The 72089-nt window shown below is 39.4% G+C and overlaps 2 protein-coding genes, 1 long non-coding RNA gene and 1 other non-coding gene across 4 annotated transcripts; 2 read left to right on the top strand and 2 right to left on the bottom strand.

Annotated features, from left to right (window-relative positions):
- The first annotated feature begins 8885 nt into the window (after positions 1-8885).
- LOC139743532 (uncharacterized) lies at positions 8886-18884 on the top strand. Its single transcript, XR_011711764.1, has 4 exons — positions 8886-8920; positions 14109-14208; positions 15139-15183; positions 18837-18884. It is a non-coding gene; the product is annotated as an uncharacterized lncRNA (long non-coding RNA).
- A 1290-nt stretch (positions 18885-20174) lies between these two features.
- Positions 20175-28942, top strand: LOC139743400 (uncharacterized). The gene is made up of 6 exons (XM_071653888.1): positions 20175-20207; positions 21138-21217; positions 23835-23892; positions 26117-26188; positions 27430-27528; positions 28122-28942. The coding sequence occupies exons 1-6, from the start codon at positions 20175-20177 to the stop codon at positions 28161-28163; spliced, it is 384 nt and encodes a 127-aa protein (XP_071509989.1). The 3' UTR covers positions 28164-28942.
- A 19867-nt stretch (positions 28943-48809) lies between these two features.
- LOC139743410 (adenosine receptor A1-like) lies at positions 48810-50246 on the bottom strand. Its single transcript, XM_071653898.1, has one exon. It carries the CDS (start codon positions 50244-50246, stop codon positions 48810-48812), a length of 1437 nt encoding a protein of 478 aa, XP_071509999.1.
- Positions 50247-66128: 15882 nt separating this feature from the next.
- Positions 66129-66201, bottom strand: Trnar-ucg (transfer RNA arginine (anticodon UCG)). The gene has a single exon. It is a non-coding gene; the product is annotated as a tRNA-Arg (tRNA).
- Positions 66202-72089: the final 5888 nt, after the last annotated feature.

The following is a 72089-nucleotide window of genomic DNA, read 5'->3' on the forward strand; positions in this document are numbered from 1 at the left end:
GTGATAGATAGAGAGAGATAGAGAGAGAGATGTTGGATACCGATAGACAGACAGACAGACAGATAGACAGAGAGAGCGAGAGGGAGAGAGAGAGAGGATGACAGAATGAGAGAGAAAGATAAGATGAGAGAGAAAGAGAGGGAGAGAAAAAAAATAACCACTATGATGCAGAGATGATAACGTGGAGGTTGACTTCATCCATAGTGCCTTAATTCCCTGGAGGGCGCCGCCTAGAGGCAATCCGTGTCAACAGACCACCAGTGAGGGCCAAACCGTTCCATGAATCATCATCCAGCAAAGTTTCTCCGGATCGATCACCGCTCGCGGGGTAAATGGCGCAAATAGGCCGGGGAGAAGGTGAAAATGACGAGCTCGAGGAGAAAGAGGAAGCAGAGAACTTGTCATTGTGTCACGTAGCCAATCCCCAAAAGACTTCTTCCAGGGGGCTAAGAAGCCAGGCGTATTTGCCGAACAAGGGGGAATAGTCGCCAAGACAAAATCTAGTTATGTCGTGAATTGGAGGATCAGAAACTGACAGCGGATGACATGATGGTGATGGTGAGTCTCCGCTCTTCTCCCGTACTGGGCATCATCATCGGATGGTGACTTAGAGATCTATTCCCCTACCTCTTACCTTAATACTGGAGGACAACGACATTGCGTTCTCGAGAAGAAGCAGAAAAAGATGCCTGAGGGATTATTGTTTAGACGGCATCGTTATGGATAGCGTCGAGAATGTGCAAGAAGGAAGACATGAAGACATCTTAGATTGCTCGCTAGATATTTCTCGAGAGAGGGTTGCTTTAAAGATAATCTTCGGAGCTCTTTCGGATGGAGCGCGCTCTCTTTGTCAGAACACATTTGTGGAGCGCTGGATTAGGAGGCGACGAGCCTATTCCACCGCTATTAGTGCACCGCGAAATCTTTCCCCACATCGCAAGAACCTTGTCTCCAGGCGGTACTCATTCCAGTTTACTACATCGACGACTCGCTCTTCTCTTCCCTTTCTCTCCATCTCTCTCCCCCCCCCCCCCCTCTCTCTCTCTCTCCTTCTTACTCTTCTCTTCTATTTTTTTTCCTCCTCCATTTTTTTCTTATACTCTCCTCTTTCTCTAAGCTTTCTTTTATTCTCTCTTTTGTCCTTCACATTATTTTCCGCTCATCTCCATCCCTGTTTTAGTCTTCAAGCCCTCTATTTTCCTTCCTCTTTCCTTTTAATCTTCCTACTGCATACTACATTAATCTTTGTAGCCCGCAATCTTCTCGAACCCTTGTCGAATCAAAGGGAAACATCAGATGTAGGAAACTGTGAACATCTCACAGAACGTATACATTTCAGTTATAAATGTTTACATCGCGTAAGTACACTACAAGACACAGTGGCATTTTGCCTCTCCCGCCACGAATCTTCGAGGGACAAACAACCCCTAATCATACATTTCTGTGAAAACAAAAACAAAAACAGAAAAACTTATGTCACTAAGAAATTACATTTCGATTACGAAAACAAATGAATTTCCGAATCTAATCTACAATTAGTTTTATTGTATCACTCCTATATCCATCTCTTATTCTTTCCTTCCTCTAACATGTCTAATACACATACACACACACATACACACACACACACACACACACACACACACATATACACACACACGTACACACACACACACACGTATAATATGATTTCATCTCTGTGCCTTTCCGCTCTCAATAACCATATTTGATTTGATCTCCTTCAGCGATGTGCTCCACCCCCTCCCTCTCCTCCAGATCTCAGGGATCCTTCTCCTTACCCCCTCTCCTAATAATGACCCTTTTTGTCACTCATTCTTTCCTCTTCATAATATTACTCTTCAACAATAGATTCAACAATAGATGTTTCTGGCATTTATTCTCCCAAGCATAAAAAACAACAACAAAATAAACATACTAGCTGATCCGTAGGTATCTATCATTACATTCTAACAGAAAACCACCCCTCCGCCACCCCAGCCCCTTCACAAGTGAGTTTTGGAATATTACCAAACACAATGATACATTGATAAGCCATCTTAGAGCACAGTCCCAAGTCACCTGCTCAACTCTCCATACCCTGAAGGTTCTTTTTTTTTCAGTCATGTGTAGAACAGCTACATAGAAAAAGAAAGAGAGAGAGAGAGAGAGAAGGGAGTGAAAGAAAGAAAGAAAGAAAGAAAGAAAGTAGTAAAGAAAGAGAATATCGCATCATGCATCCCTTATGGATCATCTCGGGTTTCACTTCCTTCGAATCTATTGTCTTCGAACAAGAGCGCGGGAAAAGACTTTTTTTTTTTTTACAACACGACGGGGTTTTACAATGTGTTCACATCTTAGAAAGACAGCAATGTCTCAGGCACGCCAACTCAACGCACTGAGGCACAAAGATAAGCAAATCGATATGACATATCGATTGTCGTCACAAAGGACCACACTCCCTCTATAACATCTCAGACAAGATTGCATTGTGTCCCGCGAAAACTCCCGAGGCAATGTTAGCACGCCAGCATCGATCAAAGAGCGCCCAGTTCAGAAGGGGTTGTTTCAAGACACATGGCCTTTTAGGCGCTTCGCCTTCCCGAATGACAAGGCAGACATTTCGCTGAACTAAGCAAAGCCACAAATGATTCTGAACACTCCTTTCATGATCAGCATTCTCATGATTCTGTGGTAACAAGTACGGACTACTGGTAAAATATCTCTTGTTAGCCGTGAAGGCTAACTCAAAATATAGATGAAAACTTAGTTTTGATTTTTTTCTTGACAGCGAGACCATTGTTTACGTTCTCAAGGGCATCGAATGAAAAAAAAAGTAAAGTATTGTTTCACAAGTACATTCATATTTCAAAGAGTTCGTGCAGTAGCGTGTGTTTTCTTTCGTTCGTATCTCAACCAAACATAATAAAGAAAACAAGAGAAGACGAGAGAGAGAGAGAGAGAGAGGGAAGGGGGAGGGAGGGATAGAAAAAATGTGACCCTGCATCACAAAAACACCAAAACGTCGCCAGACATGGATTCTGAAAGAGCAGCCTCTAGATGCTTTGAAATTATGAATATTATATGGACCTGATAAAAATAGGCTTTCCTAACCTATCTAAATAATGGAAAGAAAGTAGGACCTACATCCTCTGGAAAAGGCTTGTGCTGAGAAAAGAGGCTTTGACTCTTAAGGTCTTCTCAAAAATCTCACCGTGCTGTGATATTTATGTGCAATGAATGGGACATAGAATAGGATGCAAAACTCTGTAATGCAAAGAAAATGAAGGAATTATCAAATTAACCTGAGATTTGTCATACTCATTTAGCACATTCTATGTATGACTGATGCTTATGTAAAATGAATTTTGAAGAAAATGGAAATGAAATTCCACATTTTGAAGAAAAGACTACTTGCAAAGACAGAATGTTAATGATGCTTTTATAGTCTTCTCGTTAATTAATAATGAAGGATTGTCTTCTGTCCGGTTTGTTTGTTTGTTTGTTTGTTTGTTTGTTTGTTTGTTTGTTTGTTTGTTTGTTTGTTCTAATCAAAAGGCGTAAATCTACAAACACAATCAACTTTAAAGGCAGAAGTTCTCTTCCCCACTTTAAGAATCAAATGAAACAACTAACAAATGCTCTGATTATTACACAAGAGATTGGTCTCACAAAGTTGTCTTCTCTATAGAACTTCTTTTTTTCTACTTTGAGTCTACGCAAGCTGTTTTCTAGTCCATATTTAGCACAGGCGGGGGCAGCGTTACGGTCTACCACACTGCACTAGCCTGGGGACGTGTTCATGCCCACCAATATGAAACTCACTACGCCCGCAAGGGTTTGGAACTAGAAACATGATCCTGCATGTAAATCCTAATCGCCGACTTGAGGATACCATACTCTGACCGACCACCACACACAATCTCTATCTCGTCTCGTTTTCTACCTCATGTGTGACCACGCATACGTAAGTGTCGCTGTAATTGGAGTGTGTCTGGGTGAAACCACATCATGCTGATGGGCAACGAAAAATTCTAACTTCTCAGTCTAAAATAGGCCTACTTATTACAACAGACTTTCAAAAATAACTAGAGCGTTGATCCAAACGGTAAAATGTTGGATTGTTGAATAACTCTTTCATATTATAGCACCCAAATAATTATGTCGTATGATTTACCGTGATTATGAGTGACAAAATACGATGAAATGTTGCATCACAGAAATAGTTCATAATTCTTTGATATGCACCAAAACGATATAAGTCTTGCCCAAAGACTAGACTACTCTCAAATGTTGGATATTTGCGGGTGGCGGGTGTGACTTTTTGGCAACATGACTCGCAATGAAATCTGCGTTCCCTCGGTGGGGTAAGCCACACCACTGGTATCCATTTCACGGCTGCCATTCTGACTTTACACTGTTATGGTAATTTACGATGATCCAGTCATCTGAATTGATTGTGACCTGCTTTCCAGATATCTGATCGTGCCTTTTACTCTGCTGTCTCATATTGTGACGAGGTATTTCCTCAGAAAGTTTGAAATAATATAGGATTCTGGAGTACATTTTCAGTAAGAATATCTTAATGATTGCTATTTTGCAGCTACCACACAATCTGTCGATTGAAACAGACTTTCTTCCTGAGCAATATTCTTTTTATTTTCTTTTGGATCATGAGTAATCTGCACCAAATTAGCAATTGAAAACGGTTTTTGAAATCCAGGAGTGGATCAATTCGCTTTCAGTTGTTGCTAGGCATTGATGTATTTGTGAAATAAATAAAAACTGGTGGATTCCCCCCCCCCCCCGCCACTGTATGTTTTTTGTGTGTTGCCATATTTGCTGTACGAAGATGATAATGATAATGTGTTCCTGCACTAATCTCTAAGCTTTTCCTTGCCATTGAGTCAAATGTGCAAAAATTTTACACATAACTATGGACAGGAGATAAATGTGACGTGCAGAGATTTATTACACTAACTGTGACATCGCCTATGTGAAGAAAAAACGTATATTAAAATACCAGACACCAGGAGACCGTTTCATGAAAATTGTCGGCCCTGACAAATTGTCAGTCTTTGACAATCGCCATCGTAACAGTCGGTGATCAGAGCCTCTTCGCCAGTCAAGACAAAAGATAATTTTTGCAGAAATTGTCAGACGCTGACAGCATGTATTGATAACTTTCATGAAATGGTGCCCAGGACTGAAACAACTGCACCACCTTAAAGTATTATAATATCGATTGTATTTTTCCCAATTATACGTTCGTAGTTAGACACACTGCCGCTGCCTCTTTGGGGTTTATTATGAGTTTGTTCCGGTTAGTTTGTTTTGCTTTATCTCTTTAGGAGCGATACAGACAGGGGGCTCTGTATTTCAACGAATAGGTTATATTTCCTGTTATATAAGGTAATGAATCCGGGTTCCCCCCCCCCCCCCAGAATATCAGGTTTATTTTCACAGCTCATTGTGAGTACTTCTGAAGTCGTGTCACATGTGTCCTTGAAAGAGGTTTAGCACGAATCACGATTGAGGATCATTATTTGTAATTCATGTTCAGTGCACGTGAAATTAACAGTCTGGGAATTTCCCTGCTGATTCCAACCCGTCCCCACGCGGTTCCCGATTTAGGCAAAGTGATCACACAATTTGAATATTAGACTTGTTAGATACTGCTCTCAGCATGGTTTGCTCACGCAACGCACGTAACGCATTTTAAGAGGTGTAAATCGTCAGTCATCAATTATCATTATCATTACAAATTACGCGTGACTCGCAACTGCAGCTCTTTATTATTCTTCGGGTTAAAAAAAACGTGAACAGATTAGAGGAAAACGTGTATGTTTTAACACTGAGGGAAAATGTCAGAGTCATTAATAGACAGATATAGATAAATGGCTACATAACGGATAGTGACAATGTATATGTACATGCATGGAAAAGTTAGAGGAGTGATAGGGATGGGCGGAATACATGTAACAAGTGTTTGATCTTGCCATACATCAATCTCTATATGAAACTTGTCTCCATAATGAAGACAAACTTGCACTGCGAGGTGAGATAAGAGGTAGAAAACAGAAGCAAGATGAACTGTTATTCGTCATAAAAGCATTTGGGATTGAATTTAGAAAAGAAAGGCTTCATCGACTCTCTGTTTGAATTGCTAATAAATCGGAAGAATTTTGATAATGATTATAATTGCCGACATTAACTTATCCTCCACTTATTATCAAAGTTAGCCTCCTCATAAAATACACAATATAACATGATTGTTTAGTCATTTATTGTATAAATGATTTTGCTGCTTAACATTCGAACTAGCATGTGGTTTGCTTTGGAATCGAAAGCTAGTTCATTATGCCTGGAGAATTCTTATGAATAAGTGCTATTTCGTTCCATTTCATGTCATTCCTGAACTCACCGTCCGGAATATTTTGCACAAGAAACAGGAGCTATGTTGATGCGTAGGGAGAACAGCAAAATGATATCCTTCATCCATTGTTATCACGAAGAGCGTGTCTGAAGGCTTACAGCTATGTTCAAACTTTCAACTTTTAAACTTTATTTTCACTTTTTTTTTTCAACAGAATGTACAAGAAACAATATGATAAATGTGACATGCGAGTCGTTGAGAATATACATAGCCAGACAGAGATAACAACATGTTCATGTCTGAATGTTGCCAGACAATGGATGCTCAGAATATTTATGCAAGGGATTAACTGTGCAGATAAGCAGATTGACTGGTAAGACCATGGAGCTATAATACTGTAGCTCCATAGTAAGATAACGCGGTGTCTTATTCGGATTTGTCTTGAATTCCTATATGTCATCGTTTACATCAGTCGGCCTATGTCTGATTTCTCCAAAGGTTAAATTTGTCTCAATTGTAAAATGAGGAAATAATGTTGCATTGATCAGATACTTAAATTCTCAAAAGATAACTGCATTCAACAGTAAAGCTACCTATCAGGAATCATCTCCACGCAAAAATCACCGATCCTTCATTGTCCGGGTAGCGGGTGTCGGGCGTATAAATTTCGGCGCCTCAGTGGCGCAACGTAACCGGAACACGATCTTCCCGTGTGACTATCGGAGATCCAACGCCCCTGACGCAGGCTGGCTGCGCCAGAGGTGAAATCGTAGAACCACTGAGGAAGAAGCGCTGCTCTCGTGTTGGTCACGCTCGGCCTGGACGTCCCCTTGAGGCGACCATCCAGCCACCTAGTATCATCTCTCCTTCCCCGGAAGTCGCCAGCGTCCTATCATAGCCAAGTAGGCGTACAGCCAGTCACGCAACCACCCTCCTCCTGTCACTAAGCAACGTGAAACCTTAGAATAATGTCCGCGGTGGAGTTACTGTGAAGAAGATTAGTGCACCTGCGCTGGCTGGATTTGATGATTTAAACATTATCGCTCATGAAATTTATTCACTCTTCTATTACTCAAAATTTCATTGCGACCTCCTAAAACTGAGAACAAGTTAAAGACTTGCTGAAAAGAGGTTTAATAAATCTGATAGGGATTGTCAAGGCAGGTGTTGTTTTCGAACACGTGCAGCTCGACCATCACTCAATTTTTGCAAGACACCATAGTAGACTGACTGTTCCCCACCCGTCACAAGTCTTCAACAATGATTATGATCCACCAAGAGAATTACACAAATACACCTACAACAGTTTATACTTAGACACCCCCCCCCCGCCAGTGCCCCCCCCCCCCCCAGTATAATAACACGCTCTTATATCTTTAAGTACGACCCCCCAAAAAAAAGCACCTCGGAATCTTGGACGATTGCCTGTGTTCAGTGGACGCAAACTACAACACTACAACATTACCATCGACTCGCAATTTTCATAAAAAAGAAAATGTTACAGTGGGGGAACAATAATGTTACGACAAACGTTTAATTAATCATGTGTAAGCAGCAATTATCTCGAAAGTTTATTTGGTATCCATACTCACTAATGATCTTTAAAGGGGATGGCTAGTAGGCCTAACCGATCAGTGGGAATCAGTGGGAATGCTGAGGGACGATTGTTCCAATCCTTGTGTGATTCATTTAAGAGTACATTACATATCTATTGTTGTGTGAAAATTATTTGCTTCAGAATGGTCTCATATTCAAGTAATAGGCAGATTGATGCCCCGTCACTGACCAGGCATGCTCACCTGGAAACATTAAACTGCACATTACTTGAATATGAGATCATTCTGAAGCAAATAATTTTCACACAACAATAGATATATAATGTACTCTTCAATGAATCCCACAAGGAATGGAACAGTCATCCTGCAGCATTCCCACTGATTCCCACTGATCAGTTACTAGCCATCCCCTTTAAGTACCAGTACATTACCGATTATACTGCTGTATATTGACGCCCATTTAAGTCATTTAATTATCATCAATTTCTGAATTGCTCTTTGATTTGTAATGGGTTTTTCTACTGGGGCCGCAAACAGTAAATTTGCCTAATTTTATATAGATCATTGGTGCAGGCCGGAATTACAAATTAATTGAGTTACTAGCAGCCAGAAGTATTCATGAATTTGTGTTGACATTACTTAATAGTTCTACCCAAAGTGTATAGCTATATTCTTTGGTTCTACCTGTTCCGATTATTGCACAAACTGCTTTGTGAAACGATACCTCAGTGCAGATATTGAAAATGATGATTGCTGTTGTTGTTACTGTTATTTTGATAATTATCGCTTATGATGGGGAAAGACAGGAAAAAAAAATGATCATTGAGTAGTCAACGAACACATTTTTTTTTTTTTTGCATGATTGATACCTCCACATACCAATACGGGGAAACAGTTAAACGTAGACAAGATTTGAGCGACCAATTCTGCCGGAGAGGGCGCTAAACTAACTATCAAAATGGCGGACGCAAGCACTGTTAAAAAGCTGAAGGTAAGCCACATTTCATTTGGTGTGATCATAAATATACTCTCATATGTAAAGGATTTACGGGTATCAACGTGTAGGTAGGGTATCCATCCATATGTTGCACTACTTCAGAAATTGCAAATCTTTCTAGAAATTGCGATGTAGGCAAGATGATCACGCTGTGCAGCGCGTCTTTTGACTCCCCAGATTATTTGTGTGGTCCCACACGCTGGCTTGCATGTTTGTTGAAAACCGCATTTGCAGCTGCAGCGTACACGTAGTGACTAGACTAGAAGTGTAGATGTAGGTAGGCGGTCTACACTAAACATAGGCCCTACTTGGTAGATTTTTAAAGTGACAAGTAACACGTTGTGGCATACTCGTGAAATAGGCCCCACCACCGCGTGTCCGTACTAATACTACGGCAGCTCGCTTGTTTATATTTGTGAATTCAGCCTCACCGGGCCGTGTGGCGTTCATCGGGAGGTAAGCACGGCGGTGGGGCTTCCTTCCACAGTCTATAAAAGTAGACCTATAACAGTTAAAGTTTAATACTCGTGAATGCGGCCCCACCAAACGGCGTTTACGCGAGATTGAATACAGCGGTGGGGCCGATTTCCACAGCATAGCATCTTTCTCCCGTTTTTTTGCTTTGATCTTCAACTTTTTATTCTCGGAAGGACTCCCTAAATCAAATGTCCCTCGACTAATTTAACGGCCAATTTAACCATAAATACAACCCTACCTGACCCTAAACCCTAACCCTAGGACCTACCCTAACTACACGCAGCGCTGGCGACAGCGCTGCACCTCTATTCCTTCGCGGACGTTGCTATCGTTCACTGTTTCCTTCATGAATATCTTTATTAATCGTGGAAAACTAAAATATAAGGAATAATCGTAATCTATGACCATCATTCAATAACCGGTATGCGATTTTTTGTTTAATTACGTCTAAAACTTACCGAAATCTATGGCTGAAATCAGGTCTGTAAACGTCCTTACTGCTTCACTCCTCATCTGCGTGTTATATGAATGGCATTCACTCTCGTATACTACAACGTAGGTAGTCGGGGCGGAAGTGATGAGATAGTCGGATGACCCCGACTAAAAAAGTTCAAATCATTGCCGGTGCAGCACGCGCGGATCTACTACAAGCTTTACGTAACACATGAAACGCACGGGCGCACGGGCGTACGTAAAAAGCAACCACTTCTGAATGCGCATGCGTGGTAGTTTGTTGCTTTTGTGAAGCTCTCGAAGGAAAAGATGCCACCGCACGATCTACTCCGAAAAATTCAACAATAAGGTCTGGATACCAACAAAACGCCGAATTCAACTCAACCATCAGGAAAATACGCTGTAGGTAAGTGTTGCAAATTATATTACTCTTAAAATCATACAAAATAAAAGGTATTTTATGTGATTTTGCTGTCAATAGTGACGGTCGTTTACAACGTTGAAACACTAACACATGTCAGACCCTGTGCGCAGCACAGTGTCTGGTCAGGCTAGGACCTACCCTTGCTTGCTAATGCACGGGTGCACGCGCACTGCGGTGGGGCCTAGTTCACGATTTTGCCCACGTTGTTTTGTTGTACGTGTTCATACATGTATGTACAAGCCGTAATTGACTAGAACATACAATGTGACCGTGCACCTCAAAACGAACATAAAGTCGCACACACTGATTTTGCGTGAGGACTGAAAATAAATGAAATGGGTCAACCTAGCCGAACTTGACTTTTTCATATTTTCTGAAAGAGCGGGTCTTCTTTTACATTATGCTAAAATTTGGTATCATAAAACGGGCAGGAAAGTGTGGTTTTATAGCAGTTTATCTCGAACATTTTTGGTAGAATAGTGTGATTAGGTGTGTCTTTAGAATCCCTTTTTCATTTCTGAAAAACTTTGTCAACACTCTTCACTTTCAACTCTAATAACTTTTGAAAGGATAGTGCTACTGCTTTGAAAGTTGGCATTGATTACGGACAGAATGTGTTAATGAGGCATGCTTAATTTCAGTTTAGTCTATAATCCCTTCATCGTTGTTACTCTGGTGGTTTACTTGCTGTTTTTTGTCCCATTCATCGCACAGCCAGCACGGTTTGGTAAAGATTAAGCGCTTGAATAGACACTGAACTTCAGAGCCTCTTTTCTCAGTTCACACTTTTCCTGAGTTTGTGCTTTCTTTCCAATATTTAGATAGGTTAGGAGAGTCCATTTGATTTGAGTAATACATCATTTTAAAGCTTAAAGTCTGTTCTTTCAGAATATGGTCTTAACTAAAAATTCATGTCTGGCGACTTTTTGTTTGTTTTAAGGTGCAGAGTCACATATAAGTATACTTGTGTACTTGAAGCCCGAGGCCGAGGAAGTACTCCCTGTGTAGTGTTACCTGTTGGCCTAATGTAAATTTACTCGACCTACATGTACTCACCTAGCAACCTACATTACAGGGCTGCCAACTCTCACGCATTGAGCCTGAGACTCACGCAATTCAACCAATTTTGACCGTCTCACTCTGATAAACGAAATCTCACGCTTAACCCCCAAAATGGGATGTACATGACTACAAAAATAAATATATCTCCAAATTCTCTGATATTTCGAATATTGGTATGCCCAAGCCCAAAATTTCGAGATTTTCCCACGCGGGTGTAAAGCTTAATGAATAATAATCGTTTTCGGCTCGCGTGCAAAGACAAGCTATTGGATTACGATTGGTTTCTAGTTTCTACCTATACCACGTGAGCGTAGCTTGTACTTTTGGCCAAATACAGTACATGTATGGCTATGACGTGTGCTTTACATCGCTTTACATACACTGACTGTGTATGTAGTATGTACGTACGTACTGCCGCACAGCAGGCCGCCAGGCGCTAGCCAGGAGGTCGCTCCACTCCCTCGCAGTGTCTCACGCCAAACTCTCACTCAAGGTTGGCAGCCCTGCCTACAATTAGATCTAAATTTAAGTAAATTAAAATTTAAGTGTACACATCGACATCGTAGCACTGTTAGTCACTTACTGTTGTGTTAGTATACAAATGATGCACAGGATAGAGTGCGTTAGTATAGATGTAGCGCACTATGTAGCTGCATCTCCACTAATGCCACAAGATAATCCTGTGCATTATTTGTTTTATAAAAGGGGTCAAAAACTAACAGCATTTTTCACGTACCTTTGTGGGCCCAAACATTTACGCACGTCGCACTCGGAAATCCCGCACATATAAGTACTGTACGTAGAGTATACGTACGCCACACATGTTACGCACACAAGAAAGGCCGGCCGGCAGCCCGAACTAGAAGTTGTTTTACAGGATTGCCAGCGCGTATACAGCACGTAGTAGCACGCGACGCACTTGTAACAACTGATTGAGTGCGCACTGCTAGTGTAAACATTGTGACGTCAGACCGTGCATGTTAGTGAGAAATTAATACACGCACACCTGACTCATTTCAGCGCTTCCAGTTGGCTACATTCTTTAACCCATTTTATAACAGAATTTACAAGCTGGACCTGGCTTGAGATGGTTGGTGCAATTATGCATTGAAGTTGGTGATTCGCTTTGGCCTTTGCCTTCGGCTTTGGATTGGCCAACACTGAAAAGTCGTGACTGACAGACTCATGGCATGCATGTATGGCTATGGGCCATGGCAGACAGTGCAACTGGAGTGAACTAGTGTAGTCTACACTACAGTTATGCATTGTACTCAATGCAATGTAGATAGTTAATAGTAATGTATTCAATTCAAGAGTGTCCATCAAAAATACGAAACAAAACAAACAAACAAACAAAAACAAAAACATGATTAGGGCTCGGCTCCAATTGAAATAATATGAAGACTAAGGTTAGAGCATTCTACTGTTCCTGCAGCTTCCTGTCCAGGGATAGCAACTGCATGCCATAGATACAATGTAGGCTACATTATTATGCACCATCAATGCATCAAGCAAAGAAATGGAAACACCCTTGGGGGTTCATTGCCTGGCTGCCTCCATTGGTTGTATAGACACCATGGTTCATGTGTCACAGTCCTACTGTATTAAGAAGAACAGGTCAACAAATTCATGTATTAAAAAAAAACTTTTTGAGAGTATTTTATCACAAATACATTTATGATGTACCATGTCATATCAGTGGAGCTTTGTGACACCATGCAAGTGAAAGGAAAAAGCTGATTCTTTGTGTCCTGCGGGAGTGACAGTTTCTGAAGCTCGTCATGAAACTTTCTTTGTGCTTTGGTTTGGTGGATTGAAAGTTGTGAGCTGGATAATTTGCATATCATCCCCTTCAAAGCTTAACGAGAGAATGTCAAACTAAACATGAGGAGTGTTTGAGGGAGTGAGAAATCTTTCTTATGATGATACACTCATTAAGAAAATGATACTGTATAATGTGAGTGAAATTAGGAGTACTTGCCTGTAAGAAAGGTGTGTGTGTGTGGGGGGGGGGGGGGGGTGGGGTGGTGCTACTGCATTCTTATCTATTGTTATTGATCGCACTAGATTAGCAAAAGAAATGATATCAACACCCACTGAGTCAAAGTAATGGTAAGGGTACAAGCGGGTATCTTACAGACATGAAATTTTCCCATTGATTTGAAATGATAATTGTTGGTTCTAAACTATGTGAACAGCAAAGGAGCATTCTTCACACTGAATCTGTCCTCTGGTCTTTGTACACATCTATTCCCCCATTCTTATATCTTTAAAGGTGCATAGTCATGGTGTTTAACGCGGGCGCACGGCGCAAGTTTCCTATAAAGACCTACGCTATCGACTCCTCTTTAGTGCTTACGCTTTGGCCCACTTCCCCGAGTCCGAAGAAGTCCGATCTACTGTAGTCAGTGGTCCGATCACAGTTCGGCTCATGATTCGGCTGAGGGGGATGACAGCTTTAGCAAACTTCTTTTGTGATGTCATAATAACAAGCACATACATGTATGCACGCACCCTGGCATTACTACAGACTGCGCGATGCGCAGAGAAGACAGCGAAGGCAACATTACTTAGCAACACCTACACGCTTTACTCTTGACGACAGCTCAACTTCGGCTATCTTCGTATCAATGCTGACGGTGATCGGCACTATCATCAACAGCACCCTCTACACTACCGGAACTATGCCCCTTTAACATCTATTGCCCCCCCCCCCCCTCTAATCTTTTCATACCTGTAACATCTTTTGCTCCCCCAATCTTGCAGATTGCAGAGTTACGAAAGGAACTGACCGACAGGGGCCTTAATTCAAAGGGGAACAAGGCAGAGCTGGTGGAAAGGCTCACAGCTGCATTAGATGTGGATGGTAGGTATCCGTGATAACTTTTAAGTCATAAATAAGAACATGCATTACCAATCAAATGAAGTAAAAAAAAACAACATGATACAGCCAAGGAAGTTCATTACCATTGTGAGAATTACCTTTTGTAGACCAACAGATCATACTTTTGTACATTATGAAAGACATGTACATGTATATCATCCATTCTGGTACCATCAATCAACCATCCTTAATTCCACTGGCGAACACAATTTTTAAACAGTTCTAAGTCCATTATGTGAATGTCATGTCCCTTCACAAGTATTTCTTTGCAATGTTCCTCATCAGTTTTTTGATTTTTTTAAAAAAAAATCAGTGTGTACAACGTGTAATTGCTTCATCTGTGAGACGGTGTCTGTTTGCTCTATATTTTGTGGTTCACTGTTCTGTAACACCTTTCTTCCCCTCCCCTTTTAACCTTTGATTTAATCAGGGTACAAACACATAATGTGCAAACGTAGATGTGATTGCATGCTTCTGATACTTTGCTGAAGCTTGACTTACAGGCTGTACTTGTATTTTCAGTGAAATTAATGTACATGTAGGACATCCCTTGTCTACATGGATTGTGTCTTAGTCTAAATATACAAACTGTTCCACAGTGTTAATTTCACTGTCGATCTTATTCTTCATCAGACCTCTCAACCACACTGAATTTGGAGGAAAGAATCTGAATTTCGACCATTCCCAGCTCTTGTTTCAACAAGAATGTCCTATTTTTCTGGATGATTTTACTACACACTCCTACAATGTATGGGAACTGCTCTTTCTATCCTACTTTTGAGCCAGATTATCCCTATTTTTCAGTCAGATTGGGAGGTCTGCTTCATGAACCTTCATATGCTGCATGCCCCTAAATGCAATATTATTTTGCTTTGTCACTTGTACATTTGTTCCCATTAACTGTTCTTTCAGCTGTCGGGGTTGATCCTGTCCTTGACAGTGATGTTAATGCTGAGGGTGAATATGTCATATTTGTATTTCTGACCATCACACCACTTCTTCACAGTTGTACATCTATAGCTAGTTTGGTATTTGGGGTCTTTACACTGTAGATCTCGATGAAATACACTGCACCACCCCCTTACATGAAGTGCACTCCACATTTCCAGTTGACATGAGTAATAGTAGAGTAACACATCATTTCTTCATCTAATATGCATTTATGGTTGGACCCAATATCACTACTTTGCGAGAACATGTGCAACTCTTAATAAGTTCTATAATTTTCTGAATTTGTAGTTCAATTTGATTTCAGGGAAACTGGCACACTTTTCTTTCTTTGATATCACTCTATACACCTGTAACAAGGTCTTCTCAAGTGTACAGTGGATTTTTTAGCAAGCGGCTGATCAACTTTATTCTGACATCTCATAAGATAAATTAAAATTTGTCATGATCCTTTAACACCACATTTTATTTAATGCTGAATCATAGCATTAGATTACCCCAAAGAATCTTAGTCAATAAATTGACTAGAGGACACTTCAAGATGAAGAGAGAATGATTAAAATGCTAAATGCACAATTATCCTTTTTATGAAAAAGTAGGTTTTTTTGTACCAGAAAGAAAGATTGTTATCAAATATTTGACATAAAAGTATATGAGTCTTATACCAAATATTATTCGTTAGAGCAAATATGTGAAAACTTCATTTTTATTTGTCATTTTTTATTTTTTATTTATTTTTTATTTTTTTATTTTTATTTATTTTTTTTATTTTTATTTATTTATTTATTTATTTTTTTTAATTTATTTATTTATTTATCTATTTTTTTTTTTTTTTTTGGGGGGGGGGGGGGGGGGGGCATTGGGATGGGCCATGCAACACAGGACTTCCTAATGTGTAGTTTTCCAACAGGGAAATACACAGTCTTGAGCTATAACATCTGCAGATGAGTTCAACAATGTTTGTGCCAAAAAAAGAAAGGAAATGTTAATAGGGGTCTTCCTAAACTGTCAAAATAACCAAGTGTCCTTCAGACAAGCTTCCTTCACTGCAGCAGTGGGTTCACTGCAGGCTTGGCATATACCACATATTATAACACGCTCTGCACTTAAACATCTTGTATAGCCTGCACATTATTTTTGTCCTCCAAAGTAGACATGTCGGGGAAAAAGGGGAAGCATGAGTGGTTTCCTGCTTTGTAGAACATTACCATTTCCACTAGGATGTCCTGTGAAGCATTAAAATGCACTGACTTTGACAGAGATGATGTAGTGAAGTTCAGATGCATGTCGCAGGACTGAGTAGCCCATGTCAGTATGCATGTTGCTTTTACTTTGCAGTAGGCATGCCAGAGGGTAAAGTACGCTTTGAGTATACTGTGGCAGGTGCATAATAAAGACACCATTACATGTTGTGGTCACTTAGTGTCACAAATGGTCACTTAGTGTCACAAAGTGTCACTGAATTGTTACTGAGCTGGTATTCTATTGTTCAAATGAATGAAAACTACATTCCAGCATTAAAAGAAAAAGAAAAAAAAGTTTTAGAGACTTACTGGGTATGGTGACACTATCAAGCGGTCTACATGCATGAAAAAACAAAACAAAACAAAACAAAACATCGCCATGCTACTGGGATGTTTCCTGAATGGTTATTCTAATACATACCACTACTCTTGGGAAATATTGAGTAGAGTTAATTTACTCACATAATATGTGCACTTTTTGGAAGCATTTAACATTCATGTACTTCAACCCTAATCTTTTGGTAGCTTCACATGTTTGCAAAATTTGAGACTCTAGAAGCATGAAGGGCCATGCAGTCTTCATGTAGATCTTGTGCACTGGAAACATTGTTAAAAAGTTCCTTGAATGTTTCATCAGTGTATGTCAAACTCATTACTTTCACCAGTTATGTACCATTGCATGCAATTCTTTGTACATTTAGCTCTGTACTCTTAACCAAGATTGGTTGTTTCCAATGGCTGCTAAAGCTCTGTTGTGTGTTGTCAGCATTGATGGTTTGCAGTGGCACTTTGTGGTACGTACATGTAGTACGACATGGTACAATTGCAAACTGAACCATCAGCAAGATGTGTTGTTTATATATTTAGTATTGGTTTGTTTGATGTATTTTTTTGTTTTTGTTTTGTGTGGCAAATGCTACAGATATATACAGTGTGGTGTACTGTGTGCAACATAACAAAGGACCAACTTTGTATGCTTGGAACGTTTCCATTGTCAGAAATGATGGGTTGCAGTCTATTTCAATTCTGTGTGCAATGCACATCACCATCTTGATACAGATTGGGCATTTAATACAGATCTCCTGCACACAAAGTGATAATGGTTGGTGGTCACTACAAAGATATGATTCGCTGCATAGTCTGTAGGGCTTGCCTGTGTAGTGGGTGCATGTTAAGAAAAATATTTAATCTTGGCAAACCTGCACCCTTCCTGTCTGCATTCTGTCCTATTCTGGTGTGATGCTTCAGCCCATTTCCCACCTACAGATGAACCATTGCACATACAGCTGTAGCACCATTAAAGGGAAGGTAAACCCCAAGAGCAATGTGGATTGAGTGAAAGCAGCAACATTAGTTGAACACATCAGTGAAAGTTTGAGGAAAATCGGACAATCGATGCAAAAGTTATGAATTTTTAAAGTTTTGGTGTTGGAACCGCTGGATGAGGAGACTACTAGAGGATATGACGTATGAGTGGACAACAATACAAAGAAAATATAAAGGAAATTCAACAAAAATTCGCTTTTCTAGAATTATGAAAGAGCAATGGACCAACCGCTTTCAGAAAGAAGGGGGAATAATTGCTACCCTTAACATATGTCAATATCAAGTTGATGGAATTTTTAATTTTCATGGAAAATTGATTTTTGTAGAATTTTCTTTATATTTTCTTGGTATTGTTGTCCACTCATACGTCATAACCTTTAGTAGTCTCGTCATCCAGCGGTTCCAACACCAAAACTTTAAAAATTCCTAACTTTTGCATCGATTGTCCGATTTTCTTCAAACTTTCACTGATGTGTTCTACTAATGTTGCTGCTTTCACTCAATCCACATTGCTCGTGGAGTTTATCTTCCCTTTAAGCGGCAGGGGCAGATCCAGGAATTCCGAAAAGGGGGGGGGGGGGTGCCAAAAATATTTCTGGTGCTACTTTTGGGCTTCAGTGCAATTTTCTGCCACCACTACAATCAGCTGACAAAGATGGTTTCTTCAAGAATTAAAGGGGCCACCCACTTTCATTTTTTTTTCTTTTTCTTTCTTTTGTTTTAACCAAAAAATGGGGGTCGTGCACTCAGGGATGAAAGAATAAAATACTAAAAGTCCAGAGCAAATACAACAGGATAGCACACCAATGATGCACTGTCATCTTCATTACAGTTTCAAAGTAGCCACAGATAACCTGCCCTGTATTACTCAACAGAAGCAGTTTTAAGACTGCAGAATGTCGATTGAAGGATCTATTAACATTTGGACAATCCCACATAAGTATAAAGAAAATAATACTGATGAGAGGTGATTTGGTTTGAACTGCAGTCACCTAGTAACTCGTTGAGATCTTGGGGAACCTTTCAATTTGTGCATACATGTCAATGACGATGGTAGATTTAATCTGTCATTCTTTTCCCCATACCCTACAGCTGTCCTGACTGCAGATGACGATGCAGAAGACTTACTGAATCAGGAAGAGGTGATTTATTTCATGCCATGAGGTTGATTCACAGTTCTGTGTGCTGTAAGGAAACAAAACAAAGAGTGAAATTTACTTAACCTGTAAGAGATAACACCTGTTACAGTGGACTCATTATGACTAAGTCCTCAGGACCGGCAGTTTTCTTTTGTTATATTGAAATCTTGTTATAACTGAACAAATGAACAATAAAAAAAGCATAGAGTGGACAACGTTGCAGCCCGAATTTTTACTTCGTTGTAACCAGGATTTCGTTATAACTGTGTTCGTTATAAGAAGAGTACACTGTACGTACCTCACTTTGACTTCATGGTGCATCTTGGTTTTTATCATAATGTGGCTGAAATAAAGCAATATAAGACACGACATTGGACCAAACTTTGTGCATGGTATGATAGGTTACAGAGCCATTGGTCAAATGTACTTAAAATTTATTTGTACCAATCTGAGAATGATTCTGCCAATTGCACACCCATAACATGTGCTGATTTGCAGTAGGCTGTAGTTTGTGGGACTACACAATACGGTGACACGGTGCTGGAAGTAATGTCGAGCATTATCTGCTCTTACTCACACGTGCACTTCAGTTTGGGTTACCGTTTTGTCTTGGGGTGTCTGATAGCGTGCGTGCACCTGTTGCCTTCAGCCCACCGCACACTTTACCTCTTATGACTATACGACTGACAGACTTTGGATCTGAAATAAACATGTGTGTTAGTTATGAGGCTGTTGTGATTTATTTCGGATCCAAAGTCTGTCAGTTCTATAGTCTTGAGTCGTATAGTGTGCGGCAAGCTTTTGATATCCATTGGTCAAAAAATTGTGCATGGTTAAGTGGTATATGTCATACTGGGTTTCATGAGGGTGTGATTTGCTTGGGTCTGTACCACTTAAATGGGTAAAAAACCTGCTTCTTGACCCCTCCTGATTAAGCTTAGAGCACTGTTTTAAAGGGTGGCACTTCGCAAAAGGCTGAGAAACGGAGATACCGATTTGGCATACAATGTATGACTGTGTACATGTACCTCAAGATGTTGTAGGTTCTGGTTATTATAAAGTTGCTGCCCTGTGGCTCTATCTGTGTGACCATCATATTACCATTTACATAGCTGATGTCTTTATCATTTTTCTGTGTCTCCCCCCCCCCCCCCCCCCCCCCCCCCCCCTCTCACAGGACTTGGAAGGTGGTGATCACGAGGATGGAGACGACATTGAAAGGAAAGTAGTTCAGCTTGAAGAGGAGGAGGAAACGGCCAAAGCAGAGACGGTAGAAATCAAACGGGTCACCATGGCGACAAGCAAACCCCTAACAGATGACGAGGTAATACATGGCACTCACATTGTAGGACTCCAAGATTCTGATGTACTCACATTGTTGCCACTGCTTACATCCTAAAAAAGGATTGTTTTATCATTTACTGAGTCTATCAGTAATAGGGGAAATAATATACATAAAGAGATTACACAGAAAATGCAAAGGAGAATTATTCTGATGTAACTGTGAAAGTGTAAACATAAACAAACTTCTTAGATATGGTTCATAGCTGGTAATCTTTTATCATGTCATGAGATATGAAAATGTACCATCAACTCAAGCGGATATTTCTTGGAAGATACTCCTCCCACTCATACCTGAATCAGATAAAAGATAGAGAGAGGGACGGTGTCATGTTTGAATGTCTTAAAATGAGATTCCTTCCTCCCTTTACCATGCAAATTGTTTTTACTACCTGGTATGTGTTAGGTGGTCCATCTGTTTGGACTGGTCGTCCCAGATTCTGTCTTTTGTATGTATGGGAAATGATATAAGATGGATGAAAAAAAAAAGACTTCTCACAGATGGTAGATCTTTGCAAAACTTGTAGTGAGGTTATGCCACCCTCCATTTTCCAGAATCATGGTTGTCAATGGGCCTACAACTTTGCCAGTATGACTGTTGGCTTTGGGACAGTCAACATGAAAACCAGAGAGAAAGAGTGTGTGTTTGTAAGTAATGGTATGACAAGTCAGTTATTATTAAGTCCATAAGCTGTAGGGTTCAAGTCCCCTTCTTGTTCCTTCCTTTCCACAGAGCAAGCATCTCATGTTACTGTCAAAGAGCAAGAGGAAAAGAATATATTAAAACAAAAAATCTATGAATGCTGAAGTCTGACAATGAGAAAACCTGTGCATGCAATCACTGTTGGACTACATGTATCTTTCCAAGATTTCCCCCACATCACTTTGTAGCACTATTGATTTGTCGTTACAGAAAAAGATGCTGCGGGCACAGAAGTTTGGGGTACAGAAACCGCTGTCAGATGCAGACAGGAAGAAGGCGAGAGCAGAGAGGTGAGTTGTCGTCTCTCAGTATGCTTCATTTTACTTCAAGTTAAATCCTCCGGAGAGTCCATCTCATATCCTAAACCATGATCTGAATGAAGAGAGATATCTGTGGTATCATAATGTGACCCTGCATCACAAAGCCAACAAAAAGTTGCCAGCCATGGATTTCTAATTAAAGGTCCTGTTTACCTTTAAGGGAGCAGTATTTTAAAGAATTTTCAAGATATCACATTTGATGCTTATGTGTAGGTCTGTTGTGTTACAAAACACCCTACCATGTAGAATTTTTACAATAAAGCCTAGAATATTTAAAGGAGATGTCATTATTTTTCTCATTAAACCATAACTGTAGATAGTTAAGTCTGGAAACATTTTTATCATAGCTTTTGTTCACACTTTGTGTATTTCAATATACTTAACATCAATTATATGGATTCAGTGGTTGTTTCTATCCCTAACTCACATTTTAGAAATATTGTAAAAGCACTAATGCTGAGTTTTTGTGTCATCTGCAAATGGTAAATTATGCCTTTAAGGACAGATTCAGAAAGAGCAGACTCCAAGCTTTAAAATGATGTATAACTCAATACAGATGGGTTTCCTGCCCTATCCAAATAATGGATAGAAAGTTCACTGTCCAGCAAAGTGTTTACTGAGAAAAGAGGCTTTGAAATTCAGGGTCTATTCAAGGGCTTAATCTTCACCATGCTGTGCACTGAGTAATGAATAGGACAAAGTGAATGGGCCAAAACCACAGTGTAAAACTACATGGTAACCACATGCACACTCATTAAGCACATTCTTTTCATTTAATTAGTGAAATTAACTTTCAAAGCAGTCGCATCATCCTTTCATAAGTTACTATTTAAGAGTGGAAAGTGAAGCATGTGTAAAGGGTATTCGAGAAACTAAAAGGGGTCATGAAAATATGCAGAATCACTATTCTCTACAGTAGCATGTTGTAGAAAAACTGCATAAATCATAATTTCCCACTCATTTTATGATCCCAAACTTTAGAATTTTGTAGAAAAAGAATTGCCCTTTCAGAAAATATAAAGATCTAAAGATTGAGTAGGTTGACCAATTTTACCTTATGTCCTTTAGTGAAAAATCAATGCATGCAACATTTTATTGGTTTTGTGATGCACGGTCACATATGGAAGATATGAAAGACAAAATTTGTATTAAATTCCTCATTCTTCTCTCCCAAACGTTACATCTACATATTCAAATTTTCTAAATCCCTTCCAACAAGTGAGGCATGTTTGTCAGTTTTTAGTATGAAGTATACCATTACACCTCAGTAAAAGTTTCCATATATCAAAGATAAAGTGTTTTTACGTCTAAGTACATGTAAATGTTGTATGAATCTAGTGATAGTAATAACCTGTGTCATTCACCAATTCCTATAACATTCTTTAGATATACAAAATGTACATCTTTATATCAGTTGACTGTCTTTTTATTTTCATAAAAAGTTTGAAAACAAAAGATATCTAAAGATATAGAGTACAAAAGTGTGATGTCATAGCTATTCATCACCATGGAAACTGGTTCTTAACTATCTCGCCTGGCCTGAATATACATGTACATGTATCTGTTGTCATGAATATGCATTTTGTACAAAGTGGGTGTGGCCTGTTGGGACCACGTTGAAAAAACATGGATCGAGACTGGGGCGATGCCGCGTGAGGCGAGGGAAGAATAAAGTTTTTGTTACTCTAAGTTTGATATCCTTGGTGGTGGTGATTTGTTTTGGTGTCAGAATGTGTGACATGTTGTTGTGCCACCAGGATTTCCCTCCCTTCCGTAATACTGTGAAAACTATTGTTGCACACCATGCTTGCACCTTGTTCCAAACCAAGCTGTATCAAAAGACTTTGACATCATCACTTCAGTACTCTACAGTTGCCTTTGTGTATCAAAGTCAACACGCTATTGATTATACTGCTGTATCAAAGTTATAATTATAGATGAAGCCATGCTTAGAGTCAGTACTTGTCTGTCACGATAAACTCAGCTCTCTTTTGGGTACCAGCATTTCTACCACTGTTGCATTGATTGTGCTTGACCTCAGATCGGTTTCGGTTATAGATTCTTGGATCAAGGTCACATGCATAAAATTGTCCATCATTATGATGTCTGTGAAAATAGGGCATAGTTACTGTGGTGTTGACAGCCAGGTACTATGATGAATTTTGTCCTGTTTTATATCCATCAAGTTTTTAACTTTGTTAAAAATATCGGTGAATGTAAGATCTCAGGTATCAATGGAGAAAAAAACAAACAAGAAAGTTGCATTGTAAAGGACTCAACTGAAAGTGTAGCAGTGCCATCGTCGCATGAAGACTCAACTCACTCAAAAAAGTCACACTCCAAACACCACCGACAGTGACTTCAGACTTTCAATCAATTCAATAAATCCTAAATAGCATGTACATTTGTAGGTTGCTTTTACAATAGACTTCATTTTCAAGTTTGTTTATGTATCTCTATAGAATTATTATGTGATTTACTAATTTTTATTAATAAAAAGAAATCCATATTAACCCTCCCCCCGTAAAAAAAAACAACAAACAAACAAACAAACAAACAAACCTGGTATTGATTTTTTCATTTGCAGGTTTGGAATGGCACCCAAGGGCATCACATCAGCACCAAAGGCCAAGGGTATATCTGTGGTAAGCTCAATGGGTGGTCGATGGACCTGCATAAACTTGATATTGCATAGAATGCCTCAGTTAGACCAAGAAGGTTGTAACTCAGAGCTAGGATTGGCAAAGCAGTATTAAACTAGAAAAGCACTCTGAGAGCGCAGACCTCCGCCAAGCATGCAGCTCATTTCCACCACTGATCATGTTCTTCTATTATGTACTACATTGTGTGCAGAGTCGCCCGAATCCCAATATAGAAGCCTTTGTTACGTCATAAACCCTCAGCTGCACGGCGCGCCTCGCCCTAACAGAGACGAGAGCACGCACTTTAGTGCGCGCATGCAAACCTCAAATGCACGCAGCCTGAACTCGCAAGTTCATTGACCCCACCTGCTACAATATAAAAAATCCTTCATAAATTCCCCCAAAATTCTCGGATCACTACCAAAAGTTAATCGTGTGGTACTTGTGTCATTCTCAACCTTTCCTGCAAGTTTCATCCCAATCCATTAACTACTTTTTGAGTTATTTTGCGCACGGACAAACGAACAAACCAACAGTAACGAAAACATAACCTCCCCCCTTGGCGGAGGTAATAAAAGGAAAAAAGTGTGGAGTGCAGGGGAACAGCAAATGCAAAGACAACAGATCACATCAGAGCTCAGCTGTATATTAGCTGTCATATACAGTATATGATGCTTAGATTTTAGTCAGTCTCTGACACTGGCTTCATTTAAAGCCTCTTTGAAGACTTACTTATATCTGAAGTAAACATTTTTTTTTTTAAACCTTTTAGCCCCTGAAGATTCTGTACATAATGGCCATGGTTCACTGGAAAGTACAGCAATATTGCTTTCATTTGGACAATTTTCTAAATGATATAAAATAGCTCACTGCATGTTTAGTTTTGTCTGTTTTAAGTTATGTTTATTTTAAAGCCTAGACTTTGCCAAGAGAATTCTGTGTCACAGAAGTAATTCTGACATACCTTAGTTGATCTTTGATTTTTTTTTTTTTTCAAATTACATACTTCTATATTCATAAGCATAAAACAAACAGGCGGTTTCTGGCATTTCAGTGACTGATTGGTTTAAGTTATTTCACTTAATTTTTTTTTTTTTTTTTTTTTTTTTTTTTTTGGGGGGGGGGTTATTTTGAATATAATTTGTCAATGTGATGGGGGGCTAAATTGTACACTTTCATCTTTTTCTCGAAACCCTCATGATGAATTTTCACCAATCTTGGCAGGTGGCATCCCTAGGGGAATAGGATCTTAATTTGTTAGAATGGGCACCATGCACCCACCCATGGGGGCGCCAAACCCCCAAAATTAAAGAATTGTTAACAATATTCTTCTCTAGAACCACAAGTGATAGAGATAAGTTAATACTATGAGTTAGTGCATTAATGACTGTAGCTTCAAGTTTTTTCATGGCAGAGTCGGGGGTGCCTCTCTTGGTGCAGGGAGGGGGGGGGGGGGGATGAGGTGTGTCCAAATTGGGGCCTAAATTGTATATTTTCATCTTCTTGAAAACGCCATGAGGGATTTTTGCCAAACTTGGCAGGTAGGGGTATATGCTCCCCCTTTAAGGAAGCTTTCCAGGGGATCTTCTTCTCTAGAACCAGAAGTGACAGAGCTAAGAGTAAGTACATTGATGACTGTAGTTTCAAGTTTGTTCATGGTGGATCAATGGGTGCTCCCCCCCTTGGAGCGGGGGGGTTCCAAATTTGGGCCCTCATTTGTACTTTTTCGTCTTCTACTTGAGAATGCCTAGTCAAATTTTAGTAGAGCTCTGTGTAACTTTAATTAGTGACTGCGTGAAAGGTGAACTTGCGATACTCGGGTGAGCACGAGACCCCTGGGTCTCATGTTTTCTATGGCAACAATGATTAGGGATTAGATTTCAGGATATGGATGTAAGATTGTCCTCTTAGGAACCCTGTTGCTGCTCATTTGCTACCCACAATGTATCTATTATTACAGCTGTGTGTTAGTTTGTAAAGACAGAAGTAATATACGTGCATGTTTTGCAATATCTTGTGTAATGTACACTAGTACCCTCACAAAAGCATTGCTACAATATGGTGTGACAGTTCTTTTTTTATTTCACAAAATTAGTCTTGGTTCATTTTAGAATATCAAATGACGTGGCGTGACATGTCATGGGGTTGATAAAACAAAGAAAACATGCACACAAACACACATTAATCTACAATGGCTCTCTCTCTCTCTCTCTCTCTCTCACTGTAGTCGGTAGATACAGAAAAGCTGAAACAGAGGGCTGAACGTTTTGGCACGTCGGTATCACCCACTGCTATGAAGGTAAGAGATACTCTTTTATATGTGCATATATATATGTGTACACCGCCTGCTTCCCTGCAGCTTCTTGCAACCATACCCCTTTTCTTTTGCTATCATGATGGACTTTGAGATAGAAGTACCCTTTGAAGGGACTGTACAGTATTTGTTGAGGTGGGGGTTCATGTTTTGAACAATCGTAAGTGAGATAATGAGAAACCTCTTCTGAAATATGAAAGAGCATGTAATTTTAAGAAGAATTCAACGTTTATTTGATGAAAATTGGTTTTTACATGGCTGAGATATCCCCCCCCCAAAAAAAAAAAAAAAAAAAAAAATGATGATAATGAAAGGCGACAGGCCACACCTTTTATTAGGATCTCTTTGTTTCACCTTGTTTTTGGATATCTCAGCCATTTCAAAACGGATTTTCATCAAATAAACTTTTGATACCCCTTAGAATTGCATGCTCTGTGACATCTTATAGAGGGGTTTCTGAATATCTCTCAAAGCGTGAAAAGCTAAATCCTCACCTCAACCAGAACTGTCCTCCCCCTTGAACATAAGGGAAGATGTTATCTAAAATACTTTAGAAGACCACAGTTTTCATGATGTAAAATTACAGATATTTTAGGTGAAAGCATTGACGCCTGACACAGTATGTCAAAGTTCAGTTCAGTTCAGTTTTGTTTCTGCCTTCCATTTTAGTACAGTATACCAAATTTAAAAAAGCGTCGGCATAATTATAGGAATAATATACAGTTGTACATCATTATGCATTGTATGTACATGTAATACAGTCATCGGAGAAACATATGAGGTAAAGAAACAAAGCAATATTAAGGGTACACTAGCAGCGCAAACACTTTGAATAAAGAGTTGAGAAATAGTTGGAAATGCAGGGGACCCCCTTCTTCAGCAGAGCATGTATTATATCTGCTTCATTCACATCAGCAAACCAAGGAATACAAGGTCTTAAGAATATTTAGTTGCTTGTGTCTACATCCGACTGTTGCATCACATTCTAGTATAGAATATTATTTCATGCATCATTGCTCAAGCACAAGCCTTGTAAATGAGTTTTTGATTTGGTTGGAACCAAACAGGCAATGTTGGTTTCATGATTTTATTTACATTATGTGATTTTCGACCTAAGTTCCCAAGTTCCCTCTAGGAGCTTGGAAAGTAAAGCCATCTCCCCACATTAGCAAAAAATGTACAGCAACCCGCAGCCCCATTTATTTCTTTCCATGCACAACTTGTAGGCAGAGGAGGCGGAGCGGATACGGAAAAGGAAGGAGCGGTTCGGGGCTGTTCTGGCCCCCGGCTCAAATACCAAGGTCAGCGTCGGTGATGATGCGGAGGTAAGATGACAGTAATAATAAGGATAGAAATATTTGATTTAGCCTCCACCACAAAGTGCTGCCAGAGGCATTATGTTTTCTGGTTGTCTGTTGATACATTTATGTCTGTCCGTAATCAATTTTGTGGGCGACGTAACTTAAGAAGCGTTTGAGGTATCCAAATGAAACTTGGCATATATGCATGCATGAATGGACAAAGTGCCTATCAGCTTTTGGGTGCACATGTTCAAGGTCCAAAGTCAAGGTCAATTTTTGTGAAACTTAATGTGTACATGTATTACCAGATAAAGATTCTCTTGGGAAAATTTTAGGACCATGGGGTCAAAGGCCAAAGGTCTTCGGGGGAAAAGGCTTAAAATTTCACTTTCTTCTCCATATGTTGGAAATGGCTCAAGGTATCTCCGTGTAAGTACATATGCATCTTCGATCATTGAAGTGACAACACTGGCTTCTTGCATACAAACCTTGAGTTTGTTTTTCCCAAATAGATTTGATTTCATTGCAGCACTATGCAGTTGTTGTATTCTCCTCTTAAGGAAATTCAATTTCTGGAATGTGCTTCATTTGTTTCTGCATGTTTTATTCTCTTTCAGGCAAAGAAACGGAAGAGAGCAGAGCGGTTTGGGATGGCATAGCAGGAGTCGTGGTGTATTCATCTTTGTTATTCCTTTCATCCTGTCCACCAGTCCCTCTGTACAGTACCTGTCATGATTTCTTATTGTGTTATTTTTTTTTTCCTTGCGGTCAGCCCTGACCGTCCTACCGCACCGGTCTCCCGACGTGTTTATGGGGCAATGTTTCCCAAGGTCAATACGGCTGCGACAGCACGTGCCTCTCGATCTCAGTGGCCGGTGGAACCAGTGGACCTGATGTCATCCCACTTGGGTTCAATTTCCTTCTTTTCATAAGTTTTCAAGGATGTTTGGTAATCCAACATCTCAACCTAAGGTAGAGACCAATGCAGTCCACAGCACACAGTGATTACCACAAATCTTTTGATTTTTCAAAACCGATGGTTTTGTTGCTATGTCTCCCATGAAATCTAATAATTTTAAGGGGAAAAAGAAATGAAAATCTGTTATAAAGATAAGTCACCAGCCAACACTTTGGAGCAAGAGTGATATTGGGAAGTACAGGAAGGCATCCAATACACACTTCCTTATTGAGACTTTCAAACTGGAATAGTGGATTGAATGTCTGATGTTCAAGTGTGGTTTTGTACACGTGTGAGATCATTTGCATTAGATGTGCGGGAAGATGTGTCAATTTATCAAACCCCTAACTAAAGGGTCGATGTCGATAACCCTACAAGGTATGTCAACTGTAAAGTCCACTAGAAGGTCCAGTCATAGCCTTTTCAAAGTGTCGATGATAATGAATGTCTCTAAACGTGATGGAAAGTGGATGTTTAGAGTGCAGTAAGGTCAATACTTATGTTTCATGTAGATTTGATTGGTGGTCCTTGTCTGTGGGCAAAATCACAGCTTGTGGATGCTGCACAATGATATGTTGACCATTGATTGAGATGAAACCCTCTATTATTGCAGATGGTTTCAGAATTCAAAAGATGTTCACTACCCATGGCACAGAGTAAGGTTAACCTTTGAAGTGAGTGTAGTGCATACAGAAAATAGAAGGACTGGTAAGTAGCATAATTTTATGCAAAGCAGAATTCCTAGAGGCATTCATAATGATTGCGTTCTTACTATGCAAAGGTGGATAATGATGAAATATCTGTTAAATCATCTTAAGAAAAATGAATAAATCATTTTAAGAAAAAAAGAAAGAAAGAAGAAAAGAAGGTGATATGGTTATTTGCTCAGACACTACTCTCTATCAGGTTCAGTTATTTAGAATGTTATCACCCCCCCCCCAAAAAAAAGGAATGCATTTCAAGCACCACTCAAATCGGCGTGTGAGAAACATTTGTTTGAAGAAATGCAGAGCGCCCTCGGAGGATGATGGTTAATTGCTGTGTGCTGAAGGGGGCATTTACTAAACGTCAATTAGTATCAACATTGACTGGCAGATCCTGGTACATATCTTCAGTTGTGTCTGTGGGGAACGATTTACTTTGTAGCGTTCTTGAAATGTCAGCTCATTGAAAAGGTGTGGCGCTGCTGGGCAAGGTATCAGTTTCAATCTTGTAAGTCTCAAAAGAGGTTGTAAGGTTTTTCTGTTGGGGCTGTAAGAATCTTGAATTGTGCTGGTGGATTGAATTTCAGTTGCGTGATCTCCACATAAAGGTTTAGTAAGTGTCATAACAGGCTTTATGCTACAATGTAGCATCAGTTTGTCGTTGTATGGTATGTGGTGTAGTGGCTTTGGCTCTTGACTCTTGAGCTGAAGGTCAGAAGTTCAAATCCCACCCTGGCTGTATACCTGAAGATAAAGTATGTAACCCACTTTGAACCACTCTTACCAGCAAGTTCCCCCTCTCGAGGCTGGTTGTGTGAGCGGTCACGAAACTGGCTTGACCCTTTGACCTGACATGACCCTTTGGGGGGACTGGTACATGCACCAATGACGTTACCCTAGGCACATATCATGTAATAGATGTTCTCATTGTCCCATCGTAGGTGAAAGTCTTCTGGTTTCTTATGTAACTATGACCCATTTAGTGTAGAACTCAAGTCCTTTCGTTAATGTGGTATGTCCTGCTGTCAGATGAGGTTATGTAAATCAAGCGTTGTTTCAGCATTTGGTCATCACAATATCAGGGGTTGTTCTCAGAAAATGTAGTCCATGGAGGGAAGTCAAAAATGAAGCATTCTCCATAGTTTTTTTCCCAAGTTTATGAACTCATCTTTGATCTTGCAATCATTAGTGAATAGTATTCTTTAACTTGCAGTCAATCGCCAAAACTTGTCATTAACAGGTTATGCTCTTTGTTGGGACATTACATTTTTATTTATGCATTTATTTTATTCTTTTAAATGTCAGAGTATTACATATCAGTAGTATGATTGGCATTGTAGCACAATAAATATTATTTTAATAATTAATCCAAACAATTTCTGAAATAGCTTAAAAGGTGTAATGAAGCATTAAGTTAAAAAATACTATAGATGGAATATCAAACGCTCACTGCTTGAATTTCAAATGCGAGCTCTTCCAATAGCCTTTGTACATGTACATTGTAAACCGACATCTTTTCTGAGGTAAGGCATATGATGATACTATGCAAGCTTTTAAGGGCTGATATCGCTGGAGTGTGTAGGTGTTTTGGTGCCTCTCCCTGCATGATAGTTGTGGTCGTTGTCAGATCGACTGTGGCGTTTTATTCATTTGATTGTGATTTGTTAGTAGATCTCCATTGTTGTTTGAGTTTGTGACAGTTTTTCATTCAGAAGAAAAAAAAACATGTACGCCAAATTTTATAACCATAGCTTGTTAGTCCACTCATCCGTTTCAAAGGGATTGATTTATTTTCTGATTATTTTAAAATATTTTTTTCTTACCTATGACTGATTTGCATTCTCAACTTTCGATCTCAAGGGAAGAAAAAAAAACAACCACAGGTCTTGAATAAGACTAATTATAGATGTGAGTGAACCCAGGTTTTGTCTTTTTATGTATGGCTGCTTCTTCTCTTCGTCCTTACCGATGCGCCAGTTCAGTAGTAGGCGTTCTTCGAGTCGTTCTTTCATGTTTCTTTTTTCTTTAGATTTCATCTTTTATGTCTAGAGAGAGAGAGAGAGAGAAAAGAAAAATATTTCAGTGGTTGTAGATAATACTGTCATGGCCCTGTATATGCGCTGTAGAAGATGAGACATTCCTATTAGTTGTCCAGTAGTATTTTAATGACAGGTGAATTCATGTTAGAATGAGTAACTTTTATTTTTCTTTCTTTCTTTCGAGAGGTGAAATTACCGTATGCTATGACCCTACATCTTTCTCTCTTTAGGCAAATTGCCAGTAGCTGTGTTATGAATGTATAAAGTTATTGTAAATTAATGATACGATTCTGCACTTTTTGTGTGTGTTTTAGTTTGTCCTTTCACAATATTTACTGGCACTTTTGTTGTATTTCTAGAGTTGTATGTCTTGAAGGGGAAAAAAAAAACAAGAACGCAAAAGCAATAACCGTCTTACGAAACGAGTGTCTACAGTCTGGTATGTTTTTGTGTGCGTGTCGTACTTAATCGTATCACTGGTTCTTTGTTGTAAGTTGGTGCGTCAGGATTTGTTCTGCAGCTAGCCGACCTTTATGAATTATTGCAGCTCTGTCGTTGGACAAGGCTGTAAAGTTTTCATAAAGGGGGAGGTTCCGAGTATGCCCTAGACGAGGTAATTTCACCCACGCGGAAGTTTCTCTTAACCCAGATATAAAATGCCATGCTTGGGTGAAAAACAAAACAAAACATAACATAACACCTTTAAAAGAAATACATTGTATTGGACCAGTTTAAAGTTGGGGTGATAAGAAGAATAAGATGGGAAGCACAACAGTGAAAATCTGATTAAAATCAGATAAGAAATTAAAGAAGGTGTAAAATTAGAAAGTTTCGCTTATTTTGTACAAAGTACATGTAGGTCCTGAAATACGACAGTCATTGTGAATACCTGGGGTGTATGTATATGTGAAAAAGGTGAGTTGATGATGTCATTGCCTCACAAGTTGCCCTATAGTTTGTACACACAATCTTGCAATTTAAATTTTCCCGTTTTTGTTTGTTGTGACATCGTAATAAAATGTATCTGATTGATAATTCTTTTGAAGTTATTCAGCCAGGATAATCATTATATTTTACATGTTTAAAGCATTAAAGTCGAATTTGCGGCAGTTTTTTTTTTTTTTTTAATTTTCGTATTACCATTTCTTTTTTTGGGGGGTAAGTTATGACATAATTTGCCCACTCATTTACATATTCATATCAAATGTTCGTGAGCAGTTGCGAAAGCGAAACGAAACTTGAAAATTTCATACCTTCTTTGATTTTTATCCGATCGTTATCAAACTTTCAGTTTTGCTTCTAAGATTTTACTTTTTCTTTTCAGACTGATATTAATTGGTCGGGAATTCCCCTTCAGCTTCTAATTGCCCCCCCCCCCCCCCCCGAGAAAGAAAGAGAGAGAGAGAGAGAGGGGGGGGGGGGGGGAGAAAACAAGAATGCTGGCAATGGAGAGCCTACTCTTGATTATATACTGTACTTTCATAATGTGAAAGTTGAAAAACAAACACCGCTTTAAATAGTGATCGGGATGAACATGTCATGCTGCGCCGAGCTGTTAAACAAACAACTGCAGCATCACGCTAAGATGAAAGTTCCGGAGAAACACAATTCAATCTACTTTCAGACGTTATTTTCGTTGCCAGGGCAGGCTCATATCGCTAGCGACCATTATATGAGGAATCTTTTCTCTTCGGCAGAACCAAGAAGCGGTTGCGAGCTTCTCAATAGGTTGTTCTGGGTGAAGCTTAAAGGTCCACTCACCATGTTCAATTTGGCTTCGCTAATTGAAAAAAGCAAAAAGCAACACCACCACCACCACAAAATACAAAAAGTAATTATTGCAGCAATTCAATTCAATTCCTTCAATTCAATTCAATTCAATCCAATTCAATTCAATTCAATTTAATCCAATCCAATTCAATTCAAATTCAATTCAATTCAAATGCAATTCAATATAATTGATTCATTCAAGTTTGGTTTCTCCTACTCTTTCTTTCCCTCCTCCTCCTCCTCCTACTCCTACTCCTCCTTCTCCTCCTGTCCCTTCTTGTCTTCCTCCCCCTCTTCCCCTCCTCCTCCTCCACTTCCTTGTTCTCCTCCTCCTACTTTTGTACCTCCTATTCCTTCTGCACCTCCTCTTTTTTTTTCTCCTCCTCCTCCCTCTTCTCTCATCTTTCTCCTCCAGCTCCTCTTCCTCCTCTTCTTCCTACTCCTCACCCACCTCCTTGTTCTCCTCCTCCTCTTCCGGTTCCTCTTCCTCCTCCCTTCTCTCCCATCTTATTCCTCCTCCACCACCTCGTTCTCCTCCTCTTCCTCTTCTCCTTCCTCTCCTGCTCCCTTCTCTTTCTCCCCTCTTCCTCCTCCACCTCCTTGTTCTCTTCTTCCACCTCGTTTTCCTCCTAGTTCTTCTCTTCCTTGTCCTTTTGCTGCTCCTAGAGTCCTCGTTTTCCTCCTATTCCTCCTCTTTTCCTTTTCCCCTTCTTTCTTCCATCTTCCCCTTCCTCCCCCTACCTCCTTATTCTCCTCCTCCCTGTTGCCCATTTCCTCCTCTTCCTCTTCCCTTTTCCCCTTCTTTCTTCCCTCTTCCCCTTCCTCCCCCTACCTCCTTATTCTCCTCCTCCTTGTTGCCCATCTCTCCTCTTCCTTGTCCCTGTGCTGCCTCCTCCCCTTCCTCCTTCTCTGTCCTATATAATTCATCTTCCTTTTCCTCTGTTCCTTTGCATTTCCTATTCTTCTTTCTATGACCACATCTCGACCAAATTCCCCATGCTTGCTTCACTGTAGTTAAGAACGCAATAATTTTCTCTCTGCAGCGTACGACATACATCATGTACATGGATGCAGTGCTTTCGAATATCATATTAAGTGAACCCCATTGTTGTCAGTTTAGCTTCGGCCTACGACAGAAAAAGAGAGCATTAGTAATATGTTCTTTCTTTTGTATTTCTCGGGACGAGTAATGTAAATCAGCTTGTGATATTTATAACTCAATGTTTGTCGAGAGGACATAAAAAGCGCTCTGTGTAAACAAGGAACTAACCGGTGCGACTGTTTTATGGTGTTCGTGGAAATTCAACGCCACGCGGCTAAGTAGGAATTTGCTAATCGCGTTTTAATATCGGTGCGGAATAAACCTTGTGCCGTGCAGACCTTTTATAGGTCGCCAAGTGACCGTTACTGCCCAGTCTATAGGATGAGAGCAATATCCTCTCTTCTGCATCTCTCTTTCACAAATGACATCTCACCCTCCTCTCCCCTCCCCCCCCCCCCCCCCCCTCCTCTCTTTTTCTTCTTCGTCTTCTCTTTCTCTCTCAAACTTCTGGGACAGTCAAATTCTACACGCGTTCGCACCCATGTGTTTTCACACAATACGCACACACATTGATCATACATGTCATATCGTATAGCCATGTATATAATCCCATACACACACACACACACACACACACACACACGCAACAACATACAATCATTCATTAGCAATGATTATAAAATGGGTTCAAGAATGTAGCCAATTGGAAGTGCTGAAATGAGTCACGTGTGCGTGCATTAATTTCTCACTATAACATGCACGGCCTGACGTCACAATGTTTACACTAGCAGTGCGCGCACTCAATCAATTGTTACAAGTGCGTCGCGCGCTACTATACGCGCTGTCAATCCTGTAAGCAACTTCTAGTTCGGGCTGCCGGCCGGCCTTTCTTGTGTGCATTATAACATATTATGTGGCGTACGTGTACAGTACTCTTATACGTACAGTACTTACATGTGCGTGATTTCCGAGTGCGACGTGCGTAAATGTTTGGGACGAACATCTTCGGACATCTTGACTCTTGAGCAAGTGCTACATGTAGCTGACTGGTATTGACCTACAAAGGTACGTGAAAAATGCTATTAGTTTTCGACCCATTTTATAAAACAAATGATGCACAGGATTATTTCGTGGCGTTAGTGGAGATGCAGCTCACTCTCGGGTATTTACAATGTAGTGCATGTTTCACAATTGTAAATACCCTCGAGTGCGCTACATCTCCACTAAAGCACTCTATCCTGTGCATTTTGTATATTCAATCATTCTTCAGAAACTAAGAGCACACCTGCGCACAACGCAAACAGAAACCAAACTCGGGCTCTATTTAAAGCAGCAATAATAATTATGGCAAAGATGCCAAACACACGCCAACGATAACAGTAAAAAAAAAAAAAAAAAAAAAAAAAAAAAAAGGCAGAGGAGACCACAAAAAATCAAAAGCAAACCATATATCTGCACTCATTTGTCCTTTCATAATGGAGTCTAACCAGCAGGCACATCTCCTGAAAGCGCGTTTCCCCAGCTCTACAATATTTTTCCACACACCAAAGCTCTTATAATGTAGACTGCTTAATAATGTGCTAATAATCAGCCTCGTGTGTAAATGTATTGTCGTGAAAATCGTTCAGCCCTTTGAGCAGCGTTGAGCGAGATATAGTCATATTACAAGTTTCCTATACCCGCAGTCACAATTCATCGTCTTCGTATACCGAACACACAACCCACACTGTTAGAACGCTGTGTAAAATTTCGTTGTTTAAAATATTGTTGTTTAAAATTCTAAACAATGTTGTTTAAATACAGAAAATTGGAGCTTGAATGCCTTAAACAGCGGTTGTTTAAAAACAATTCGGAATGATTGTCCAAACAATTAAACATCGTTGTTTAGAAATTGATGGGCAAGAGTCATGTGATAGTCATGAACCAATCAGCGGGCCTGCATGCATCCTTCGTCGCAATCGATCGCCGCCGGGCGGCGCGGCCACCGCGCCTCACACACACTAACACGTACACGTACATCACACGTTATGTACGTCTGCTATAGAGTAGCGCGGCTATTCATCATGATGGACGGCGGTGACGATGACTGCAATGCAGCTATATGGAGTCACGAACATTCTCAGCAAATGGGGTCTAGCTATAGAAGAACTTTGCCAGTCATTCCAAGGTATTTATTTATTTAACTGATTGTTACATCGCTTCATGCCCATCTAGATCTGTAATTTGCATGATATATGAAGCTAGTCACGGCTAACGCTTTGGGTTCTTGGCCGGGCTGGGCTACACGTACGCCTCGCCTTCATCATGTATGTAACGTTAGATCTAACATTGAAGTAACAAACTGTAATGTTAACGTTAACGTTAAGTTAGGTCGTCTGTACCGGTACGTACATTATGTTTTTCAACCAATTCGTGCTTGAATAAACACTTGCATAATTCAATCCTTACATACATTTTCAAAACTTCACATAAAATACGAATTTCTTTTACAAAAACTAATCATCTAAATCAGCGTACGGAATATTCCCATTGTTGACACAGTAGTCAGTACAGTAGCCTATTCGTTGTAGTTCTATCTGAACAGTACCGAGTAACATGCAGCTGGCACCGTATCACATCATGCAAAATTATAGGCGCAGTGTCCAAGTTCGATGATGTAGAAATCTAACAAGTTGTTAGGCATAGGGTATAACGTGACGGTTAGGGCCTAGCTAGGCAATGCTAGGGCCTAGTCAAGGGCTAGGGCCTATATTGTAGACTGCTGTGCAAGTGCTAAGTTCAATTACACAATGACCTGTCTTGATCACTTCCTACCTTATAATTTAGAACTTTATGGTCGGCTGTATGATAGCCCTACTACATCGACCACCCTCTTGTATGTAATAAACCGACCGTGTATTAATTGGCGCACTGAACGCTTAGTACGCACTTCACTGCACGCAAAGCACATAAAAATGGATTGGCTTTGACTGTTGATGAGGATAGTGTGGGAAAACGCGAAAATTCACCGTTCATTAACAAAGTTAATGGTTTTAATCAAGGACAAAATTTCGAATGAATATTTTCACCGAATCGTAATGTAATGTCTATGGAAGTTTCTAAAAAGCTTCTTACAACACGGTGTTCAATACAACTTGGTTTGCGTGCATTGTCAATGCAAAAACAGCGGTCGATCTCAATAAGGAGCGTTACCGCGGGGAGCTGAAACGAGGCCACGCAAGTTCGACGGCGATATTTTTGCACTGAAACTTCGAATCGAAAAGGGAACAAAGGCATTTGATAGCCTAGCTCTGGATTTTCTCGATCACGTAGGTCAAGTTTTTTGCATGAATTTCAGTGTTAAATATTCTTATCAAGCAAATAAACATTAGGCGGTCGATGAGTAGTAGGTCCAACCGTACAACCAAAATCTACTGTAAACATAATGAACCCCCTAAAATCCAATACTAAAGTGCAAGTTAAGTTCTGCTACTTTTGCTGCATGGAGCAATTCATTCTTTACTGAGCATCATTGCCGTCAATGATGCTCGATGAATTAAGGTCTACGTAAGCTTCCAGTAGAAAAAAAGGCCTAGAACCCCTATAGAAAATGAAGATGAAGACAGAAAACAGATTGTGGTGTTTTTAACGCACAATATAGTCTATGCACCACAAGTAAACTTAATGCCTGTAGTAATAATATACCACCTTTAATAGTAGAGTTCTATTTGTTTAGTGTAGGTAGGTGGTTTGGAACCAATTTTTGGCACTTTTGTCACTTTCGAATAAATTTCTATGCAAAGATTAGGAGCTTTCTTCTCAGTCTGTCAAGATTTCCATGCCAAACGAAGCACATTGTGCAAATTCACACAAACTTGTGAGAAAAATGTTTATAGAATGAACATTTTTGCAGAAGCTAATGATCATGCATAATTCACTCCATCATTTATGTTTTTGTTATCAACTTGAGTATTATATATTTTTTTCCATTTGGTTTATAGCATTCTTTCTGGGCCACCCTTAATATGATTTCAAATGCAATCTTGTTCCCTAATTTGTACAGATCAAGCAAGACTTCAGCCAGGAGATCATGGCTGAAGACAGGATGTTTGCAGCATGGCCATGTATGCTGACAAAGTACTCTAGTATGGGGAATCAAGATGTCCATCGTAGCAAACGCTGCTTATTTGTCACATGGGTGACACCGATGGCCTTTGCCAAGGTACATTTTAAATAGTATTGCTCTGTGTAGAGATTCTAATCTACAGCCCCAGTACCACCCTTTCCTTTTTTGCGTTTGAGTGGAGGTGAATTTGTTAACAACATTACAAAATACTTACAGTATGTACATGACTATTTAAAAAAAAAAATTGTTAGACCGAGAAATTCATTCAATGCTTGTTAATTAATTTCTAAGACTTTCGCAAAAACCTGCAAAAACTGAAGTGGATCTGTAATTTCAAAGCCAATATCAAAGAGATCATCCGGGCTCTTGATGACTCTGCTTTGTCCATCATTCAACTTGCATGTCATGTTCCCGTATTTGGTTTTGTTGCCGATTCGACATCATGAGCTTCCTTGGCATTTATCATGCACTGATCGAGTGACACATTGCATGCCTTTAGATCTCCATTGATGTACACACTTTTCATGTTCTCTTTTCCTTTCAGACTAGAATGCCCAGAATACAGTTTGTTCCTTTTGTTTGCAATAAAGTGGACTTTGATCTGCCTGCTCTTTCCTTCTTGCCTTTTCCCCACGATGATGACAAGATCATGAAGATGAGATGTCCTCTTTCCAAATGTCTAAGCCAACTTCCTTGGCAACATTTGACTCGCCCTCAGTAAGATCTTCCTCTGTCTCCTCAGCCCCCTCTGGCAGGCCAGTCAGGCAGAGATTGTCCCTCCTTAGCTCATGCTGGACCTCGTCCTGCTGGAACTGAATCCTCAAGAGATGACATGTGGATTCAGAACATCTTTAATTGTGCTCATACAAGCTTCTTTCGCTTCTTGTATCACATGCGGTAGTGCAGCTTTAATGACTGTAACTACAGCTCGAATAATTATTTGGGAGAGGCTGTCTCCTGCCCCTCTCTCACATTATAGCACCCCACGGCCACACAGTTCATGTACACTGAAACTTCTGGACGGCTTGTCCTTGCCTCCTTCATCTACCATTCCCCTTTTCTTCTCCACTGCCTGATCAACTCACATGATAATCAAGCTTTTGTTATTATAGGATAACATTAACAGAGAAGTCTTTTATGAACTATTAAAGTTTTTGCATTCTTTTTCCTACTACTTGGAATAAAAATCACTGGACCTTGAACATCCCTTGCTCTTGCTAATCTAATTAAGATATATGCATATTAACTGATCTTGCTTTATGCAATGCCAGAATATGGCATGAACCTCCTGCAAAAGCCCAAATGTCATTCATATTGCAATAGTCTTTGTTAAGCACTTAACAGTAGTGCAAGATTATTCTTATTAAGGCACTGGCTGTCAACACCATTCAACTTTCTTTCATCCAAGTTCATGGTAACTCTGATTTCTGCTTTGTAGAATAGCATGATGGTTATTACAGCATTGTAATTCTAATGCTTGGCCTTACAAGTTTGGCTCTACTCATCCACAATTACTTGCCCGTCTTGGTAGTAAATGCCGTTGCCAGAATCAGTCCCTCATTCAAAATGTGTAGTATTTTCTACAATACCCTCCAAACAACTTTAAAACAGCCCCCCCCCCCCCCACAATATAAGTACATAAGCCAGCATCTGAATATGAGCTGATACTTGTCAGCATTTCTCTTTATCAGCCTTGATTGTGTTAATATTTTTAAAGGGTATATTTGTACTTATCATTAAAAATACTCCCCCTGTGTCATACATTTTGCTCCACAGAGGAAAAAGAGACGCTTGCATTCAGCATGCTGCCACTAGTTTGCCGAGGCTGGACTGCGAGGGTGTGGGGCAAGTGCTCCTTTCAGGAGTCGTTGGAGTTATTCTACGACTTTCAACCTGTAAGTACCTAACTGTTCGGAGGCTAATCTTCTAAAACAAGTGATGTGTTGCCCTCTTATTAAAATGATGAGATGGACTTTGACATTGCAATACAAAATATAAAAATCATCAAGCTGTGGTCCATAGTTACAGAAATTCCCAGTTTATGCTGTTTCATTTGTTAGTTTAGTCCATGGATTCTACATATTTATGCAAATTTACTATGTTGCTAATGTATGCTGTGAATCACAATAATTTTTTTTAATGAAAAAAAAAATCTTATATTGCATAGTCAACATCCATATTTACTTTATTTTGTGCCTGACTGCTCAATCACACACTTGTCCAATATCAATATGTCCTTTTCATTTTGATGAAAAGGGGAAAAAATTCGCATGAAATGCAAAATTGGTCCCAAATGTCGCCAATAAGGAATATTCCATTCATCAATAAATATTGCACTTGACCTATGGTATCATTATATTCAGGAAGATGCTGGAAATATATCATGTACCACTCATATACATCCAATGTGATACAGGGTGTCTTCCCCCCCCCCCCCCCCATACCAAAAAGAAAAAAGACCTCGCATACTCCTTAATGTTCCTACAATGTAAGTGGACAAAATTGTTATACTACTAGTATTGGAAAGAGTAACTTACCCAAAGTAATGAAATGCAATTCAGAAGTAGTTTTTGTTTGATAATACTTTTTGCCTGGGCTTGCCAGCAATAAAATTAATTGCCTTTCAGAAGTTCCCATAGGCCACACAGTTGAAAATTCATTCAGCGAGGTCATGGTTAGCCCTTGCAAGAATAGAATTTTATGTAATACATGGATGTTATATACTACATAAAATACCCAATTTAGGGTATATGTTTGCAAATGAAATGTTGCAGAATTTGGCCAGGCACTTTATTATGAACTCTACCTTGAACATTGGAGAGGTGTGGGAAATATATCTGTTCTGATGGACCTCATTATACCAATGCCTCAACCCAACACTTCTGCGTAGATTATTTCAAGATTTTATCGAGATGTATAGTTATGCATGTTTCTTTTCCAATTCCATTTCATTTTACAGGAGGGCACAGACCTGGCTTTCTACATTGGACAAATTGACAGGAAGCAGAGACCACAGTCCTTCATCTTGCTGATGGGAGGATCCTGGAAGAAGCCACTGCAAACCTTTGTCATTGGGAAGTTTTGGCTACACGACGCGAAGACCGAGAATATGAGGAAGCGATCACTTGTGACAGTCCCCGTACTCTGACTCCCGTCCCCATATCTATGCAGTTTCGCTTTCCTGTGCAGGACGGAGGCGTGGGGACAAGATCGCTGATTGGTTGGCTGACTGGCTGGCTCACTCCTGCCCAGCATCGGGACCGAACGCTATTTTGGCCAAGTACCGTACTCGTTTTCTTCCGGACAGGACGTTCCTCGGACTTGATCATGTGCAGAAGCAAATTTCGCACACGACACGCTTAACTCCAGGCCGCGTTGTGCTTGCGAAAACTCCCTTTTGTAGAGAGACAGGGATTCTTGTTTCCAACTTTGACAAAGGCTGTGGACTGTGCATTCAAAGTGCATTATGTCCTAGATGTAGAGTACCAGGCTCAATGTTTTGCTGCCTGGCAGTTCTTGGAGACAGTTGTGTACAAAATGCCTGGTAAAGTGACGTCCAATTCTGTGAGAGAGATCAGGACATACCTGAACTCTTCAAATCAGGAAGATTAGATGCGTAGAATGAGATTTTCATGGTCATCAGAAGTTTAATTGACAAAGTTGACTTTTAGGTCATTCGTCAAAGCAAAGGTTTGGTATCTATGTTTTATTTGTTTATAACTCAATTAGTAATGGATACATGTCACATGGAAAGATCAAAGGTCATGAGAAGATTGTTCTATTAGTGGGTAATGTTGGCCCTTGAAAACTTGTGATAAAGATGGGCTAGAAATGAATTTAAAAGGGTATTTTGCATAGTAGTGACTTAATGAAATATTGGGCAAGATCTTCACAGGTTTATACTGAAGCATGACAGTCAATTTTCAGAAATATAACAATTGCAAAATTAAAACCTCATATCTGTTGAGCATAATGGAGGTGACACTCTGTACTGAATGTGGCCTTCATAAAATTCAAGATGAACTGTTTCGTAGAATGTATATTTCCATTATGAATTTATTTCATTGTATATAGAGTAATCTTCATTACTGCCATCTCTATCACAGGAGTGACAAAGATGATCTTTGCTGGACAGATGTGCTGTACTTGGCACATCCCAGTTATGGAAAAAAAACTGTATGTGTTCATGGTAGCAGATATGACTAAACAGGAGTAAGTTTCATTATAATTACAATGTACTGTATATGTTATTTGGTCTGTTGAGATACGCTGAATATAGGTATGGAGTAGAATTTTCACAAGAGATAAAACTTATTTCTTAATGTGAATGGTTTCTCCATCTGCAGTATATTTACAGTCATCATTGTACTGTCAAGGAAATATAATCTAATAACCCCTGACTTACTATTGCAGAGATGTTCCCCAAAAGCATTGCAACTGATATGATTCAAAATGTTGTTACATCAAATTGAACATTGTTAAAAATGATCTAGTTAATAGAGAAGCTGTGTAGTGCAATACCTTCAGTAATTTTTTCTTAGTGGGGCAACAAAGTATGGTATTGGGACAGAAAAGCAAATCCTTAGAGGGCCATTCCCGTATGCTTCGCTTATGAGATTTCCAAGCGCATGTTATAGTGACAAACACTTCAAGAACAAAGCCAGTGGTTCTAAGAAAATCAGATAATTATTCCAGGAAATAAGACTCATTCAAGATGTATCTTGTCTTGTCAGGGTATGATCACTATAAAACTGGATAATGCGTCTGTACGGTGTGCATTGGACTGTAAAAGCATTCTAAAAAATTACATTCTCTGTGTACTGTTCATTCAGTTAGCCCTTTTGGACACATCTGAGGACAACTGATGGTCCCCATGCACCCACACAATATGAGAAATGAAGCAACAAAATATTCAATGTGGCACAGGTATAGATAATCTCAAGCTGAACACATCCATGTTATGCATAATAATCAATTCTTTAATTATTGCATGTTTCAAATTCAATTTGCCATTGCAGTTTAGTTGAAATATTGTGAAATGTGATTTTTACGGCGTTAAGCGCCTCATTTATATGTAAGTGGAATCAAAATGTACATTTGACAATACACTAAGGTTTAGATGAGTCGAGGTCAATTCAGCTGGGAAATCACTTAACTCAAGCATAACAAAAGCTCGTGATTTTTCCTCTGCAGTCAAACTGCATATTTTTACTAAATCCGCGCAAGTCGACACATTTTTCTCGGTTCTCGAGAACTTCGACTTATCAAAGGTTAGCTGTATAAGAAGAATTGTTACTCTGTATATATTCTGAAAATGGATGAGACAATTCTTGATTGGCTCAATTTGTTATTTGTAATAAGTTTGCACATCGATGGACAGATTGACCGATGGAAGGTTTTCTAATGATACGTTGTCAGTGATATAGACAGTGAAAATGTGCTGAAATATATAATTGGCCAAAAAGATAAACATTTGTGTTATTGTGCTTATATACAAGTGAGTTGTACAGTAGTATGGGATTAAGAACTGTTTAAATTCTAAACATGAATATTCAGTATTTGCTTTAAACAACCCAGTTGTATAAATTTACTTTTAAACAACCCGGTTGTATAAAATGACTTTTAAACAACAGTTGTTTAGAGTTTTAAACAACTTTTTTTAAACAACTCAGTTGTATAAAATTACATTTAAACAACAGTTGTTTAGACTTTTAAACAACTTTTTTTAAACAACCCAGTTGTATAAAATGACTTTTAAACAACAGTTGTTTAAATTTTTAAACAACTTTTTTAAACAACCCAGTTGTTTAAATTTCTTTTAAACAACAGTTGTTTAGAATTTTTAAACAACAAAGGGTTAAAAGTTTAAACAACTACGTGTTGTTTAATTTTTAAACAACAGTTGAGCGATTCACCGGTTAACTTGTGGTTGTTTAAAATTTTAAACAACCTTGTTGATTTTTTTCTAACAGTGCAAAATAATAAATATGCATGAAGAGTTTCGTCGCAAAAGGGCCATTTTCAAACATTTTAGAGTAAGTCCATCATCAGAAATAGCAAAATAAAAAACTTCCCAGTGATACCTCACTTGTTACATAACAAGGAATAATATCGAACTTTTGATTGAAAGTATTCCACATTTTCCTACGTTTCTTTGTTTGTAGCTGCTTTCAAAAACCCTTCGTATATATTTGACTTGATTTGAGCATAAGCTTGCTGATAAGAAAATTCTCATCAACGTCTGTGTGCATTCAATGAATGCAAACGAGATTTTTCTTGATCTATTTTTATTTGTGTTTATTGATTCCCCAGTTGTGTGTATGCAGACATATTATAGGTTTCTTCCCGCTTCAGCTCTGATATAAAATAATCAAATATACATGTACCATGCACCGAGAGGTTCCAGTTGAAACTATGGATTCTTCCGGGCTGCGCCCCTCAGAAAATAGTGCTGTGTCAGTCATTGAAGAATCCATAATTTTTACAGGAACCTCTCAGTGCATGGTATATTTGAAGAGATTTATTGCAAAATGAGCTAAGCGCCATTTTCAAACATTTCAAAGTAAGTCCATCATCAGATGGCGCAAACTTATACCTTTCCAGTAATACCTCACTTGTGGCATAGCAAGGAATATTCTAGAAGTTACATGTATGAATAAAAAATCCTGTATCTTTCATTATTTTTTGTTTTTAGCAACTTTAATCACAACTATATCAACTTAACAAGAATGGAGTTAGCTCTTTTTGCGATAAACTCTTCATTTGATTATTAAATCCTTAGTTTGGATCTGCACGATAATATGTGCATATCGTTTGATTTACACTCTAATACGTAGTTGTATTATAACGCGATATGTGTAATTCATGTTCCATACATTTTCGTGATGACTGTGTAAATTCATGTAAAACTGCAGGGCACATTTTAGAGAGCGGTTTTGTGCAACTGTACAAGCCAACCCTGCGGGGTAATAGTAACGATAACATAAAAACAACTAAATCATACAATATTTATATTCACACAGAGACACATCGAGTTCCGTATGGGTTCCGCCGTTGCAGCCTTCATACGTATTTAACTTTTGGCAATCACTACTCTAAAGTCGTTACAGTGTGGTAGAAAACAATTGACTTTGCAATAGATACTAGCTATACGGACAATGATGTATGAGTTTCTTAAAGATTTTAGGACGAATGATGCAAGAAGGCACCAAAATCATTCTCAAAATTCATTCTCTAACGGGACATACGGGGCGTACTTTGGTATTACCAAAGTACTGATCTTAAAGGTTAGTATAATGGTTTACAGACTAAATTTCCATGGAATTCTTTAAGGTATATGTGACCACTTATTGGACTGTATGTCAGAGGAAATGGTTTGAAGTTGAAAATGCTATCGGCAGAATATTAGCGTCGCGATGGGCTTTACCCTCGTCGTATGTACCACCCTGGTTTATAATTACATCCGAATGACCAACGAAACTAACAACAGAACACTTAAATCGAAATGTCGCCAGAATATATTAAGTGCATTATAATAATATGTTGATCTTGACTGGATCGATTTTCAATGGTGTCGTTGGTTAACGTAACCACACGCCTATACACACGAAACAACAAACAACCCGCCACTATTCACTCCAGAGTGACATCGCCTGCTTCTGACAAGGGTGGTATTCCTCTTACGCAGAAAGACAACGATCATAATCGGCATTTATATTATGCTTAATTAAAAGCCGGTGGTCTCATACCGTCAACGCACATAGTGTACTCTTAATCGCCTTGTTAGGCTGCTTGAATTCCGAGGTCACATTCTATGGCTTGGAGGCAGCCATTCCATTAATGCGAGTGCGTACGCGTGTGTGTTAGTTTGTATGCCTATCCACCTGTTTATAAACACAAAAGTGCACCCATCACCAATCACTGTCACAATTATCTTCTATCCAGTTCTAGGAACACTTCTCATAACACGATTGACGCGGTGATGATATGACGGCAAGACCTCGATATCCCTTTCTTTACCCCTTCCGCTTTTTACAAAAAAACACAAAAAACTATTTATTACCTCGTATCTCTGTCTGTCTGTCTCTCTCTTACACACACACACACACACACACACACACACACACACACACACAAACATACACACACACACTCACACACAGAATTGTATTTCCTAATATAAAACTATTTCTTATACCCTCTATTTCACTCTATCACACACACACAAACACACAATTTGATTTCCTGATTATGTTCTGTGTAAATCTCCCTTTGTGTATATTCTCTTTTTGTGTAGTATATAAATCCCTATATAAAGGATACATTCTCTTTTTGTTCTTATTGTAAATCAGATACAATTCAGCCATTGGCTGCGAAGTTTGATGATAAACAAAATTCATTCTAAAGCTCTCTCTCTCCCTCTCTCTCTCTCTCTCTCCCTCTGCATGTGCATCCGGAACAAGGAATTAAGAGAAAAGAATGGCATTCCTTTTTCCACGAAAGAAGAGAAATTTGTTTAATCAAAACGCTCTTATGCGATGAACATTACACGCGACTTAACTGACCCAACAAAATGAAACAAAAGGGCTGCTTTCGAAGCATATTTCTGAGTATTCCATCGAGGCAGTAACGTAACCAAATTGTACACGTCTTGTGAAATTGCAGAACTTTCTAACTTGTGTTTAAAAAACAACAACAACAACAACCAAACAAACAAGGCGAAGCAATCACAATTTTCTCATGAATAAACAGGAATTCGTTTTGCGTGAAAAGTTCCAGAGATTTAAATGAAGTCCGACAGGTATGCGAAAATTTCTCTCAATAACGTTTTCAAGTTTACTCCACACAGATCATAAACTAGGCAACGTGCTTTTGCATTTTCGTGACCCAAACAATACTCTGAAAATAAGTTGATATTTTTTGACGCCATTTTGTACAAAAACAAAAAATAATACAATATAAGAAATATGACACTTGATTTCAGTAGCTATCAACATGCTCGAGGGATCTTGAAAACAAACAATCTGGAATCATACAATTTGACTTTCAGGGCGACAATAAACGCCCACTGTACTGTACTGTACTGTACTGTATACTGTACTGTACTGTACTGTAAATAACTCGATCCTGTTCTTGGTCGACAATGTTACATTTTGATTTTAGCCTCTGTCTGTCTATTATTACTCGAAACTTTGCGCTTTTGTGAAACTATGGCAGCATGGAGCAGAGGTGACAGCTTAGTTCTCATAAAAGATATCATAAAACAGTACTTTGTTTTGCAGCCTACAAAAGGGGTCGAAGAAGTGAGAACATCAATCCTCTAAGACCAGCTAAAGAGAAAGCGTCAAATCAGAGACAGGCAAAAATTGTCTTCTTGTTATTCATCCTTATTTTCTTTCAAGGTAGAAAGAACCCAGAATAGGGTTATATTTTCCTACATTTAATCTACGAGAATCACGACAATATTGCTGTAACGATCGACCAAAAACAAAATAAATAAATATCTATCTATACGTATGCTACAAAATCAAGCGAGTCACATTATAAACAATAAATTTATTACATGATTTGAGATTGGTTGGATTGATACCACGTGCATCCTTTCGTTGTTCTCGTTACAGTGTGCGATCATTCAAGATAACTTAAAAAGTCGTATAGGCGAGTCAATTTTATACCGACACTTCATTTACACAATTTACTCTCATAGTGGTAATGCTCTGTTCTGCGTTACCAGCCCCGGGCAGTTGTATTTAATCTCGGCCTCCGATCTACGTTGATTGAAAGTGCATTCTGAGTACTTACGCCAATATTTTGTATCATAATTCTCTACCTTAAGTAAGAATATTTCCAACCGAAAAATAAGGCAATGCAATCATGACATTATACACACACGCACACACGCACGCACACACACACACACATACACACACACACACACACACACACACAATAGGTTCAACATTGCACCTTTAGGGAGCAGACCAATGTCACACTGGGATCATCTTTACCATGTTAACAGGTGGAACTTTGCACCTTTCAGACCAGTAAGGTGCATAAAAACCGAAAAATAAGGCAATGCAATCATGACATTATACACACACGCACACACACACACACACACACAATAGATTCAACATTGCACCTTTAGGGAGCAGACCAATGTCACACTGGGATCATCTTTACCATGTTAACGGGTGGAACTTTGCACCTTTCAGACCAGGAAGGTGCATAAAGACAATGGTCTGATAGGTGCAAAGTTACACCTGTAAAAGTGGTCCCAAGTGTGATATGGTAATTAAAGGTGTAAAGTTGAACCTATTTTTCTTAGAGTGTATTGGAAATGTCCCGAGACTGCTCACTCAGTATGGCGAAAGCTTTACGCTGGTCCCGGCAGCTTGGCTATTTCATCACGTTGACCGTGTTGACTAGCTTATGAGAGTTCCGCCACTTTGGCTAGCTTCACGCTAGTCCCGCTACTTTGACTAACGGCATGCTAGTTCTCGGCGTGTATCTACACCAGTACCACTCACAATCTCACTCTAGTCAGGTTCTATTGACCAGCTTCAGGTTAGTAAAGCATGTGATTAAATTCATATGACGTTTCCAGCTATAATATGCTTTAAAGGTTAACGTTTCAGTATAACAATTTCCTGGTATAATAATTATTTAAATAGTTGACATCATGATATCACACATGTGCATCGCATGATGCAGTTGTCTTAGAAATGATATGAATGCCATTCTCGCCTTGGAGGTCAAAGGCTGTCTGAGTTGCCGCATGGCACTTAATGCTGGCTTTGACCTCGAAGATGACACTAGATTTTGAGTCCCTTGGTGCGGCGGAGTACGCCGCTGAACGACTATGATCATCGTCCGAACCTGATTGGTAACATCGACGTGATCTCGTCAGACACCACGCCTTCGATTTCGAACAGAGTTCTCTGAAGGCGTCACAAAACTCTTTAGTCCTGGCTGTGTAGATGATTGGATTGAAGAAGCTGTTGACCAGCGTTAGGATCCCTAGCCACCCGCGTACCTCGGCAGTGACGCCACACGAGCCGTCGTCCTTGCAAAACACACTCAGCAAAAGAGTGATGGTCAGCGGAAGCCAGCAAACAGCGAATGTGCACACGATCACGCCTATCGTAATTGCGACTCTGGTCTCGAGACTGATGACTAGTCGCCGACTAGTTGAAACGGACGTGGTGCTGCAATCATCCGAGGCTTTCTTCAGTCTAGATACAACAGGTGCTTGAAGGGCAGCCATCGATACAGAATCGACGGTGGAAGCGTCGGCCCTGGGACTGAAGACCCGTGTCCTAGTCTTGTCGATGCTCTTGGCGTGGGTTCGTGCAATGCAAAAGATCTGGATGTACAAGCCTATGATGACTAAGATTGGGATGGCTAGAATTAGCACAGAGTACAGGTACATGTAACCCTCGGTAACTACACGGTCCCACTGGCAGTATCCCATGTTTGAGTCATTGTAGTACGGAGGTTTTTGCCACACCATCGATATGAACCCAACTAGAAATGACAAACTCCATGCACCAGTAATAAACAACAATGACTTCCTTTTAGTCATTATGACTTGGTATCGAAGCGGCCTGACAAGAGCCATGTATCGATCGATTGAAACAGCGAGAAGATTCAATATGGCCGAAGCTAAGACGGTCATTAAAAGACAAAATGGCAAGATACAGATGTAAACGGAATGCAGAAAGATGTCCGGTATGTATTTGGCCAAGAGTCCAATGGGCATTCCCAACGCGCAGAAAAGATCGCTAACAGCCAGGCTAATGATGTAGAGGTTCGTGGTCGTACGGATCAATCTATGATGACGGATCACCGCGATGACGAGGATGTTGCTCACTATGACTAGGAGTTCGAGTATGGTCATGATCGAAAGCGCGGCGCGCAGCTGAGCTCCTTCCAGGTGTCCGAACCCGATGCCCAAGTCGACTATGTTCGGGGGTTGAAGTGAGACGAACGTAACCTTGTCACCTGACCGTCCTTCCCGCGTGACGAACGCCATGTCCGTCGCATTCACTTCGAGCTCGACTTCCGTAGCATTCTCAGTCCACCATGCTTCGGTACTCGGATGCTGCGTGCTCGTTTGAAACATGCTGGAATGGAGGGAATAGACAGAATCTTCCATTTTTTCTCTCTTTTTCTCCAGCAAGATTTCGCTCTGCGAGACAAAAAGGGAAAAAAATCCAGCACATGCCAATCCGTATCGCAAACAGTACTATCGCAGACTGATTTGGAAATACTTGAATACACGGGTTTATCCCGTAAGCAGGGTTACAAGGTGAATCCGGGCGTTCAGTTCAAGGAAATGCCAGTGCATTATCTTTTTTTTTTCCTGCTCCGAAGTTTTGGTATCAGAAAACGTTTGTTAATATGTAATAGCTTCACCAGTCTTCTAGAGGTCAGGTGTCACAGAAACTGTACGAAGACGTCATACAATGCAACAAATGCTGGAAGAGAAATATTATCACAGTTAGCATTAAACGCGTGTCTCTCCATCACTAACTTGGTCATACAATTGCCGATAGGAAGGGAACAAAACAGCCTAAAGCGTTGTCATTTTCTAATGATATTCCTCTTTCGCAGGTTTATCACTGTCCCACTTTTCCAATATCTCGAGATGGCATCGTATCTTTCAAAACAAAAAATGTGTAGAAAAAATAGATTCTGGGTCAATGTGTGATTGTAAGAACTAAAAGTATTTCTCCGATGTCAGACTTGCGCCTCACAGGTATAGACGGCGAAAGGACAACCAGTCGCTGCTGCTGTGTACCCGAGTCGGCTTGAAAATAGGAATCTCCAGCGGCAAATATTGGTACATACGTGTGCTTGTCAGGAACCAAAGTTTTATTATTAACCTCTTTACGTATGAGACACATTCCACTAAACAGCGGGCTTCCGTACACCCGGAAAGAATAGTCGCGGCACGACCCCCTTAGGAAGTTCGAGGTACTCAAAAGTTGACAAGGAGGTTAGAGCGGGAAGGAACACATAAAGCAAATAGATGGCCACAAATAACTCTCTCGTAATGCCGATCACGTGATTATAGATTGACGAAAATCTGGCGAATCAACGTGAATGATGAATCGACCGCCGTGTCATGCGACTGTGTTGCAACTCGTTTCTGACGTGACCAGTGACGTGAGCACAATTAATTCATTTTACCCAAAATACCGGACTCTATAGATCCTATCAATTCTATCGGTTCATTTATTCCGCTCGATCCCATTGGGCTCCCGATACTGCAAGTGTTAAGTCTTTGCGAAACCGTCATAAAGCTTAGAAGCAAAGGATTAATGTATCCACATGATTATCCCACAGAAGCAGGGGCTGTTGCAAGCGCACAAAAGATACATTTTGTTGTCACCGTCATCACTAGAAATCTAGTCTGTTCGATATCTACATACAACGCACTTAATGGACGGTTGGAGTTTGTCCAGTCTAAACTTTGCCGATCGTCATTCACCCATGCTGACAGTTGTTACCAGAATATTTCTATTCAACCACAAGGCTATGGTTTCAGACGTGTTCCATCAAATAGCAAAATACCTCCAATCGTCCGTTGAAATATTTGAGCACACCAAAGATATAGATCGACAGGCCGATGCGGTATCCGAATGGGGAGACGGAGGTAACGACGTTTACATCAGCAAACACTCGTGCTGCACGAAAGAGCACAGCGCTTCCCGGATTGAACCGCCAAGCTGCCAGTGGGAACTGTGTCAAGAGGACTGGTGGATACGATGTATAACTACGGAGAGTTCTTCAAATAACAATTAGAGAAGAGGAGATAACTGTGCCAGTTGGTTCCGGCTAGCTCGTGGCGTCGTGAACTGATTGCGTCCTTGCAGTGGACGAGATACGCCGCTGCGTGAGCATCGTCTTCCGTGTCAGCTCTTAGAAGATAATGTTCCCTGATTCGCATGTTATCGAAGTGGGACGTGCGTTGCGATCCGTTGCGTGCAGGGCTGGCGATTACATTCTGTACGAGGTTCTATACTCCCGTAATGACAATAATCGATGTAATTCATGATTCGCCATCATTTCTCTCCCGAACCAAATATTCGTACTATTATACTTGTTCATGCACACCAAAGTTGACAAAGAAATTCACTATTGTCATTTAATTTATGATGATGATGATGATTATGGAAGCTATACAGATTAGGTTGTTAATTTGCCATTAAACATGAATACACTGCAATCCATTCCGTTGAAGCTCAGGAGAATTGCACCTTTTGTCTTCTATAGCGTGTAAAATAGGCTACTACTATAAAGACTGACATGAGCATGGATGCTGAAGTTTAACGTATTGAAGGAGGAATTAATGAGAAATAGAAAGAACACATCCCTTCATAATGTAAACCCCTTCATTGCATATGTTGATTCTATCTAAACACTAAAAATGAAAACAACAACAACAACAACACTCACTTCAAAATAATAAGGAATCACCCATCTCTCCTATCATTCACTATGTTTCATTAGAATGCGTGGGGTATAATAACTTTAACTATGAACCGTCGCCGTGGCTGACCGTTAAACCCATGCGGATAAGTTCGCGGGCTTCCACGCACATAATAATGACATGGATGAGGCGTTCGAACCCAAGCCTGCCAGTACACGTAACCTTCGGCAAGGCACTTCAATCTTCATTGCCAAGTCTTCCGAGAAGACTTAAAGCCCCCTGCCCTACACTTGAGGACCCACTCCACTCCTCTCGTAAAGAGCATGCGGAGTGAAATCCCGGTCAAGTGGTCAAACACACACACACGCAAAACAGTACAATACAAAACAAAAACAAGGTAAAACAAGGGGAATAAAAGACAAGGAAAACAAAATAAACCGGTTGATATCAGCAAGAATCTTCGGGATGAAAGGGGAAGATTGCCCCCAGAAGAAGAAGAAGAAAAAGAAAGAACCCCGAAATGCCCTTGATCGGGCCTTCTTCATTTTGCGACGCTGTTTGAATCCCTCGGTTAGCCGTTCAAACGCTATAGAGCGAGCATCAATAATAATAATGATGATAATACTACTACTACTACTACTACTACTACTAGTAATAATAATAATAATAATAATAATAATGATAATAATAATAATAATGATAATAATAATAATAATAATAATAATAATAATAATAATAATAGTAATAATAAACAATTCTCACATTTCCAACGAGGCATTTTACCCTCGTGTTGAATGGCGACCATGGGGAGTTCGAGATATGAAATCAATATGAATGAAATTAGCTAGGTTGCTGGTTTTAAAGGGATAGTGTAGTTATGGTTGAGACCCGGGCTTCAGGTTTCTAACTTCTTTGGTGAGATAATGAAAAACCTCTTAGAAGTATGAAAGAGCCATAGAAATTCAACGACTATTTTTGATGAAAATTGGTTTTGAAATGGTTGAGATATCCAAAACAAGCAATACAAAATAAAATTATGGAGGGACCCACCTTTCTCTTTGTTCTACATTGTTTTTGGATGTCTCAGCCACTGCAAAACCGATTATTTCCTCCTATTAAACTTTGAATTACTTTAAGAGTGGTATATTATGCTCTGTAATATTTCATAAGATTTTTCTCAGTATCTTTCAAAAAGTTAAAAACTCAATCCTCATCCCCACCAATACTATACCATCCCTTTAACTTTATAGTTGGTCATGAGGGTAAAGTCATAAAGAGAAAACCAGTGAGCTAGCAGTCACATGATCTTTTTTCCTTATGCTAGGTCGTTCTCTCATATCGTGTAACACAAGGAAAGGAAATACCACGCGTGCATAATGCTTTGCATTGTCAGGCTAATGGGAGTTTCCCCATAGAGATGTATAGATTGAGAGAAACGAACACGTCAACACAAATTTGGAAGAAAATCCCACAATACGCTCTTGTTATTGATTCTTCTTCTTTCTTTTAAATGCTTAAAGGCATAAATTACCGTTTGGAGATGAAACAAAAACCCATGCAGCATTAGTGCTTCAAATAGTTCTAATTTGTGATTTAGGGATAGAAACAACAAATGTAAAAATTAGAACCAGTATAATCGATGTTAAATATTGTTGAATATGCAAAATGTGAACAATAGTTATTATTAAAAAGAATAATCAGTATAATGTGTTCAGACTAAACCGTCTACAGTTATGGTTTTAATAAGAAAAAATAGTGATGTCTCCTCTATTTTAGGCTTTATTGCGAACATTTTATATGATAGCAGGATGTTTTGTGATACAATTGACCTACACAAATGCATCAAATGTGATATCTTGAATATTTTTTTAAATCACTGCTCCCAAAGGTAAACAGGGCCTTTAAATGCACGTATAGATAGCGTCATGGCTGGATGGCAAAGTTATCAGCACGTGCACGTAACAGTCATAGTCCAGTAAGGTAAAGAAATTGTATTTTTCAAGTGTGACGGAAGAGCACTTTATCTTTATAATTCAGAAAAGGAGGAGAAGATTTTAATGAGCCTTGATTAATTCCTGTCTGTAACAAGAAATGTGTTATATCATTAACTAACATTGTGTTTGGTTTTTTTTTTTGGTATATATTCTGTTTATCATAAAGAATTTCCAAAAAAACTCAACTCAAGCCCAAGATTGTTAGTTCATATCGTTGTACTATTGTGACCTCATGTATAAATAATTGTCGTATTGTTCATATCCAGCTCTCATGGCACATGCTTTAAACAAAACCTTTATAAACATTCATGACTTTTAAACGGCATGTCCAAACATTCCTCAAAATTCCAATACTGAAGCGTCCATCTTCGTTCACTGAGTTCACATGTTAATTTTTCGAGTTAACCTCTCCTTTCTTGGAAAACATTTTCGTAGGTAAAACCAAGCTATATATGGATAATGATTATACTCCTTGACGGATTTCTATCGCGACTTGCGCTTGCCGATGTTGTTTTGTACAAAGCTTTTGTTTGTCGCTGACTCGCCAACTCCGAAAATAGCTGTAAGCTATGTCAATAAGATGACTGACTCATCAACTGGCAATGATAGATAACATCGTGTTCTGTCATAGTTGGCCATGACACACACTGGTATGTGGAGTAGGAAACAGATTAGTGATTCTGCGGTGCCTTTATTTTATTTTCCCATTCTTCTTTTCGACCTTGAGGGCAGATCATTGTTAAGTGCACAATGGTGTTTTCTGCAGATTCACTTCTTTCAGACCAAAACCGTAGGTGATGTCAACTTTCTCGTATTGTTGTATTCCACAGAATAACAAGAAAAATCACCACAGATTTTTTTTTCTTCAAAAGATTAGAACTTAAGCCGCGACGAATGTAGAAAGCGAAGAACACCGAAGTAAGAAATACATTGTATTTTAGTAAGTTTTTGCTACAAATTACCAAAATCATTTTTTTTCCCGAGGATATCGCAAGAGTCCTGAATGGACTGTAAATAAATAAGTACATTTATTTTTGGATAAAAAAAGATTTATGAAACTGTTCCCCTAAATTCATTTGATATAAGAATTATTGCAACTGATTGACAATAGATTAATAACCCTACATCGACGTATAAGTACCTACCAAATTAATCAGTGTTTTATTGTGTAAACTGTGCAAATAAAAAAAAAGTAGTGGGCAAATATGCACAGGCAGAATTCGAACCTACGAAGTCCTGATCCTAGTCCACAGAGCTTCCGCCCAACCGCTGTAGTGCTGGTTCTAATCTTTATAGCATTCAGCGGGTAGGTCTTTTGCGCATTTATTCAAATTAATGAAATTCGTGTCTCGAGTTGTTCATCAATTTCAATAATTTAAATCACACGTAGAATTTAAAAAAAAAAGTTATTTGAAATATTTAAGTTTGTCATGTTTCTATACGAGTCGGTAATTTAAAGTCTCAACGTTATACTATTCATCGCATACACGGTTCACCTGAACTTATCCAAAGCTGGCTTAAATATTCTTTCTGACATAATTATTCATGATCAATAAAAAGATCAGGTTGTAGAATTGCAATAGCTACGCAACGTATTTTTGAGGAAAGAAGATTTCTCAAATCTTCATCCATAAAAATCAGTCTACTGACTGATAAAATGAAGCTTCTAGCAATTTGTGTTTTCCGGTAAGATGTAGTCTTTCCATTTGAGTCGACTTGATGTGGAATCCAGGGTGCTGGGGGCGTGTTTCACACTATGAAAGCCGTCAATGGGAGCGAACGTCAGTGCTTTAAAAGCGCCACCTATCGCTTCCATCAGTGAATGGGAGCCAGCAGGATGATGAGCACAGAACTCAGTTCTGTGATGATGAGGCTGAACGGAGGTCCCGAGTTTGAGTGCCGCCACGTTCTTACGCTCTTTGACGCATTTTTTTTTTTAACCGAATAATGCTTATAAGGGAGAGAGGATTCTGCTCCACGACCCTGAAACTGACTTTACCAGTCCCCTTGGGTACACTCTTATACCCGTTGTATCACAACCGTGTAGTTCTAGTTCGGCCGTCAGGATTATTTGGCAGTTACTGGTTTTACCAGTCCTCTTTCCACCCGGCAGATGATAATATTCTCATCCACTCAGGCCCCGATTGGGAGCAGGCAAGTGAGTGCCAAGTGTTTATCAATAGTGTAATCAGCAAGTCTATTGCATGTCATGAATGACCGTTGTGTATAATGATAAAAATCAATTATACGGCCATTTTAAAAGGCTGAAATGAACTTCACTCGAGTGACTCCTAATCAATCGGATCAGTCTCTCTTCTGGAACTTTTTTTTTTTTTTACTATACAACTGTAATACTTTACAAGACCACGCTACACCAACCGAAGAATGTCATAACTACCAAAAGAGCATCTTACTAAGAAACGAACAGACAAAGTAATTTAGTCATTATTGACTCAACTGCCCCACACATGATATTTTCCTCGCAACACGTATTCTTCGTTGTTTGCAGATTATTATTCCTAAAGAATTTAATTCTTTGAACAGTTTATGAGATAACAGATTTATGAGAGACAAAGAGAGAGATAGAGAGGTGGAGAGAGAGAGAGAAGGAGAGCGAGAGAGAGAGAGGAATGAAATATATGTATATAATTATATATCATTCCTCTCTCTCTCTCTCCCTCTCTCTCTCTCTCCGATATAGGGTTTCATTGCAAAACCAATGAGCTAAGCGTCATTCTTAAACATTTCAAAGTAAGTCCATCATCAGATAGAGCAAAATTTAGCCTTTTTCTGTAATACCTCACTTATAACATAAAAAGGAATAATCTAGAAGTTAACGATTAAAAATATCCCGTATTTTCTTGTTGTTTTATTTGTTTTTAGGAGTTTTAATCACAAATATCTCAACCTAACAAAAATGGAGGTAGCTCTTTTTGCGATAAAACTATATATATATATATATATATATATATATATATATATATATATATTTATTTATGTATATATATATATATATATATATATATATATATATATATTTATATATACCTTATATATCCAATATGCACAGTATATAAGGCCCGAAAGTATGCATCATTATGCATGCAAAGTCAGACCTTTTTTTACAGAACGGCGCTCAAAGCAAACACGAAAGACGGTTTTCGCTGACAGGCGGTCTTTAGAGAAAGGTAGGCCTCTGCGGTTTTGGTATTTATTTAGAAGGGAAATTCCGGGAAAATTGAAAGATACAATTTGAATTGAAAGTATTGAAATTTGAAGACTGAAAGTGCAATTTTACAAGCGCAGCAGTGAAAAGTCCCATACCGCGTTTTAAGGTAAAACTAGGCCTACTGTTAACCATTGGGAGCAATGATTTTTTTTTTTAAAAATCTAATGTCCGAGATATCACCTTTGATGCATATCAATGTGCAGTTGAGTTGCATCACAATATATCCCACCATAGAAAAAAAAATCGCAATGAAGCCTAAAATATAAGGAGATATCACTATATTTCTCACTAAACAATAACTGTATACAGTTTAATCTAGAAAATGCAAATTTTAACTATCGTTCATAATATTTGATTATACTGATTCAAATTTTCACATTCGTTGTTTCTATCTCTAACTATCGACTATCGACTAACTCACTCTCGCTAAAGGGACTGTACAGTATTGGCTGAGGTAGGAATTCATGCTTTGAACATTCCTAAGTGAGATAATGAAAAGCCTCTTATGAAATATGAAAGAGCATGTAACTTTAAGAAGGATTCAACGTTTATTTGATGAAAATTGGTTTTCAAATGGCTGAGATATCCAAAGAAGTGCTAACAATAAAAGGCGACATGCCCCAACTTTATTAGCATCTCTTTGTTTCACCTTGTTTTTGGATATCTCAGCCATTTCAAAAGCGATTTTCATCGAATAAACTTTTGATACCCCTTAGAACTGCATGCTCTTTGACATCTCATAGAGTGGTTTCTGAATATCTCACAAAACGTTAAAAGCTAAATCTTCACCTCGACCAGAACTGTACACACCCTTTAAGGCACTAAGCTCTTGGTTTTGTTTCATCTGCATAATTATGGTATGCCTTTAAAACCACCAAAAAAGTACATGTGCAAGTTTGTATCACCACTTACCGATTGCATCACATCTTACAGCTACAACCTCGATAGCACTGCAACATTTTATGAATGATTCATGAAGGAAGAACCTCATTGGCTGAACCGGTTACGCCAGAACGCCTCTGGACTAGACTCTAGTGTGATTGGTCACAACATTCCTCATGCATATTTATTATCACGCCGAGTGAGCAATCGCACCACGTTGTGTCTGCGTGGCCGGGACTGTCTGTATGAATGAGGCGTAGTATGTGCGCAAAGTGGAATATTGATAGTCAAGAAATATGTGTCTGCTGTGAGGGAACGACATTTTCTTCAATAAAAACTTATTTTTCCTTGTCAATATTCGAACTGTACCTATAATATCAGGTTCTTGATAACAAGGTAGGCTTCAACATGTCTTGTTTGCGATTTACAATAATTAATTTTGTTACTAAGTAGGCATATCTGATTATGAAAGTCGATAAAAGGGGAATTCTAGACAATTTTAAAGTTATCTAAATAGCAAGAATAAAATGGAATGTCATCAACACAAAAGGAGAAAACTAGATCAAAATCGGATAGGCCTAATAGGGAAGTAAAGGTAATAGAATTTTTCGCCAGAAAGTTCTCAAACAACTAATGAGTGAGCTGATGAAATCAGTCACTATATACTGATGGCATTCGATCTTGCATTTGATTGGCTGAGAGCAGAATTTTCAGTTAAAAATCAATGACAAAACACTTCGGAAATCCCCCCCCCCCCCGAATTTGATCAAAATTACACTTTATTGTGCTTCATCTATTTCACTCATTCTTTCAGACTAACTTTTAACTGGTCATGAATCCCCTTCGACAGTTGTAGCTGATGGGAGGGAGTGTTCTATTGATTGCAGAAGCCAGTGAATCAAGGCCCCGAGGAGGAAGAAACCTCAGGGGCGGCTCCAGGAATTCTGTAAAGAGGGGGCGCCTTAAAAAAACCCAAGAAAACACACAAAAAAAACCAACAACACAGAAACGATACTGAAAATAAAAAGGGGGGGGGCCTACCAGAGCGTACGCACCCCTCCCCCAATTTTTTTTTCTTTTTATAACTTTTGTTTGAACAAAAAATGAACAAATAAAGGGGGCGGTGCGCCCCCTAGATCCGCCACTGGACCTGTGTAATTGAAAGTCTAGGAATCTAGTCCTGAGTGTACCGATGTCCCAGTCATAGATATCAGAAAAGACCTTAGTGTGAGAATGTGGTTACAGCTTCAATAAACTTTATGTGAAACATTAAATGCCATTAAAAGTAACACTGTAGTAATTCATTTCTACTTCCTTTTGTTTGCTTTTGTCTGCTTTTGTATGTGTGTATGTTTGTACGTTTTGTTTGTTTGTTTTTCTTGTTTGAAGGATCTCTTAAACTGAGCTTCGACCATTGTGTTACATGCTCATCTCTTTTAGGACCATTAATATTTCAGCAGGGTGCAGTATTACGCTCTACACGCTGGTCTGGGTAATGTCTGGCACTCTGGGTCCACTGGGACCTCTTGTGGCGCTTCCATGAACCTTGCATGAACCATGGAGCTGCTTTGGCTTCCCTCCTTTACCATTGACAGTGAACTGAACGAGGGCGTGGCACAGTCTAGTCTTTTATCAGTCCCATGATTTGTTAAAAAATGTTCTCCCCGAAGGCAAGGTTCCAAATGTATGATCTTAATCATGTATCCGAGTATGATTATGACTTTACCCTTATGAAAACCTTGGGTAAAAACAAGTTGTAGGCCTACTAGTACGCATCAGCAGTCTGTGATTAGTACGGCCTATGATTATATTTATGAGCATTGGATTTTTGAGCAGAAGCTCGCAGAAGCTCAAATTTTCCTTAAAAATCAATTGGAACTGACATTCAGTAGCACAAAGGAATTGGTTTCACCATATTCGAAAGACCATTTTATTTATAGGGCCTACTGGTACACAAGCATTATCTTCGTGAGCAGAAAGTGTTGAGGAGAAACTTGATTTTTGGAGAAGAAAAACTAAATTGCACGTCGTAGGCTTCATGATGAAAGTATAGAATCCACAAGAAGAGTAAAAAACAATTAGCGAAGAATGCTACGACGTTATTGGTCGCTATACCGAAGACAGTCGATCACCAACTAACATTTTTATTTTCTTTATATCAATGCTTATATCTCTTTTGTTTTGTCCATTCTTCTATAGGGAGAGAGCGGGGGAGAGAGTGTGTTCATGTTCATTGGCCGTCACCGGAGCAGCATGATTGATAGAGCATGCGCATGCCCGCCTCAAGAATCCATATACGCGTGGTACACTGCTGCTCTAAAGACTTATTTCCTTGCCATGCACACATGTGTTCTACGTCTGTGTACGTGTGTACACACTATCCATGCACATGTGTGTATGGGATCGTGTGAGTGCTACAAGTAGTGCATGCGGATCGGACAGCAAACAGAAGAAGGCCTCCAAATCTGACATAACGTCGATATCGCAAGACCTGATAATTTTCAAGTAAGAGTTTTTCATCAAATTATATGTATTGTGTTGAAATACGGTGTTCTTCTTTCTCTGTGTCTTCAAGATGTTCAACGAGTCTCTTTAAACCGCAAACGTACAGCGTCTCGGTTGCTCGATCACCGGCAGACGTGCGCGTGGGTTCCCCGGTGGGAGCTCCGCTTGCAGCTGGGGACGATGGTGGCTCGAGCTCTGCCGACCATGGACCTGCTGATCAAGCTGGAAAAGAAGCATCTGTTTGCCTTGGTTTATTGATCAACAAGGAAGCATAATTGGCAGCCGCATAATTATCATATGAAAGGCTACAATGATTTCGTAGGAGTAATACCAAATTCAGTTTTCTGACTCAGGATCAACATTTTTATTGAGAGGGTCAGACGAGAATCCTGTATGATGGTGAAATTTTTAGTTCTACTGAGAGGAAGTTAGACATAACTAAAAGTAGTCTCACTCCGTAGACTTTCTAATTATGTTATTTTTCTTGTTTGTGTAATATCTGTTGACAGAGCTTCAGACTGAGATCGCCATATGGTAGTAGAACAGGTGTCCATTTGTATGCTTCTTTCCAAGTGTATGTAACCCACATGGCAAGGGGGGTTTATGCACAACATATGGACGGATGGATGATGCAATCCACAACAAGGTTACAGAAGCACATCTGTGCTTTAAATATTCGGACTTGCCAAGTGGGATTCAGTGCCATGTTGCATGTACAGTCACTTTCCTCTAAGTTGTTAGATTAGATTGGTCTGTGAATAGTGGACAAAAATATTACATCTTTATAATTTTTCCCATTGCTGTGTATTGTGTTTATATGCATTTCTTTAGTGACAACACAGTTCATGGGCGGATCCAGAAATTCTGTAAAGGGAGGGGGGGGGGGGGGGGAGGGGGTGCAATGTACTAATATTTCTGGTGCCATGCACTTCCGGGTTTCATTTCATTTTTTTTTCTTTTTATTTCTTTTATTTGTAATGAAAAATAAAGGGGGACATGCGCCGGTTGCACCCCCCTCTGGATCCGCCACTGCATTCTTACTCCCGAGTCCTATTTTTTGTAGAATGTAAAGCCAGAATAAACTGATTAAATAATCGGTATTCACTCCAAGAAAAAAGGAAGGAGAGTGTTACCCTGGCCTGATGGAATCCAGGATTTGATGTAAATGTGGAGGATGTACATAGGAAGGAAAATGTTTCTTGGTTGAATCATTTTTAGATTTCAGTCCAAACAAAGGGTGGCAGTGGCATAACATTTTGGGGTTGTCTTACATTTCACCAAGTCTGTCCCTTGTCATAGATCTCTATGTCAAGAAGCAAAACTCAATCAAGGGAGACCACTAGAAAGCAAATATCATTTGTTACATGTTCTAGGTATGGTTCATAAGGTGAGGATATGCTGATGAGATGATGGACAAAATTTCTTTTAATGTTTAAAGTTCAAAGGTCACTGATCTGTGGCTGTTAAAATTGCACTTTTCAGTTGTACGTATTACAGCTTGGAATGTTCAATAGTGGTATCATTTGGTAAAAACTATACATGGTTTGGTAAGTAGACAATATCATATTTATTAATGATAGTGCAAGGTCAAAGGTCACTCCACTGTACACCTGTATACTTCAGCTGGGACTTCCCATTGGTAATCAACGGACATCTCACCTCCCTGTAAAGGTCAAGGTCAAAGGTCACTTTACGTACATGTAAGTCATTGTCTTCATATCAAGGTATTTGGTGTGCCCATGGTGAAGTATTTTTATGTGAGAATGAGGAAGCATCCCTGCCAACAGCAGATGACAGTAAAGGTGTATTTTTACTTTTGAATAGTAATAAGTCATTTTTTAAAATAAAAACAATGTAAAGCTTGTGTAATAATAATAATAGTTATTATAATGATAATATTAACATTAATTATGATGAATGATGATAATAAAAATAATAATAATCATCATCATCATTATGATAATAATGAATTTAATGATAATACGGGGTATAGAATTTACAATGTGCCAATTCTAGATGACTGCTGTGCTGAAGGGGTAGCGAGAGAAGGAATGAATTATGAAAAAAAAAAAAAAAATCATAACACATTATATATGAAAGTGAGTAAAAGAATGGAACAATGATAATGAAAAATAAAAACAATTACCTGATACATAATGGACAAATTCTATTGACAAGCAGCTTTAAACAAATGAGTCTTTAGGGCAACTTAAAACACTTAAAACAGTAAACATTTAAAATGTAATAGATACACGTAGCTTGAGGGTAACTGATTCCACAGGCAATGGTCCAGCATACATGTGTGAATGACAGATACCTCCCCCCCCCCCCCCCCATGATTTTTTTTTGTGTGTTTTTGAACAACAAATATTCTACAATCAAATGATCTCAAATATCTGGGAGAATCACAAAGTGTCAACAAAATCTTCATAGTTTTGAAAATTGATATCAAAGCTTCCCCTGTAACCTTTGATAATTTTCTGAAATCTTAAGAGTAGCTTATGTAACCTTGAACAAGAAACAAAAAATAGAAGGTGGAAATTCATGCACATGTGAGTAAGATTAGTTTAAATGAATTTTCTGAGTGAAATCAAACAAATTTGGTGTTACAAATGAGCTTTGTTAGTTTCGAAGGTTTTTCCTGAAACAACGACTCATGATCGAGACTGTTTGGCCTGAAATTTTAACCTGTTGAGGACGAGTCCCGAGTATACTCTGGCAAGGGGTCTATGGGAAATGCGTGTTGTAGCAAAATCAGTCCGTCCTCAATGGGTTTTAATAGCATTTAGCGATGAGCAACGTGCAATGAGCCTACTGTCTTACAGTAGATCAACATCAAAGTCATGAAATGTAGAACATTAATCAAAGAAATACATGAATCAGGAGCTTAAAGACGCGTTCACATAACATTCCATTGCATTCTCTAGTTTGTTCTCACAGTTCAAACCCACTCACACAATCCAAGATGTGCGGCATTTGGGCAATTTTCGGCAGCGACGTGGACGTGTACAAGCAGATCGGATGTGCTATGCAGATAGCTCACCGCGGGGCCCGACGCCTTCCGTGTGGAGAATGTGCCGGAGTTCAACCACTGCTGCCTCGGGTTCCATCGGCTGGCCATCGTAGGGAACGTGTTCGGCATGCAGCCCATGAGGATTCAACGATTCCCGAACCTCTACCCTCCTTTACAACGGCGAGATCTACAACTGCAAGAAGGTCCGTAAAGAAAAAAACAAACAACCCCCAAACAGGCAAACGTGAGAAAAAAAAACACACACAATAAGACATGTGAAAATATCCAGGATTGCTTGCCTTCACCTTGCATTATTATAAATTAAAATGCTTCCAGATTTTTTATCGTTCTGAAATATCAGACAATCTGTTCAAATTTATGAATTTTCTTCCAAATGTGGTTAATTCCATATGCTGTCTCTCTAGATTGAGATGCTGTGGTGTCACTAAGTTATTTGCTGCACTGTAGAATTACTGAAGTCCTCCACAAATGCTGCACTTTAGGAATTAGTCGCATATCTCTTAAAACTGATATGCTCAAGGCCAAAGGTAAACAAAAAAGAATAATGCCTTTGTGGCGGGGTCCAGGAACTTTACTAGGGTACTACTACTACTACTACTACTACTACTACTACTGTTACTACTACTACTACTACTACTACTACTACTACTACTACTACTACTACTACTACTACTACTACAAGGAGAACCTGTCTAACAAGCATGTGAGTGAATGGTGAATGAGGCATACCATCATTACGCTTTTTAGGTTACAATATCGTATTCGCGTTGCTGCACATTAGACCTTCCTTTCATGAAACACTTCGTCCTGCAACAACAAGCACATGTGGACATTTACTGTATTTTGGAATATCGTTTTCTATCAAGACAACCAAAAGTAGGTTGATTCTTCCGCTCATCAATCTGCAAAGGAAACAAAACTGAAATCCCTTGAGCGGATGGATTGTCAAACAACATCGGAGAGAGCATAGAGGAGCGTCTACATGTATAAAGAATGACCTGCCTCCGTCCCTAGCAACGGCAACGCATCCAGATCCCCGTGGTGCATCCCGGAGGGGTTGCTATGGCACGAAGTACTCCCGCCGCTACTCCAGGGAAAAAAAAAAAATCGCTGAGAGGTATGATGAGAGGCTTTTGACTCGGGGAGAGTGGAGGAGGGGAAAGGGAGAAGAAGAGGAAGAAAATGCCTCCCGTCAGAAAAACGCATCTTCGTATCATTTTCTGTGAAATAGATACCCAGAAGGCGGAATAAAGGGACAGGAAAAAGGGCGGAGCGGGGAGAGGGTAAAGTGGTTCGGTCATATTACCAAAAGACTGACCAAGTTAAATTCGGCATCCCTGTATACGCCCGGGTCAGGTGTTAAGCCATATTTTTTTTTCCCACATGATGTGGAGATAGGACAGAAGAATATTGACGTCGAAGCTGGCTTAAGCAAAACATCAAAGAAAGTGAAATAAAACACTCAGAATAGTAGTATAGTAGGTTTTGTCTAGATCACACAGTCAAAAGAGAGGTACATTTGTATGAAATTGTGAATGTTGCTTTCAAATACTCTATCTGAAATAATCATGTCCAAATATTTCGTAGTAAAGTATCGTCTACTCTCGCTTACGATGAATGGATGGAATGCAAACCTAATCGATTGTGTGTATCTTTGATTAGTGTGACTTCTTTTTTTTTTAATGGCACGCAATAAAAGCATGAGAGATAACTCCCCCCTCCAAAATATGAGGATGTGTAAACCAAAAAGGGAACTTTACCCTATATTGAGAAGCCTAAACTTTTTTTTTTCAAGTATTGATATGCCAAGCAGCACACGTACCCTTTCCCTCTTACTTCTGTCAGTGTATCATGAATTGGTGTAAAAAATGTATTTTTATTTCCGGCAATCTGTAGGTATTCTTCAGCAAAAGTGCAAAGTGTTGCGACCACGAAGGGACTCGAACCCTCAATCTTCCGATTCGAAGTCGGACGCCTTATCCATTAGGCCACGCGGCCGATCGATGCAGATAAGCGCGTAACTGACTGTTTTAATCGGAAGTCGAACAAGCAGCCGATGAATTAAAACCACAGTTCAACGCCATATAAGCCAGTTCACAGTTGCACCATGGTTTCAGTCTGAGCATAAACAGATAAAGGCCATTGCAGACCTTCTCTTGACCTCCCTTTCTAACGTGAGGTATTTGAAGAACGGGATATGTATTCATGAAAACTACTTTATGTATGAAATACATATTCATGTATGAAATACGTGCACATTGGAGTGTGCCCTACGGGTAGATGTGTACCATTTCTTTTTAACCATATCAGCAAAAATCTTTTTTTTTTGCACCACTTACGTGTTGATTCTTAGTCAGTAGCACTTCGATTCCTGCTTGGCTGTTTTCAACGGTGGCACGACATTTGCTCCTGCGACAATAGACCGGTTCTGTAATGTATTAAGATTTTATGCATGCTTTGTTCACAAAAGTTGCCCTCAACAGCTACAAAGCTTGCCGAAGGCTTGCCCTACCTAGCAGCAACTAAGCAGATTCCTGCCTATGGCACTTAATGGAAGGGAACAGGTAAATAAAGTGCTTCGTTACTGTATAGGTTGCAGGAAAAGAAACATATGAAATTGATTACTGAAACGGTTTAATGCTCCGTGTTGTGATAATTATTGTTTTAGGTTTAGTTTGATGTGAGGATTAAAGGGTGAGGGTTATGTTTGAGGGTAGAATCTATGTTTGGCTTATAACGTGCAGATATTTCGTGGGAACAATTGTAGCAGGAGCAATTCATGGAACCGTAAAGTCTATCTGGGTCAGAGGTCTTTGCTGTCCACTGCCAACTGTGAACAGACTGCATGGTTTAACATATTAAAATTTTAAGCATAGTTTTTTTTTTTTTTTGACAATGACTCTTCTTTACAACCTATGAAAGCTTGCCGGTCCGAGGTCTGTCCGACTTGTCCGAAACTGGATTCCAAGAACATGTACCAAAAAGTGTTTTTGAGGAACAGGTTAGAAAAACAGCTCGTCACTCCTTTTACGTCAGGACTGAATAAACATCGGTAAATTTCAATATGTTAGTAAATCGGTCCAAAGCTTTTCCACAAATCATACCAAACCACCCAGACAGCGAGCGATGGGGGGGGGGGGGGGGGGAGAAAATGAATGTTTTATGCAGATCGAATGTTCCCATGTGTCTATTCAACCAGCGGAATAAACAATAGTCATATTATATACACGCACTTGCATTTCATACCAGCATAATATCTTCTTTCGGATACAATAACATCGTAAATCCTGTACGCCATTGTTCATGTCTGTTATTCAGAATATTAAAGCCAGATTATGTGGGGAGCATATCAACAAGGGCAAATCATATCTCACGGATTAGCTATGATTGCGTTCAGCAGATCAGGAGCTTACAAGTCTTTGAGTTATTTGCGTACGTGATCTGTGTTTGAAAATGCTAACAAGGTCAATTTTATTATGCGTCAGTTTTTAAGAGACAAAAATGTTTATTGCTCTAACATGATCTATTCTTCTTTTGATTATTGTATTTGCTTAAAGCATAATTCATTTTCATTAATTTTTTTTTTTTTAACGCCAAGGACTCAGCAAAATACAACTTGTGCTGAATGTACAGCTAGGGTGAGATAGGCAACGAAACAAACGTCCCAACAACCTCACACGAGCACATGCGTTTGGCGGATGTTACTTTAGAATTTTGATGTTAAGTCAGATAGTTGGATCCCTATACCGTGGTTGCTTTAGCTTATCTCGAGTGTGAATATGGAAGGTTCTTGAGATTATACAACCGGGAGTTGTTGTGGGAGTGACACCTAGTGAGTGAGGTATCAAGGGCAGGAACAGAGAAAAATTACCCTCATTATATCGAAAGTATACTGTGGTTAACCCCTTCAGTGCCATGGAGGACTTTCGACAGTGTGTACATCACTAGGGGTTTCTATGGTAATCGGCACTCGAAGCAAGCAAAGAGTTAATGTTACTACAGCTCCTGCTGCCGTTCCTTCTTTCCCGACTCAAGGTGACTTGCAAACTACTAGAGAAACAATTTATGTAAAAGCACAATCGCAATAGACAATGGCGCTCATCCTAAAAGGACTAGACATACGATTGTTTATGAGATGACGTTAACGCTGGTTAAATGTCATGTATCTTTTATCAAATATGTTAGTCGATCCCGCGCGTTGTATAGGTCTGAGCGAAATGCAGTGGCGATAAACCATTAGTATAAATACGATTGAGTCTCGTTGCAGACGTGCGGTAAATGTCAAACATGGAATGTCAGTTTTCACAATAGACACACACATGCATGCATTGTACGTGTATAATGTGCATATTTGCCAATTTGTGTGTATGAAGATTGTCTGTGCATGTGCGTCTTACCTCCAAGACATACATGCAGACATGCAATTTTGATTCATCCGCTGAAAGAATTTCAATTTATCTCTTGCCCTGCCTGAACCTTCATTTATTTTGTAATTATCTATTCTTTAATGCCCGTATGTTATCATCATTTTTCTGTGAAATTTGGGATACTTAATCATTTTTAGTCCTCGCTGTTCAGGCGCATGAACAGCTTGAATGAATATTCCCACTTCAGCTACGAGGAGGTAACATTAAAGGAATTATGGGAGGAGAGTTTCGGGATGGTGTTTGACTAGCGTCAGTGGCAATGCATTCTCATGAGGACCTAATGATGGTTAAACGACTATTACCATCGTGTATGATAAGACACTTCTTATATCCATATACACGACATAATATATTCATCTCCTTTATTAGTTAATAACTTCCGTAAGCTTCAAGATCGATTCCTGGAACTTCTGCACGCTAGTTGGGGAACATAATGAATCTAGTGTTATCCAGATGCTGCAGCTTGTTGCATGTTATTATTTGACGTACGTGTATCCGGCCTGTTTCTTCCTTTTATATCCATAACTCGTGATCAGAATAAACAACAACAAACAAACAGCAAAAAAATACAACAGATAAGGAAACGCTCCCTTATACGCTACGACGCCAAGTTTATGTCAAGTATAAGCAATAATTATAAACGTTTAACGTGTAGGTCATATCATAAATCATAACGGCATTTCTTTGTCCTTATCAATATACATTTTTCTTGAGGGAATGATTGAGTGAACAATTTACGAGCATGAAATCCGAGTACACTATAATATTGTTTATGATCTACCATGCTAAATGACCTAACCATGGTATACAGAATACGAGAAAGATATAAACTTGGGTCACGCGCATTTTTCCTTGATTGCTTTTTTTTTCCATTTTGTTTATATTTTCTTTGTAGCGGAACATTTAAAGTTAAGTTACAGCTGTAATTGTTGATTATGTGGAGAAAATTAAGAATAGGCTTTGATCATGGCTCGTTTTCCGCCACACTTTCTCCTTTTTTCCTTCCTTCCCCCTGTCTTTTCTTCTTCTTCTTCTTCTTCTTCCTGTACATCTTCTTTGTCTTCTCCTCCTTCTATCCCTCTTCTACATCTTCTCCCTCTCACCTCCTATTCCTCTTCCTCTTCCTCCTTCTTCTTCCTCTACTTCTTCTCCTTTCCTATTCTATCGTCTTCTCCACCTCCTGCTTCCTCTGTTTCTTCTTCTTTTTCTTCATACTTATTCTCCTCTTTCTCCTCCTTCTTCTCCTCCTCCTATTCCTCATTCTTCTTCTACTTCTTCTTTTTCTACTTCTACTTCTTGATGTTTTTCTCCTCCTTCTTCTTCCTCTTCCTCTTCTTGCACTTCTTATTCTTGTTATTTTTTTTTTTGGTTGCAATGGTGGACTAGTTGTTATGGATGTGTACAACCAGGGATATCTCGTTCCTCATCAGCGATTTCATGTATTAGCCTTGAGCGACTCTCGTGGCGTCCTTGGCGCACAGGATCACGTGCGCCATTTCCTCGCATCTTTAGCATGGCGCCGTGGCGTATTTCACTACGTGTATAATGGTTATGTGTGTTTGTGTTTTGTGTGAGCGTGCGTGTGCGTGCGTGTTTTAGTGCGTATGTGTGTATGTGTGTGTTGGCACGTGTTGGTGTGGATCGAGAGGGAGGGGGTGGGTATAATAGGTTTGTTAGATTTTCTTTCAGTGAACGTAGGGTCCCATGGTTTTTATCTTCTCTTTGTATAACTTTGGTGTACTTTTTGTTACAAGAGTACGAAGAAACAAAGGATGTTTTTTTTTCCCAATTTTGTTTGGTACGTAATTTTTTTAATTATCAAATTCTGTATGTTTGTTCTTGTGTATAATAATAGTGTTCTATGTTACTGTTTAATGTATCAATTGAATAATCACGACTTGAAAAGAAAAAAATACTGGGAAACTAATTCGTATAGGCCTACGTGTGTGAGTGTGTGTTTGTGTGTTTGTGTGTGTGTGTGTGTGTGTGTGTGTGCGTATACATCACTGATCGTCCGAGACCAATGGTATGAAAACACACCTTTTGTCCGAGGACAAAATCTACGTCCGAGGACGTAACATGCTGTCCTCGGAAGGAATAGACGTGCAAAATGATATTCTACGTCCGAGGACGCATCTGACCCGATATTCGGCTTGTCCTCGGACGTTCGAAAAGTATGAAGTTGACACACATAACACTCCCGTCGATGCAGCAACGTGTGTTAAAGAAAAAGTTAAGAGCGCCCCCTGTGAACACACAGATCCTGGCGATCGCGCACGCGATTAAGCAGTGCTGCAGCTAGCTAGCGCTAGGGCGCTAGCGCGCGCTTCGCTAGCGATCAGCGATAGCGCTAGCGTGTAGCGCGCGGTAGTACGGTATACTGTAGGTGAAGTATGAGCAGCATGCACCGTATGGATCCGGATCGTAATGTGTGAAAAGAGGTTTGAGCTCGCCTTCGAGGACCGCTTATCAAATGTCAACGATGTCAATGGTAAGAAAACTAGCGGTACCGTCCGCAGATCTATTCATTCTTTTATGTTTTAATGTCAAGTTTAAGATCATAGTCATGGTGACAGAAACCACGATAATGTTGGTGTCCACTTGTTCCTTTGCACTCACGCACCTGTGTACAACATGAATGAAGCCTGAGGCTGAGGCTGAAGCTGTGAACGCCTGCTGCTAGTCTAAAATGTAATGGACGACGAACGACGTTACCAGCAGTTCACAAAGGAGACTCGATCCACTGCTTCGAAAATAATTAATTTAAAATTGTGGGTATTAGTCAATGGAAAAGGGGTGATGATAATCACGTAATTTACGGGTAACTCAGGGAGTCATTGGCATTGGTATGCTGAGCTGTGCAAATTTAAGTGACATGCGGCCCTCTATATTTGGAGATAGAAATCACCAAGATAATCAGCAAATTCTTGGAACATAGGTCTATATATAATTTTTTGGCATGTACACCTGTAATGATGAAATATCCTATATCCTATTTTCAGTCCATACCTTCAATTGGATCTAAATTACCATGATCAAGTGAATTTTTAACAATATTTTTCTGATCACTGCTCTTGTTCCTCTATATTAGAATTCTGATAGAACGTCTAGATCTAGAGAACGCTACTTTTCTATTGTGAGCAATTTGCACTATGCTAGACCTGAGTGCTAGGTTATCTGATGATAACCTGGCATGAGTGTTAGTGTGCTACAGTGCTTGTGGCACAGCTCTGTAGACTGGAGTTAGACTAGGCCTACAGTACAGTCTGTTTTTACACTTATGATATAAAGACTATAGGCTAGATCAGGGGAAAAATACAGGAGGGTAAAGGCGATTTGCCCCAAAATGTGAAAAATAGCCCTTGTAAGTTGCAAAAGAGCCCCCATAAATTGCTATTAGATTCAATAGAGAATTTAATTTGGAATGAACAGAGGTAGGAAAAAATAGCCCCTCGTACA

Source organism: Diadema antillarum, unplaced genomic scaffold, assembly GCF_040938485.1.
Source record: "Diadema antillarum isolate AM-2024a unplaced genomic scaffold, OU_Dant_1.0 scf00000034, whole genome shotgun sequence".
In the NCBI taxonomy this organism is placed as follows: domain Eukaryota; kingdom Metazoa; phylum Echinodermata; class Echinoidea; order Diadematoida; family Diadematidae; genus Diadema; species Diadema antillarum.

What these genes read in the sequence shown, in the direction of transcription:
- LOC139743400 (XM_071653888.1), top strand. Translation starts at nt 20,175, where the DNA reads ATGGCGACAAGCAAACCCCTAACAGATGACGAG. An exon ending in TATCACCCACTGCTATGAAG is followed by an intron (nt 26,189 to 27,429) that starts GTAAGAGATACT and finishes CACAACTTGTAG; the next exon opens with GCAGAGGAGGCGGAGCGGAT. An exon ending in GCGTCGGTGATGATGCGGAG is followed by an intron (nt 27,529 to 28,121) that starts GTAAGATGACAG and finishes ATTCTCTTTCAG; the next exon opens with GCAAAGAAACGGAAGAGAGC.
- LOC139743410 (XM_071653898.1), bottom strand. Translation starts at nt 50,246, where the DNA reads ATGTTTCAAACGAGCACGCAGCATCCGAGTACCGAAGCATGGTGGACT.